Below are 72,089 nucleotides of genomic sequence, written 5' to 3' on the forward strand. Positions count from 1 at the left end.
CGCCCTTTTTAGGCTTATGGTTAAAATAAACACTATGTGGTTCATAAGTAACAATATTTTACAATTGATAAAAATAAATAAGCAATGTTTTGGCCCCTTTTGTACTGGGGGAATTTTTAGTTACGTAGCTATTACCTTAAAGCATCCTTTAAAAGATACTACTTTTTACGACAACAAAATCATATGCTGTTTTTTATTATACACGTTAAATGAGTAAGCCTTTAAATGAAATAAATTATATTTTTTGCATCAACCTATTTTGAGCGCCGTCAAAGAAAAACTGAAAGAAAACAAGGTTTGAAAAAAGGGATGCATGTTACCTATCTATCAAATCATTGTCTCGTTTACACTAAGTTTTGCCTTTACAAAAAACGTCTTCGTATGACGTGTTTACTCCCTACAGTCAATCTTTTCCCTCCGGACATCTATGAATTTCGTACTATATATTATCTTATTGTATTCATCTGTCTCCCATTCTGAACTTGTGCTGAACTTTTATTGAGAACATTATGCAAGGTCATTTCTGCAGACACACAGGTAACACCATGATTTTGTTTTTCTTCAAAGTATGTCCTTTTAAATTAGATCTTAGTCCTTTAATAATGACAGTTTTTGGACAAGCAATAATTATCATTAATATCTACAATGATGCGTTTTGGAAGAAATGCACTATCGATGTATTCTGGCCTTAAAACACAGCAATTTTCTTATTAACGTGCACATATTGAAAGAAGCGTTTTCATGACAGAGCTTGTTATGGTAAATAACAAGAGCTGTTAATCGATGTGGAAGATTTCGTAAAAATATAGTTATATAATAGCACACTAATTAATATTTTAAAATCCCAGAAGTAGACAACCTTTGCATATTGTGAATTGTGTGCATCATCTTATTTTCCGACGGTTACAAAACGTATATTCGTGCATTCGTTGTAAATTTACCATTGACGTAAATATATGAAGCCAAGTACACATGATATATGTTATAAGAGTAGCTGGCAGTGTCATTTTGCTCTGTTTTTAAAATACTGAAAACATTTTGTTATTGAATAAGTGTTGTGCTGAAATAACTGTTAGCTTCTGCTTTGTTTTAACGACATGTACACGTTTTATGAGCAACTGGTCGGAACAGAGAGTGGAGCATAGCTCAAGCTTGTCAAAGTATAAAAATGTTTTTTAGTTATGAAGATGTAAAAACTTTACAAGAATTCTTTAGATTTCATTTTTTTCAAGGAATCTTTGTTTGGTGAGCAATTTGTTCACTCAATACAGATGTCCTTCAGCATCAATCATAACACTGACAGTCTGATTATTTTTATTGCCTTTCATCAATACATTATAACACAAACGTAGGACACTAGTCTGGGAATAGAAGCTATCTCGACAAAAAAACTCATTACTGATTTGTTCTGAGAAATTGCAATCATCATGGTTTTACAGCTCATAGGTTATCGCAGCTGACGTTGCAGCAATAACTGCGTTCCCATTATCTACAAAAGGAAATACTGGCAGCTAGTCTAATGTTGATAATTGGATAATTTGTCTTTTCCTGACATTTTGCTACTGTCTTTCAGTACGAATAGGCCAAGTTTAAGTCATACGGCAAAAATGCCATACCGACATTTTGCATTTAAATGCACCTTTATAATAAGACTAAAACCTCCCTCTTGGAACGCGGTATTTGGGCGTTTTCTAACGAAAAACTTGGGATTAAGAGAATGGTAGGAGAAATTAAACACAAATCCGTATGCAGAAGACTATTTGTGACGCACGTTTTTGGCAAAAATGAATGTTCTTTACCCATTCTTTATGATTCTCTGATGCATTTTGTTTACTTTGAACGATATATCTGGTTTAAGATTTTTTTTCTTAAAATAAAAGACTATGCATTGAACAGAATTTCGTTTGCAGGTAAGGCCCGACAATATTAACAAAAACAGCGCGGCTGAGTCTTTTTTTTTTACCAACGAGACCCTATAAACACTAGGCATGTGCATGTAATAACATGAATGACACACACTCATGTCGCATTGAACCTTTTTTGGCTTGGAAACATGTTACTGCTTGACAATAATGCTACAATAAAATGGTAGAGCTGATAAGAAGATTGAAATGATATTAACATCACCTTTGATTGTTTTATTGAGATTTAACTGGAAGTCACCGCATCTCTTTTACGTCTATCAACATTGTGTCAACAAAGCTTCAATAGTGTAAGGGCAAAGTAGTCTTCACTTATTACGTAAACGTTTATTTTGCTGACCTACAGTCACAAATTTGAATAACACCTTAACGTTTCTGGGGCAAAAACATTATTTCCGTTTCTGTTGTATTGAAATACTTTGAAATATTCTTCGTAACCAATATCGTCTGTAATTTCAACTTATTCAGACTTTAACTTAAAATCTGTTCAAATGTAACTTCATATACGTTTTTTAAAAACCTAATTTTAAATTTGATTGGACCGGACATATATCTAAATTTTAAAAACAAATTAGTGGTAGTAGATATATCAGTTGTTTTACTTTGATTGATAAAGCGACAAGAATCACTTGACGAAGACAACCAAGGACAACGTGTTGATTTATTTCTATTTTATAATACGTAAAAAACTAAACTGACGACCACAAAAACTGATATTATTACACAAATAACACTCGTTTTGCAAACGTATATGTTTATATCTGTGATCAAAAATGATGCATATCCCATACACTCGTAAATGCTCCATTGTTAGGTCCGCCGGTAAAGATTGTCTTAAAGAAGTTTGTGATATTTGCAACAGCAAATCTTTTCCACATGAGGCATTCTACGTTACATATTATGCTTAGGAAAAAAAACATTAATACGTCCACTGAATTGGAAACTTATTTTGTTATTAAATACACTTGTGCCTTCAAAAGATATTTTCAGTAAGAGTTGACATTTATTGCTGTATGCTGGCTTTAAAGGTCGCCCAATATTTCATCGACGATGGTAGATACTTTTGTGCTTTTCCGATTTCATTGAATGCATTTTATGCATTTTTTTCGAATACGTTACACCGCTGGAACCATTGCAAAGGGTCATGTTTAGTCCAGCATGTTTTGTTTATCAAACCATGAATGTTTTCAAGCCTTTATTTTCCATGATTCCGTTGGATTCTTTTCTTGGTGTGTTAAGGCAACACTTTTATGATTCGTAACTGATATTTATATCTTTGTAATTAGACACAAAGTGGTCTTTTTAAAAGAAGCAGCCAATTATATGTTAATATTCCTATAACTAAAGGCAGAAATTTAAAGTGGGTTGCGTGATGCATTTAAACAGACTAAACAAAAAAAGGTTTACAGAATGCCCTTACCAATGTTTTGTCGGATGACGACTCTTGCTTAATTGGTAGGATCAAATCAGGATTGTTACCCTTTCATCGCATTGAACTGCGAAATAAGCGTTTGGATAAGCAATAAATATCATCATCATATTCAGTGATTTACATTTGAAAACCTGATTTTTTGGCAATCATCTATTGTTGTTTCGGTTTTATATCCATTCTATGTGGTTGTTTTACGTGTCGGTGTTAACGTAAATGGACGCTAGCGAAAATAGCATTGCAGACAAGGCAAAAGGTACTGTTACGGTACGAAATTGTTTTCTTTATCATTAAATGTTTGAAATTGATCCACGAAGAACACATCAACAACAAAATACCGACTGCGTTACAAATAAGGTTACGGTTCAATTACTGATAAACTAACGACTGCATTTTGGATTTACTAACGACGGCATTACTGACTAACTAACAATTGTATTACTGATAAACTAACGACTGTATAACTGATAACTAACGAATACATTACTGACTAATTAGCGACGAAATTACTGATTAACTCACAATTGCATAGCTAATTAACTAACGACTGCTTTACTGATTAACTAAAGACTGCATTACTGACTTACTTACGACTAGAATACTAATAAACTAACGACCGCATTATAATATGATCTTGTTGTTCCACTTAATGGTTACGTATATACATACTTCTAGACAAGGAAAAGTAGCAACAAAATAAGAAAAACGACACGTTCACCTAATAAGTTACTTCCCTGATACAATCGGTATCTGCATTTACCCAAATGACGCTGTCTATGTAAGCGTATATGGTTAAATCTGTCACTAATTATTGGTATAATATAATTGCAAATATGAAACTCAAGGTGTTCCAATTCACTATCGGAAAGTTATGCAAACTGATTAATACACGATGCCTTTTTATATACAATGATAATATCGCTTACATAAACTCGTAAATGCTTCATTGTTAGGTCCATCGGTAAAGAATGGTTTAACGAAGTATGTGATATTTGCAGCATCAAACTTATTCCGCATTATGCATCTTGAGTTACAAAGTATGCTTAGGAGAGAAACACATTAATCCGCCCACTGTATTGGAAACTTACTTTGTTATTGAATTAAGTTGCGCCTTCAAAATATATCTTCAAACAGAGTTGGCATTTACTGCTGTCTGGTAGCTGTAAAGGTCATCCCGTATTTTGTAAACGATGGTTGTTACTGTTCTGCTCTTCCGATCGCATTGAATGCTCATATGCGATGTTGTATTATGTATTACCGCTTGAACCATTGAAAAGGGTCATATACAGTCCAACATGTTGTATCTATCAAACCATGAATGTTTTCGAGCCTTTATTCCATGTTTCCATTAAATCCTTTTCTTTGTGTCTTAATGCAACACTTTTATGATTCCTAACGTCAATAAATATCTTTGTAATTAGACACAAAGTGTTCTTTTTAAAAGCAGCAGCTAATTTGATGTAAATATTCCTAGAAATAAATTATATTCTCCGTCGTGGCATAATTTTCAGTCATAAATTTCGAAGAATTTTATGTCAGGTTCGCAATTGAAAATATGTACTTTATAACATCCAAGGCATTGTCTGAGTTAAACATTGAAATCTTATTTTATGGCGCTGCCAGCATATGGCAGAAGAAACATTCACATACAAGAATTCATATTTGCCAAAAAGCATGTGAAACCTATTCTCAGTTTAACATATGAACACTTGTGTTAATTAGTTGAGCATTAACTTACGAAAATCAAACAAAATCATCAAGTTACATAAAGTTTTTAAAACCTTAGAGTATTATTGTAAGCATTTGATCAAGTATGATCTATGATTTTTCAAAACAACACGCTGTATTTCCTTTCAAAACAAATTTATACAACTAAGGTGGCTAACCAGAAATAAAATAGAGTCTTAGTATTCGGTAGGAAAACTCATAAACGATTTGTAATTTAATTATTTTTATTTCGGCATATAATGCACATGTATCACCATTGCAAAATATACAACTATTTTTGTTATATTTGTTTTTTAAATATGCCATCAGATTAAATAATAAATGAATCATGACACAAACACATTACCAAAAGATGACACAAGAATGACTACACTTTTAGAAGTAGGAGAAATTCTAATCATCAATGTTTTACAGCTCATAAATTATGGCAGCTGACGTAATAGCAATAGTTGCGTTTCACATTCTCTTCTCGACAATTGGGAATTCTGACAGCCAGGCTATTCTACACAAATTGATAATTGGTATTTTTTTTTACATTTTCTTTACTTGTCTGACGATTATGCTGAACTTGAAGCAGATGCTAAGAAAAGCAATGTTTGTTGACAGTTAATACCCGAACACCTCAATGGTGGATCTGGTAAACCATACTTAAACATATTATATCTTACCATGGTACCCTGTCAAAACAAACTCTTTGTTATAAAAATAAAACCTAAATGAAAGTTATATGTATTAGAAATATTAATCAATTGATGTTATCTATCACAATTTGTTAAACATTTAGGAAAGTCTTAGCTTCAAATCAAATCAAGTTTTACTTGAATTTGCTATTCTTCAACTTCCAAAATGCAGATATTGTGCTGGAAAATAGATTAGTGTTTAAAAGAGAATTTCCAAAACTTTTAAAAGCATTTTATAGACAGCTGTTGCTTAATTTTAATACGCATAAGCTGATAAATCCTTTATGAGTACACATCCTGCGAAGGGAAATATTGGGAAATGCATTTTTATATATCTCTTTTGTAAACACTTTGCACGTTCTTTACTGGTATATGCATTCTAAGTGTTTGAATGCAACTGAAAAAGAGCATAAAAAAAGTTTTATCTGAGTGTAAGGAATAAAACTGAATAACACAGTTATTTTCAGGTGGTTGTCACGAAACGTTTAAATACTATTTTATTGAAAGTGTTTGAACTACATAGTCGTACAAATCTAATTCGTTCTAAACTGTCGGTTCACAGAGTCTTCATATATACTGTCTTGTTTGAAATACTGTCTGTTTTCAGGCAAGTTCACCCTACAAGGCAATATGGACTTTTGCGATAACAGGCATCATTGCAAAATGTTTATCTTTCCTACAGTTTAATATACCCTTTTTGGGTTGTTTTGATTGCCCTTTACATTGGTTATTTCTATTTATTTTCATTTGATGTAAGTATCTGATTGTTGTTGTCAATTACATTAATACATAAAATTAATTGTGTTTACAATTAAAAATGGTCTCAAAGTTAATACTGGCTCCTGTGAATTTATAAATCGATAAGGTTGTATATTCGAAAAACTGAAGCGATCTTTATGTTTTTGCAGACTGTTCCATAAAGAAGACCACAACAATTTGAAATATGTATTTTGATAGGTATACGTGTGTGTGTATGTGTGTGCGTGCGTGCGTGCGTGTGAGTTTGTGCATGCACGCCTGCGTATAAATATATTTCGGAATGATTTGTCCGTTTAGCGTTTGGAATTCAAACATTGTGACATACCACTTGATTTCCGTAAAAATGGCTACGTAATGTGCACAAGTTTTAATAAAATTATTGACCCACGCTATCAGAAGAAATAAAATGAATATCAAAATGACATCATCAATGTTGAGAATTAATTGATTTTTATATTTCTGTCTACTAGATTCTGTGATAAACAACAATAGTAATCCGATGATTACAACTAATGAGAACAATTTCTGAACCGATGATCTCCCTCTTCCATTTTTTTACTGCAAGTCCTGCTTCTGGAAATGTTTGGAGATTTCCAAATTACTTTTTGCCTAAACAGAATAATGTTGATCATATTTTTAACCTTTCAAGGAAATCTCCGTTTTCATATCATTCTGCTGTCAATATTCTTGTGTGAAACCTTATATATCATATTCATTCGTTGTATTTGGAAATTTTATCTTAAAATTTTAAACAGAGATTATAATAGAGTTGCCTGATGCATTTAAACAGACCAAAATGACGAGTGTTACCATGTCGATACGCATAAGGCAAAACATTGTCCCATACTGCGACGGCGGATACACCCAAGGGATGTCGACAAACAGAATATGATGTCTGCCTAATCCACTACAAAGAGAGTTTGACAAAATCCTTTTGGTTGGGTATGTTGCAGGCATTTTTAATTAAAATTTCGAATAAAGACGCTATCATTTTATGAATTAAAATAAAGATTTACTACATGTTTTTACATTTTCTATAAGATGTTGTTTAGTGTTTTATGGAGATTAATCAGTGAAATAAAAATAATATTTCACTGTTGCAAACTGCGCAAACAGTGCTGAGACACAATGCCAGTGACATTATTCCAGGAATTCTGCCATTCGCAGAAGGCTCGCAATCGAACAATTTTACTGTTTATTTCAAATAAACGTCATTTTATATAAGGCTTATATTTTTAAAAGAAACTGAAATGTTTTCGTACATTACAACCTTAAATTAATGATAAAAATATATTAGCAAAATTGTGATGCTTTTTATTGGAGAATTTGTTAAAGTTTACATACAAGCTGAAATTCAGTTATAACTTCGAATAATGCATGACCTTTCTCATTCCAGTATTTTTGTAAGCATTTGTCTTTATGATATTGATCGTCCAAATGAAAAAGACAATACAACGGCACAGAACCAAATATATCTGCATTTCCTTTGAAACAATCGAAGGTGGGTTACAAAAATCGGATCACAAGTTAATATAAGCTCGAAATTTCATATCCGATTTGTAAATTATTTATTTTGATTTCGGCATATAATGCAAAAAGCAAAAATACATAGTTTTATACAAACATTACAGAATAAATATGCAACACATGCTATATCGCAACAAAAAGTATACAAAAGTAAAAAAAAAATTGAATCACAAATGGGCCAGGTCAAGCCCGCATTATCCAATGATGATCCAAAGAAGTCTTAACTTTATGAATATAATTCCAATCCTCAATGTTTTACACCGAATAGGTTATGACAGCTGACGCTGAAACAATGTGATAATAAATATTTCTCTAAGTTTTCATTTTCTAGCTTTCTCAACATTTTTTATTTTACTTGCCCCACAAGTATGCTTAATTCAAAGCAGTTGCTAAAAAGACCACGAGTGTTGATAATTAAAACTTAAACACCTCAATGGTACACAATACGTTAACATATTATATTGTATCATGGTGCCTTGTCAAACCAAACTCGTTTTACTACATTAATTTGCTATGTTTTAACTTCTTAAATGCAGAAATTGTGCAATAATATAGAAAAAGTATGAGATTTTCCTATTTTTTGGAAATACATTTATATAACAAGACAATTGTTGTATTATAATAAATTAGCATAAGTTGATACAATACTTTATAAATAAAAACCTAAGTGCTGCTAATGATGTATGTGTGCGTGTGCGTGTATGTGCGCGCGCTCTTTTCTGTATTTCCGGATGGTTTATATATTTCACTTATGTGCAATAACACTGGATATCAGTGTTATGGCTTCTTAATTTCCTCATGTTTTAATTTTAAATTAGTTACTGACTGAAAGGGCACAGATGATATAAAGTGACATTTACAGCGCTGAACAAACATTTGATATTTTAAACGACTATACTCTGTGAAGTTCAACATAAGCCCATCAATGATAACGACTATATCTCTCAGTATTTTATTACAACACCCAGTTCCATATATATCCTGAAATCTCCTAATTACTTCGTGCCGGAACGGAACAATGGTGATCTTACTTTCCACTTTTGAAACCAATTTCCGTTATCCTATTATCCTGCTGTCACTTATTGTGCAAAGCCGCATAGATCAAATTCTTTCCTATAGTACGCTATTTGCGCTTACATTTAAAGCAGAAATTTTAAATTGATTCCGTGATGCATTCAAACAGACTAAACAGAAACGGTGCACCGTTCAGGATGCATTATCAATGTTTTGTCCGATCGAGAGAACAGCGCCCCTGGATTCAGTATTTCTGGATAATGGATTCAGTTTTTCAACACAGGTCGAATCGGATGACTACTCTTTCTTTATGTACTAGTTAACGTGCATTTAAGTTTATATATATATTTTCTTTCCTTGTTTGTCAGTCTGTGTGTCAATTTGCGTTTGCATAGGTGAATAAATGTTTAATTGTACATTTTAAAAAAGAAAAAATCCTCTAGGAATATATACTTGGACGACAGTTTAGAAAGGTATATATGTATAATAAAACAATAGTTTAAGTTAAGAAAATGGGCATTTAGTTTCATTTTTTTAAACATGTTTTCCTTGACTAGCAACAACCAACCCCCCCCCCCTCCCCACACAAACACACACTCCCTCCCCGACATCGAACAGGTTTAAACTTTATTAATTCAACAGAAAAAAGGAGTTAAATATGCCCCAAATGCACCATTTCGGGATAAATACTTTTTAAAAAAAACTTTAAACGAAACAAATTTCGGTTCTAAGGGAGGAGCGCATGACAAAAGGTTACGCAACTAAAGGACGCCCTCTTAAACGTAATAAATCCATAAGCCGCCCCCGTAAGTTTCATTAATGGCTCTTATGTTTTTCTTAAACAATGTTATTTCTCTTATAAGAGAGGTTTCCGACTTAGTTTACTTTTTTACTTTTAGCATAAATTGTGTCGTATTTTCAATTTGAACTTTTATTCTTAGATTTTATTATGCATGAACTTTACGATAATCACGGTAAACTGTGATCAATTTCCCACAATGATGTTATAGTAAGTTATGGGGCGGAATGGAACACGATACTGACGCTAGTTACGCGTACTATTTCTGGAGACATTTGAGCGAGGAGAGCACTATGTTGCTCATGGCATCATTTTAGACTTAGCAAATTAAATTTAAACAAAGAATATAAATAATACTCAACTCAACACTCACTAATTCTAGCAGGTGTTAATGAACGATGTCTTAATAATTTTGTAAAAAGTTTTAGTAATTATCTTTTTTAATTACGTAAAATTACGTTTTCGTCGCTTATTCATATACCCATGTCTTTGCAACATGTTGTTCAATTTGGACTTATTGCCGTTTCAGATCAACACAGATTGACTAATTAAAAAGCAAACGAACGTCTGGAGTCATCTTGATGTTTAAATGAAACACGACAATTGAATAGTAATAATGTTTACATGCAACCACGCACTACCATGCAGACAATCATTATCATAAAGTCATGAAAACGTCTTACTTGCATATTTACACTCTCCTAAGCAATGATTTCAGTGGACGAGCAGAAAATTATATGACATCGCATCCGAAATATAATCAGTTGTTCAACTACGCTATATCTTAATTAATGTATTTGATTTCATATATCATTGCACTTTTTGTTTTTTTTGTTGAATAATTTTAAACACATTTGAAGGATTAACATGCAATCCCGTGATTTTTATCACCATCATTTAATAGTATGTCACAGCAGTGATATTTGTACAGTGAAGGGAAATTTTTCGGCAGATTCATTTTGAAAGTTTAATGTTATTAGAACAATGATGTGCATATAAGTTTTAATTGCAATATATAATTATATAGCTCCATTAAACGTACTAAATCATTTTAATTAAACTTGTTATAACATTCGATAATGTTATTCTTTTGGTTCGCTTTAGTTTTAATAATTAATCTTTCTCGAATATTTATTAATAGTGAAGAAAAACCTGTAACAATCTCAGAGTATTTTAAGAACATTATGAAGACTATAATATACAAGTACAAAATACAGTAGTATATACCTACACAATTAAAAATGGCATGCAAGATATACAAACGACAATTGAAAAAAGAAAGGATCTTACCAGGCCAGCAAAGTATAAATTTTATGTTCATCAAAGTTAAATTTTGATTTTAATTCATATCTGATTTATTATTATGTTGTGTTTGTCCTATAATGAAGCCGTTCATAAATCATTATTGTTATATTACAGCTATTTAACTAACACATGTTTTCAGGAGGTTTATTAAGATTTTTGATTACAAAATATATGACATCTCACTCTTACATAAATACTATTTAAATATTGTGACCTTTAAGAGTTGAATGTGGCTTTTTGGGCACTCACGATGAAATTTAATGCAATCCAACTGACACAAACAAGTGTATGCCTTGAGTTATATTAATCGCAACTCCTATCAACGTGTTTGGCGTATGTTTGTCTCAAGTCAGTGCATGTAATAGTGGTCAAATTGCAATCAACGTTACCAAATAATATTGTGAATTATGCCATCAAGGCTTAAAACAGCAGTCACCTCATTAACGATTTACTCTCAGATTGTGAAATAATCCTGACATGTACAATCCTTAAAACTCCATTTCTGGCGTACGGATAATTGCATATTTTTTTACAAAACGAGAGACATTACAAGTCGGGATTTTTACCAGACATCCTTGAACAATTTGTAGTTTGCAATTACAGTTAAACAAGAACATTTAAGATATTTCGAATTACAAATATCGACATAGCCAATCGGAAGTTTATTTGGTACTAAATTGGACAAACAGAGACAAAAAGCAGGCTTCATTAGAGTTCATTGTCACTCAACTTCGAATGATTAAAAGCGTTTATCAGACATTAAATGAAGAATTATCCCCAGGGGTTTGAATACTCATGCAATATCTGGAGTTGAGGCATGTGTAAACAATATTTACAATGGCTTAATTAAAATATATGTGTTATGAAACTTGCATGTCAACACAACTTGCTGGACGGATGCTAGAATATATTACATTGAAGACAAGCCCTTAAGTACTGTACCAAAATGTATCTTAGTCATGAAGTGTTTGAAATTGCTACTGGAAGAATACAACAACAACAACAACAACAACAAACCGACCGCGTTACTGACTAAAATACTGCTACATTACTATTAAAAAACATTACTGACTAACTAACGACTGAATTACAGATGAAATAACGAGTACTTTACTGATTAACTATCTTCTTTATTATAAATTAACAAATCACTGTCTTGCTGCTTGACGAACGACTATATAAATGATTATCAACGAGAACGTTTTAGATAGACAACCGACAGCGTCTCTCATTTAATAACGACTAGATGTCTAATGAGCAAACGATTACATTACTGACTATCTAACGTCTACACAACTGACTTACAAACGCCAACATTAATGCCTACCTAACGACTTCATTACTGAGTTTAAAACGACTATTTTTGTGATAAACAAACGAATATATTACTGACTAACTATCTACTGCATAACTAATAAACTAACCACTACATTTTTTTTTATTTACTAAAGCATTACTGATTAGCTGACGACTACATTACACTTGAACTAACGGCTACATTTCAGATTAATTAACCACTGCATCACTGACCTACTGACGACTGCATTACTTATTAACTTATGTATGCATTACACATAAGCTAACGACTACAATACTGATTAACAAACGAATGCATTCACAATTACCTTATGCCAACATTACTCATTATTAACGACTTTATTCTTAATTAACTAACAGGGTATGCCTATGTTGCCACAGCTATATACTTTCAATTACTCCGGTCAACACTTATTGCTACAATAATATAGCAGACGTAGCTGGGCCTATTAATAAGTATTCGCTCCGGTTCTTCTGTTCAATGTAGATCCAAAATATATCTTAAACATATCTAAGGCAATGTTTTGTAGATATTCGAATATAAACAGTAAACAGTCAGATAGGAAAGTACTGACAACTTAACTGGCGCAATAAATACCCAAAAGCTCGTTTTGAATATCCGGCGATGTGCATTTTGCGTTTAATTAAGCATTTTTTTTACAAGGTGATCTGCCAGATTTTCAGCAATGCTCCGCTTTCCTAGGAGAACCAGGTTTTCAATGATATCATATAGCCATGCTTGTTTCGCACAGATGTACATTTGATTGGCGATGAAGTCCTGATCAATGGAGGAAGCTTTGCCAGTGGAAACTCAACAATTTGTCAGCAAGAAGTGAAAAGCCACTGTAATTTGCAGACGCTGCATGACTTTTGACAAGCTTTGAAAGGTTATTTCAGTCATTTACTGTCCTGATAAATGTATTTTTCTTTTCACCTCAGAAGTAACGTAACCATATCTGCTCGGCACCAAGCTAGCGTTAAACTTTCTCGTCTTTCTGCCGATAATTTTTAAAACGATGAATGAACGGACAAACTTGGTTAGAACGGATGCTCTTATGAGACGTACATTCTGGGTTGTTGTTTGTTTATCTTTTCAACCCGTCAATGTAGATCATCGTAACCCCGCCATGCAGTTTTATCCAACAATGATGGAATAAACCGAATTAAACTTTATAAACCTATCCCTGACCTTAACCCAAACTCCCTTTTACATGTAAACTAATTGTAAAGTAGGCTTTACAGTCACCCCCCCCCCTTACCTTTCAGTTTGTTTTTCATTTTACAATCTGAGAGTAAATCGTTAATGAGGTCATTATTGTCGTTTTTTTATTTTTTTTGAAACAAAATGTAGGCCCGGACCGCGGGCCTTTTTGAGCGTAGCCGATGCATGGTGGTGTTTTATAATCGGAAACAGCAAACACTTTCATTAATCAGGTTAAACAAGTGTATGACACCAATACAGACTATATACACTTTATACAACTTTTACCAAACTCGATATATATTTATACTTCAGGCATGCCGTATTGCTATTATCCAAACTATACTTGCACAATATAATCTCAAAAACATGAATAACAAACGTACAATTTATTTAGTTAGAATAATTCCTTATACATTCTTAGACAGGGCAATGGTAAAGTTAGGTGTTAAGGTTAATTGCTTTAATATTCCATTGTATTATCTTCTTTAAATCCAGTAAAGACATGTTTTCATTAGCCGAATCAAAACGGAACAGTAGCCTTCTAGTGCCGAAAACATTCCCGTTTAGGCATTAGCACCATTTTTCAAATACAAATGATATATTTTGCTGACGTTTAATTGTCTGATAAACATGCACTCGTGGAAACCATTATATGCAAGACATAGATTGAAAAGGGAATAATTTACAGCGGTGCACACAATTTAGGAGATTTTGTAGACGTTTATTACACTAGAATTGATTCTCTAAAATCACGATAACACAAGATGGATGTTGTGAATACATTAGAACAAACCTTGTCTTGTTTATTTCTAATTTTTGCGACCGGGTAGCAATAAGAGGTTCCTCTCTCGACCTGATATGCATACGTATTCTTTCGTGAATATATACAAAGACAAAGTACAGTACTTATAAGAACAGGGAATATGACTTTAATGGCCTTATAATTCCTTTGAACTGTATAGCTGGAGGTACTTTTTAAGAACATTTCTATTTATTGCAACTGTTCATTCTTTTACCCAGATATTAATTTAGAAAACATCCTTTCATATGAAACACACTCATTTTAATCTAAGTAGGAAGGATCATAAAGTGATTTATCCATTCTTTGTCATATCTGTGTTTGGCCTTGGCGCCTTTGTTTCTTCAGCAAATCGTTATGTTATCCATGTTTATGAAGAGGGAATAAATGATAAATCCCGTTGTAAACCGTACTGTGTGTCGAATAACTCATTTTTATTATTTGCGTTAAACGAAAACAAATGGGAAGACTTAAAGTGCAAACAATCTTGAAGTATGTAGTAGTTTGTTTGTATCCTACAGGTTTCGCCAACAGGTCTACAAGTCGCGTACAAAACTGAAAAGCGCTGGATACAAAATGGTTTTTATTAATGAAGAGCTGACCAAACAACGAGCTAAAATTTTCTCCAGAACCCGTCGTTTGTTCAAGGAGAAACTTGTCCACAGTATGTGGACCTTCGACGGAGTCATTTTCATTAAAGACAAATCTCAAAATGTCCATAGGATTGAAACACCTGATGCCTTCGAGTCTTTCAATACAACGATAGAACTTAATTAAATTACTTTGCTTTGCCGCGCAGTATACTACGTAGTACTACAGTACAGATTATAGATCAATTTATAAACATTTCATTGAGATAAAATCACATGGTCGAGCGCTCCAAATTTATATATCCCCGATGTAACCTAATCCTTTAAAGGAACTCGTCCACGCGTATTATGACGATATTGCTTATTTTCAAATTTGGTTTAATGCCTTATTGAACTTATAATTTAGATAGACACACATCAATAGGTATGGGTATCGGTTATTGCATTTGAACAATTTATGTCCTAGTGAAATATTTATGAACATTTATAATGTTTTATCATTGAAAAAATAATTATATACATATTTCATCCGATTATACGCTTGAGATATCTAACCCCACAAAACGCGAACAAGGTCCTTTAACTGCACGCACCTGTAGTCAGGTGTGCATTGTTTATATTACTCTTTATCTGTTATTATATTCGTAAAGGGCCAGCTATATTGTACTATTAAGACAATTTAAGATCTAAATCTTTATTTGTAGGACCTCGGGGTTTCTTCTTACCTGTTTGTTGTTTTTGTGATTTTTTTTTTCATTTTATCAGCGGAATTTAGTTAATAAACCAGAGCTAACTAGGTATATATTGAACAACTAGTTGTTGGGCAATGAAATTTACTGTATGGTATTTGACATAGAAACTTATCATGGTTGATGTTATTTTTATTGTTAACATATATGACTAAAACGTAACTTTGTGACATGTGTTCTATATATTGACTATTAGATTATTTCTTACCGTTATCACTTAATTAATTTGAAAAGCAGTATGCACTTTTTGAGCATCATTTTTCTTTTTATTAGTTGTCCGGAGTTTATTCTTTATCATACCAGTATCTATGTACGATCTGGTTAGCTGTATTGTTTTCTTTTCTTGCATTGGCTGTAACAGTATTGTTTTATGTTCATGCTTGATTTACTGCCCCTGTTCGTGCTTTATGCTTCCGTGTATGTCTCCAACTAGCATCAGTTAAACCGTTACACACATGGCCTTTTTATTCATTGTGGATATATATCATCCACCTTAAATACGAATTAGTTAGTCAGATGGCCTTAGTGTTTCGGTATTCTCGATTGGCACATGTACTCTTTCTGCCACACTGTATGTTTTCGCTTGTGTTTCAGTTAGCAATGTTAGTCCTCCCGAAAGTAATATATCCGCAAACACATCTTCTTCATCATATGCTCATTGTCTTAATAAAGGGTTAAGCATTATGCACTTAAATATCCAAAGTCTTAAACCTAAAATTGACATTCTTGAGATAGAAGCCCAACCATATGATGTAATGATTTTCACGGAAACATGGTTACCTGATCGAGTTTCAATCAACGATTTAATAATTCCAAATTTCTCCCCACCATTTCGTTGCGATCGTGTCGGTAGAATTATTAATTGGTATAGCCATATCTATTAAACAAGGAATCCATGCTTTAGTTCGACAAGACTTGAGCATAAATGGTCTGGAAGCTCTATGACTTGAACTCAAAGTCAATAATCGAAATTACTTGTTTGTGGTTTTTACAGACCACCAGATGCTAACCAATAACTATTGGCTTCTGCTCGAGCAGAGTATAGACCAGACTTTTAACGAAAATTGTGCAAACATCGTAGTAGCCGGTGACTCTCAAACAAAATATCTCGGCTTATAACGTCATACAACGTTCACCAACTGATTGACTCACCAACTCACTTCACCCAAAGGTCATGCTCACTTATTGGTCTTATATTTGTAAAAACACCAACTAATTTTATTACAAGTTTTGTTGCTGACCCATTTATTCCTGATCTTACAATATATCATTGTCCTGTTGTTTGTGTTTTAAAATTCGACAAACCTAAAGTGACCTGTTATGAACGTCGTGTTTGGTTATATGATAATGGTAATAATGATGACTGCAAAGACAAAATGGCGATGAAAGACTGGAGTTTATACACAATGATGATTTTGACTATGTTGCCGATGAAATTGCTCAAACCATTTTAACTTGTGCTTCAGAGACTGTCCCAAATAAAATAGCAACAATTAGGCCTAGCGATATTCCATGGATGAACAATAATATCAGAAAGCTTATCATAAAACGTACCAAATAAAACAAACATGCAAAACGCCTCAATTCCAATGAAGCCTGGAGTAATTTTTAAAAAAGCAAGACATGATGTGACCAAAATTATTCGAAAATCAAAAGCAGACCAGAATAACAAATTAGTAGATAAATTAAATTTTACAAACGTCTTAACAAAGGTATGGTTTAAATCTGCCAAGCAAATCACTAATAGAAACACGTCAAACCACATTCCCACCTTGTCTGATAACAACATTGAAGCTTCAACAGATGCCGAAAAAGCACTTTTGTTAAATAACTTCTTTTGTTCACAATCCTCTCTTGACGATTCACATAATCCACTTCCTGACATTGTTAATGTGACTGGAAGCTCTCTTTAGAACATTTATGTTTCTGAACAGGATGTGAAGGATGCTATTAGTTGTATGGATCCTTCAAAGGCTAGTGGCCCAGATCTAATAAATCCTAGACTCATTTGTGAGGGTGCATTGTTTACTTTTTTCTCCAAACTCATTGATTCCTGTACATTTCCAGCGCCATAAAAACTTGCAAATGTTACTCCTATATTCAAAAAGTCTGATCCTTCCAAGACCTCAAACTATCGTCCTGTTTCTCTCCTTAGCTGTCTAGGCAAGCTCATGGAACGCTGTATTCACAAAATGCTTTACAATTACGTTGTCAGCAACAATCTCATTACTCCGCATCAGTCTGGCTTCATCAAAGGGGATTCTACAGTTAATCAACTTACCTTCCTTTATAATGAAATTTGTCAAGCTCTTGACGTGGGGAAGGAGGTGAGGGCAATTTTTTGCGATATATCTAAGGCTTTTGATCGAGTCTGGCATAAAGGCCTTATTCACAAACTGTCTTCTTTTGGCATCAGAGGGAATCTACTTCCGGTAGGAAACAAAGAGTCGTTGTCTCAAATTCTTCCTCATCTTGGTCAGACGTGCTTGCGGGAGTGCCTCAAGGCTCTATTCTCGGTCCTCTTCTTTTTCTGATTTATATAAACGACATCGTTGATGATATTGAAGCTAACGTTCGTTTATTTGCAGATGATACTAGCCTGTACATTGCTGTAATCAATGCTGATCTTCAGAAACCATCTATTTGGTCAACTAAAGGGCTTGTCACTTTCAATCCTTCCAAAACAGAATCAATTATTTTTTCCAGGAAACGTAATAGAGGGATTCAACCTCCCTTGTTTATGCACAATACTCCAATTCAAAATGTTCGTTTTCACAAACATCTTGGTCGCTGCCTTTCTGATGATGCTAAATGGAAAGATCATATCACTTCGGTTCTCGGCAAAACTTGGAGGAGATTGGGTATCATGCGTTCCCTTAAATTCATGCTTTCTCTTAACTGCCTTGAAAAAATGTACATAAGCTTTATTAGACCCCTTTTGGAGTATGGGGACGTTGTGTGAGACAACTGTAGTACTAACTTACAGAGTGAACTCGAGGCAATTCAGACCGAAGCAGCGATAATAGTTACCGGTGCCACCAAATTGTGTAATATACAGGGTCTTATGGCTGATTTGAAGTGGGACACCCTTGAAGGAAAAAACATAGACTTGTTCTTTTTTATAAGATGAGTAAAGGTATCGTCATTGATTCCCGCCCAGTCTCAGGTCAGATATCCACTTAGAAACTCCGAAAATGTTGCACCCAGTCATATGCGTCATCATTCCTTCCTGCTACAGTCCGAGATTGGAACTCCCTTCCAATAGCAACAAGACACTCGGAAACAGTCCAATCTTTTAAAAACAAACTTCAAACACACTCCACAAAATCATCTTTACTTTACAATGTCGGTTATCGCCGCAACCAAATCATTCATTGTCGTCTAAGACTTGTGTGTAGTTCGCTTAACCATGATCTTCACAGAAAAAATATCATTGACTCCCCTTCATGTACATGCACCGCAATTGAAGATTCGTCCCATTTCCTCATGATATGCCCTTTATACTCCACCCAGCGACAGCAATGTTTCAATGACCTTCCTTGTGCGCCAACTATTCATAATTTACTTTTCGTTGACGATCGCCTAACTTTTGAACAAAACAAGGATATATTTCTGTGTGTGTTGAGGTTTATATCAAGTTCAAAGAGATTTGATGCTTGATCGGGTCTGTTCGGATAGTGTTCGGTGTCGGGGGCAGTGTGTCATGCATGAGATGATAGACATACTATATAGCTACATGTTTTAGAAATGATAACAGTATGTAAACAAATATACCACACATCTTTTTTAAGCATCTTGATCGGATTTGAATATTATATATTTATTGAACGAAATAACTATTAGGAACGGAATTTACATAAGTTTTAAGTAACTTGTTTTCCAATCCTTATTATGTGTATTGTTGTTAAATGCCTTGTATATTTAAATTTGAAATAAATACTGTTTAAACTAATCTTAAAGATATTTTGCTGAGAAATGTTTTGATGAGAACGTTGGCCCTTCCATTTGTTTTATTTTGAAAGGTTAGTGCAAAAATCTTTTTTACTATACTCTTTATACACCTTTTTGATGTTTGATCAATAGAGATAAAAGAGTGTCGAAAGATCCGTCATATTCCATAACACCGACTGTAACAACTTTCCTTTAATCGATTTAAGATTGCACTTTTCCGTCAGTGTTTTTTTTAAACCGAAGGGATTCCGAGTGCTGAAAATAATTCAATTGTGTAGATAACTTAAATATGTATACAGGTAAACCCCCGTTCACATTCTTGAATATTGTATTCATTTGTATTGTTTTAGTATGAGTCTACACTTTAGAATATATGATCTAGTATGTGTTGACAAGCCAGATTAATTTCAATTAGACAATTCATTGTTGAAATTCACAGAGCTGAATCATATAGCCCGCCAATAGCAAAACTGTTGGTAACGAGGAACGACTAACGACGAGTTTAAAAGTTGTTTGCAAAAAATCTCTTTACTAACTTTTATGTACCGTAATGATACGCAAAAACAGACCCTAATTCGGCATTTCTAATATATTCAATAAAAATGACAGGACAGCGGAAAAAAGAGTGGGCGGGCTGGGATGAAAATCTTGCGATTTATTTATAGTCGCCTAATGATCATCCAATTTGTAAGTAATAACATAGGCATTTATAATTTCGTAAACCGTTCGTAAATAAATTACTGTCTTATCTTCACCTTTATATCATATCTTTCATTTTAAAGAGCATTTTTGTGTAGCTGTAGTTTACTCAATGTAGTCATGATATAAAGTCATATAATAATATTACATAATGTTTTATTTGACAGATCTTTCTGTTTATATGTTTATCATGTATTTTTAATGTATGATTTAGAAATTATTGTTCCAACAATTCGCCAAATGTATTGGCGTACATTTTAAAATGACACTCGTATTTATAACCAATGCATTCACATATATAACAAATATAAATTTTGGGCAAAAAACCTTTAGCTACTGACTTAATATTGCATTTAAGCTACAAAAGGCATGTTGTATCTAAATTAAAGTACAAAGACGGGCGTAAGAATGATCCATTTCAAAACCATTTCTTATCGACCTTTCCAACAAAATCGCTTTTCTTTCATTGCCATGTACGTGTTATAGATAGTTTAACAGTATATTGTTTTGTTCCTTGCTTAAAACTACATGTATCATTTCATTTTTGTTTTAAACGTATTTATAACCGTTTAAAATGAATAAAACATCAACTTGGATGAAACGAACAGAAAAGCATAGCTTGTTCAAAACCGCATAAACGCTCAATAAGCGAATTATTAACTTAGAAAAAAAATATGATCTTAAAGCCATACACTGGGGATGTAATATTGTCTACTTGTTTAATTTAGTGGTTACGTATATGAACATTTCTGGAAACGAAAAGGAAAAGAAATAGAAAAAAATGACTAGTTCACTTTATGAATTACTTCTTTAATTTTTGACAGTTTTTTGAAAGAATCAATAACAATTTATTAAACGAATTGAAAGCTTCTAAGGAAACATTTCGAGCACAATACTTTATATTCACTCAAACTTGATCAAGCCAGTCTGCATGTTATGTATCGTTTCAAATTGATTCAGACATTATCCCAAACGGGTTTAATAAAAGAGAAATAATTAAAATTCCAAGAGGTTTCGATACAAATCTCTTTTCTAATGCCTTCGGTTTGCAGATGCTGGCTTTGATAAACATGATACCGCTCAATAAGGCCTTTTTTAGTGTTGTGTGCATACAATCGAAAAGAAATTTCCTCAGGTTTTCTACGGAACGTTTTTTTTATCTACAGAAATAGTTCTCAGACGATGATATTTTCTATTTTGCTGAATACGACTGATAATGGAAGGGGACGGTTGGTCAGATAACACTGTAATTATCATATTGCCTTGAGAGGCAGATAAAATATTTCCATATTTTGTATTATTGTCAAAGAGCTTATGACAATCCCCGAGTTTTATACGGTGTTAACGTTTCATCGTTAAAACCAGTGATATGACGTGATATCATACTTGCGAGCGCACAAGTAATCTGGAAATGCAAAAAACTTGGCAAAGAGTGTGACAGACTATATTTCAATACTGAAAAGAGGCCTACTAGGTGAACCAATATATACCATTAATAGTTGTAAAATTGTCAACAATAGACAATGAAATTTAGGCCACATATTGACACAGGTCAATTACTCAATATTAAAATATACCCCATGTGAACTATTTTTTTTCCGACCGTTCCATAGCGGAAATCACATCATCCGTAATGATTGCTAACGATTTTATGATGAAAGTTCGGTCTCCTAGTGGTATGTTGTGTGTTCATAGTTCTGTGTTGGCATTAGACATTTGTCAATAAACAGGGTACTTTTTGCATTAAGACTTGACCTGTGTATGTAGTTTGAGTTGAATAACGATAAGGCAAGGAATCCGACCGTCAAAACAACTAGTTCTTAATTACTTTAAATTTAATGGTCTTCTATAATGTTAGTACCATATAAATAATATTTGCTTTGTGATTATTAATATGTAGCATAAATGGCCGACAGTACTAAATACATAAACCGTTTACAGTGTGTAAATATTTTCTCTTATTTAAACAGCAATCGGATAGAAATGAAATGTTTTGATTGGCTTTCAAGTTATCAGTACAGCTCAACACAACTTACAACATAAAAATACGTTAAGTTGGTGATCATTGACATATATTTTACGATTTAAATACACAGAACATGCCAATGCATGATATATAAAAACAAAAACTTAAATAGAAAAAGAAAACATGTTCCATTTAATACAAAGCACGTCAAATGTTTAATAAAATAATAATGCAATAGGGCAAAGATCATAACAAGGGGCAAACCCAGTAGTGAAACAATATTTAAACGCATATTAAAGGCCTAGTTTACGCATTCTATAAGTGTCCCCCCCCAAACCTGTGTACACTACACAACATTTGTGTATTGATCTAAATCTACTTGCCTTAATCCCTCTTATTAGATCTCTGATCTGAATATCCTGTGCAGTTTTATTCTAGAAATGGACCATAAATGGCCCTGAGCCAATAACCGAATACACAGGAAATTTGCCCCTACTGTAACACCAATGCAATTACCAGATGCACAACAGGGGATTATCATGCCAAACATTCCTTAAACTATGACTTTAAAGTAATTGCCAAGCAGACACGAAACGAGAGACACACAACTTCTTAAATAACACAGACAAATCACATATATTTAGTTGTATTCAAACTTTTCAATTCTCTTCATGTACAGTTCTAATCAAAGCAAGAATGATTTTGAAAACCATGTAGTTGTTAGTTCGGTGGATCTATTCTTGTCTTAAGACAAAACCTTAAGTGCATCATAATCAATATAAGTGTCTTGATTATCGTAAAAGAGGGTCTGCCAGACGTAGGAGCCAATTTTTATCTTAATAGTTCTTGAAATAAATAGTTCCATCCTCGTGGTGTAACAATGACGTTATCAATTTTGATGAAATGACATCAATAGTACATTTTAAAATATCAGCCAAAGAATTGCCAGAACTTGTGCATACAGGATATCGCAATAACCATAAAATGCAAGTCATTTATCATTTTAAAAGTTGTGTTTATGTCTTCCGAGGAAATTCCGTAATCAATAGTATCAATAACATTTAAAGTTCAACTCTTGGCGAATTCAGTAACCCAGTTTTACCGATGACCTTCAATGTAAAAAAGAAGTAAAGATTCCATAAGAACTGCATTTATCTGAATTTTGGTTGAAAACAGTATAAAAACAAAGACTGAAACCAAAATAGAGACAGAAACTAATTATTGGATTGGAACACTCGTAACCGATTTAGTCGGAGAAATTGCTATTATCAATATGTTACAGTTCAAAAGTCATCGCAGCAATAACATTACGCTGTAGGAATAATTGTGTTTCATATTCTCTACAAAAAGAAATTCTGAGAGCTAATTTTGACAAATAGATTATTTGTCTTTTCCTGGCAGTTTTTTTCTTTATCCACTGCAGACAAATAGGCTATGTCTAAAAGGCACCGCCAATAAATATAGTAATTGTTTACAGGTAACACTTAAATGTTCAGCGCATCATTGTGACGAAGAACACCCATTTTGGTACGCGGCATTATTTGCTTTATAAGGGAGATCTCGGAGGGAGGTAAACGACACGCAACAATTCGATGTTTTGCAATTTTAACGTAGGCGGGGACGTTTAAAGTCAAAGGTTTTTTGTTACGCAAGATTCCGATTAATGTGAAGTAATCGGTACTCCCAAGAACATTTTTAAAAGTCGCAATGATTTTCATGGCCTCTTCCAAACTTGGAAAAATCGAAGGTAAACACGTCTTAAAAAATAAATAAAACTTAATTATGTTCGGATTAGACGTTCTTGGTCAAATTTTAAGCATATTGCTACATAGTAATGCAATCGAAATCGTACACTTTTACAGATAACTAGGCTTTGTAATGTGTCCGAGCGAGAGTGTTCTGATTTTTTGTAAAACATATTTTAAAGATATAATGTGGTTCCCGAGATATAGAGGACTAATCAAAATCGCTTAATACTCAGGAGTGATAAAATAATTGTATAGGTTGATTCAGCTAATCCTGAAAGATATATTTGTTTTGTGTACTGAGCAATGCTTCGGTTTTAAATATTTTACTGATATTGTTTTGTGTTGCATTTACTTGAACTTGGTGTTATTAAGAATAATGACTAAGCGAAATGGTATGAAATATTTTCTTCATTACATATGTTCAAGGGAAGCAATATTTCCAATGAAAATTAATTTTAACATATTCAAACTCTTCAGTTAATCATAATACAATGCAGATCAGAATTCATCGAAACTTAAGTACAGTCCTTTGTATTTACCTCTTATAAAAATAGCACGTTCTTTGACCTCGTAGAGATTTCTATTTTCTGCTCATTTGACCCCAATGCATGTGTTCTACACGATTCAAATTAGACAACCACTTAAAACATTGCAAGAGTGAGTGTATCGTGTAGCACTTTACTTCTGTTGATGTAGAGTTTCAATAAAAAAGGACTGATGATTTAGATCCTTTTTTCATGCACACTGTGGATCTATTCCTAAATATTTTGGACAATGCTTTATATACATCACATAAATTCATTCCTAATTGATATAAATGTCTTCGTAATTACACATGCCGTTTGTTTTCAAGACATTCAGGCAATTTCATGTCAATAATCCGTGGAAATAATGGTTTTTGCCGTCGTGGTATAACAACAAAGACATTCATTTGTTCAAATTGAGGTTAAATATTGGATTAAAGAATATCTGTGACATAGCGTCCAAGGCACTGGAACATACTGATAACTTAAGACACCCAAATAATTAATTTATTGCCTAGCGCTACCATCAACGGCATAAGTTCAATGCATTACCAGCGTATGGCAAAGGAAACACATACAGAGATATCGCAATAGCTATAAAATGCAAGTCGATACTCTTTTAAATAAGTTTAAAACATGTTTCAGTGAACTTGTGTTTAAGAGCCCATTCCAAGGCCGAAATGCCATCATTTATCGGTAACGCTATTTGGTGCGCATGTGGTTTGTTATCTGTGTTTGTATTTGTGTTTGTGGTGGTTATACGTTTGAGTTTCAAGTTCTTTGCCGTTTGGTCTCTTGCCGTGTTTTTCTAAACAGGCTTGTTTTTGTGTGTGTTTGTTATGGTTGCCCCTGTATATTTATGTTTAAGTTCTAATTTTAATACTCTGACTATTATTCTAATCATCAACAAAATCAAATAAAATGTACGATGTTACTAATTTTTACAACTTATTTGTTCCTATATTTTGAATAGCAGTTGTCCCCCTTGTTCATAGCGCTACCAGCGTATGACAAAAGACACGTACAGATACAAGCTATCGCACTAGCCACACAGCTTCCCATTTTATCAACATCTGTTAATCGTATCAACATTACCTTAGAAGTAGACAAAACCAATAATATATATTATAACATAACTTACGGCACAAGAGTTATATGAGCCCATATTTTTCATTTTTAACTATGCAAATAAGGTAACGGCATCACCAAAAAATGCATTCATATGCACTGTCAAAAAACGAAAACACAAATCAGAAACGATCATGTTTCAACAATAATACCGTCGATGTGAAGAAACTCAGCTTCACTATGAAACGAAAGGTGTAGAAGGCTAGAATTAATTTAAACAAACGACTCCCTGATCATAGCGCCAGAAAATACCTCGTCCAGAAATTAAATGACAATATGGCTCCTGCTAACCAGATTATGAAAATATCGTGACACAAGAACATTGCATCTACAACTATGGCCATGTAAATCCATATCAACACAAGGAATTATACAACATCATGTACTCCGGTGAAAATATCTCGTCTTCTTACATGCAAAATGCAAGATCTATGCAGTTCGCCATTTTTGGTGCTCCAATTCACGGATGTTATATGCACACATCTGTTAAAATGACATAAATCCATGCTGTAATTCACCAGCTTCGCACTATTGAAAGCGACTGTGACGCTGACTAGCGGTCTTTTCGAACTTCAAACCAAATAACATGTACTCATTCGCCTGATTACTATTGACGTCACGCAGTTATTACTTTGCTCTTATTATTGATCTGCATCATTGAAATGGATTGAAATATGTATTGTTGTTGTGTTTAAGCAAAGTATGTTTGTATTGTAAATGAAATGTTTTTAACACACAATGGTAATTCTTCGCACTTGAAGCGAGAATGTCAATTCAAGAAACTTTGACCTAGATTTCGACGGTAATTGAGTTATGTTAAAAGTATAATCTCAAATTCGTGATAATTTTGTATCAAATTTTATAAACTCGTCATTTAAAAGGATACTTCCTTTTAGTGTTTTTTTATAAGCATTTGTTCCTTTACGACCGATACTCATAATGCAAAGACAATCATTTCCCAAAACTATATTTATTTGTGTATCCTTAGAAAACAACGATACAAAATCAAAGGTGGCACACCGGAATCGGGAGAGAAGGCTTGTAGGAAAACCTATTTCCGATTCGTTCGAAGAAACCGCATTCATTACGATTAGTCTGCTCATAAGTTATCACAGCCGCAATAATCATTATTCTCCACAATAGGAATACTGACAGCCAGGATATGTTGGACAATTGGATGATATGTATTTTTCTGACAGTTTTCGTTTTTTTCCTTTCAGACGAATAGGCTAGGTTTAAAACAGACGACAAGAATTGCCATCATTGTTTGCATGTTACAATTTGATGTTCTATGGCTAAGACTTTTTAATATGGTTTGCAGTATTCTTGTGATTACATATTAAAATTCGGGACACAGGGGGCTTGTGAAAATCGCAGCAATTGGCATCATTCGGTTGGCATTTGGGTAAAACATGAAGGAATATTTGGCAACCTGTGATACATCGTCATTTTGTATATTATCATATAAACAAAATATGATGATGTCTAATATAAGGGGAAAAAATAAAAAGTAGACAAGCACGTTGGCTTCGTTTAAAACAGACGACAAGAAATGCCATCATTGTTTGCATGTTACACTTTGATGTTCTATGGCTGAGACCATTAATTTTTGTAGGCAGTGTTCTGGTGATAACATCTTAAAACGCGGGACACAGGGGGCTTGTAAAAACTGCAGCGATTGGCATCATTCGGTTAGCATTCTTGTAAAACATGAAAGATTTATCGGCGTCCTGTGATACATAAACATGTTGTTTATAATCATATAAAAAAGATATGTTATTGTCCAATATTATGAAAAATAAAACGCTGGCTTCAATCATACCACGAACTTTTCTATTCTCCCAAAACTACATATGTGTCCATAGGTCACAGATGCCCTTAATTAAGTATCCTTGACAAAAGTAAGGGCCATAATTATACCCATAGTTGATGGTTGCATCAACATTACCAGTTGCACAAATAAAAAGTGGGCGTAAAAGCAATACGAAACCTTTAAACTTGTAATATACCTTAAAACCATATTTCACAATATAGTTTGAAATGAACAAAGGATATATTTATTTATTTTTAAGAAAAGTGATATTCAATTTTACACAAGGTGCAAAACTTCAAACGCAGACTCATATCTTTGTAAAGGTTTATGACTCTAAATCAAATACATTTAATGTTAGATGCTGTATATAGCTAATATTGATTAAGTCAAGGAGTATAACGCTTCTGGTGGCGCCACATTCACAAACAAAACCCAAGACGAAATTTCCCATGCATTTAACATTTTACCCAATGTACACGATCCATATGCTGCTAATTTTCCTGGCTTATTTCATTTTGGGGGTATTTTCAACACAAGATTTTGTGACGGGAGAATTGACAACCGGATGCACACGAACATTGATTTTTTTAACTCCGATTAAGTAAAACGAATTAGGTGAAAATTAACCTTCCTTGCTTATAATGTAAACAAAGGCCAAGCGGTGTTTATGCGCACTAATGATTTCCAAATAATGAAATTGGAAAAGTATTGATTGTATTGTTTTCTATGCGGTTATATAATGGTATTCAGGGGAATTCCATATTCGTCCTCGTAACCTGGGTGTGTGTGCATAAAATGACGAGTTAAATTACATTTTCTTAGTAGCTCTATAGATAAGCACGTTTAATATTCGCTACATCCAACAATCCACTTTTTAAGATAATTGGGTTAATACGTCGTATCAAGATGAAGTACTTTTTATCTTTTAGAATTATTTGAAGTTCAGTGCATTAACTTCAATTCACAGATGAACGTGACTATTTGTTAAATTACACCAAAATCCCTTTAAGGTCGATGAAAATAAAGATAAATTGGTGTAGTTCTCCATTTTTCAGGAAAAAATAATTATATAGCTTCGTGGGAAGAATAGTCAAAATGGTGCTTTGGTCCATAAAAATAATCATTGCTTTATACTTTACCGGAATTAAACGCTTTATCATTGTGCCTTTGGGTATCTAAATCATTCTATAAACCGGCTAAAAATCGTTTTCTGAGTGTTCATCACTTTCTCATTTTTCAACAATTTAGCTTTGATAGTATGGAAATCATTCTATGGAGTTATGCTTCATATTCAAATACTTCATACGAATGAGAGAACTTGAAAGAAAGATGAAATCACAAAGTTTTAAGAAATTAAAAAAATATATCTTATGAAAACAATTGGAGAAACACTTGCCGATTAGCAAAAACCTCGTTATTGCTGCGTTGAAGATCAACTTTTGAATACTTTATGATTTGTTTAGTTGACTTGATTTCGAAGAATGGTATCACAATGCCGATATTTTTGTGATAAGCTTATTGGGTATTAAGAAGTATTTCTTAAACAGAAGGTTTTTTCTGATTTTTGGGATGTATTTTGGATGTTTCAATGGATGTCTTACAAGTAAACGTCGCTGGGTATCGCCAGTAGAAAATGCCTAAGATTAAATGTTAATGCTCTGTAAAACAAGTAAAATTGAAAGTTTTCAAGTAGATCAACGTAAACACAAGCATTGTTAATGTAAATAATACCATCCTTTTGCAAGACAGTTGTTGATCTTGGTATCTTCAGTTTAGATGTCACTTCATCTTAGCCGTCCGTCGAAGGCAAATACCACTAAGGCATGTACAAATACACGATAAATATAATAATTCTCGCATGTTGGCTCACGCATTTTCAGAAGCCGCTTTGCCATTGCTGGTGATTACATAGTGGATGTTTGATTGTACAGTTTTTTTTATACCAGTTCCTGGCAAACAGTAAGCCTTTCTAGTTCAATGCTTTCCAATGATATAAAGGAAAATACAGGGACTAGCCAAGCATTGAACCAAAATCATTTTTAGGAACAAACGGTCCTGCATGTATTTAACGAGATACGAGGAGTGAATTAGTTTTGTTTTTGGTTATGGTTTTTCCGTGCACAAAGTCCTTTGTGTGCTTTGATGTTTAGTAAAATATAGTCTTAAGCGGCAATGTAGTCACCCTGTAACGAAAAATACATATCGTTGGTGGTGTTTCCTTTTGGTTTAAATGAATCAACTGTTTTCACACAACGTGTCCGTCGCTTCTAGTATGTTCCTTGTTACAGTTCGTCTTATTTCACACTTGACTTTGTTTCAATTCAAGTTTAATAGAAAAATGGGGTTAGGGTTAAGGTCGACTAAGTTTGTTTTGCCTAATGCAATACCTAATGATCTATTAACCGGAGTTTCATTAAATATAATTCGGTAAAATGTAGCCACCGTCGCTATTGTGAAATTTATTAAAATATGAACATGACCTCGTTAAACCTATACGTAGGAGTAATCGGATAGTAACTCAACATAATTCACAATAATTTTTATGAAACATAGTACAGTTACTAATTTTATGAAACGCTATGTATACATTAACAACATTTCATAACTTTCCTTGCATACTTTTATATAAATGACAAAATCTGGAAATATCTTCCTGAGGCAATATTTATATGAAAAACTACAGAAACAAGTCAGTAGCCGACAGTTAAAACATATACCCCATCTAGTTGCACAGGGTAAATGCCAAGGACATACAACACAATAACAAACAAACACAAACCAGAAACATGGAACAACAGCACACAACTCCACAAACCACGCAGTTTATATATACTATACAAAAACACTAGGTGTCTATATTTATAAAACATCACTCCCCTAATATTAGACAAACTGTTCTTGTTTAATTCCAAGGCATTTCTTTTACATTATACATGAAGAAAATTACACCATGGATTACACAATAACCTGTTTTATTTGTGGATCAAAACAGTTTTTAAGTTAAAAATAGTGTATAGGTTTAAGTATTCTCTGGTATAAACATATTAAACAAAACCAGTACGCAAGTTTTTTTTATTCTCTGCAAAATCCAATTTTACATTAAGTTGTTGTTGATGTCATATAATGTATATGAATGTTCCTAGTGTGTTCAAGTTATTTTACCATTTAACCCATCACCATGGTCATGAACAAGTTGATCAGCGGCACTTATGCTGTTGACTTGGTCAATATCAACATCATCTAGAATAGTAATTTGTTCGGGCATCTGTTGGGCAGCTATAGCTCGCTGAAAAAATAATGAAAAATTTAACGAAAAAAGTAAACAATGTTATGCTCTTTTGCCTTGAACATTTATACAAAGAAAAAATAACTTGAAACAGCTAACACAATAACACTAAATATGTTTCAATACTAAAAAGTATTATAACATATTCAAATTAAATTTAAAACAAAATCAAGACATTTAAACGTGATTAAAATTGCTTGTTCTAACAAAAATGTTTGAAAAGACTTAATTAATATTGCCATATTTTTTCACTTTTTAAAGAAAGTTGACCTCAGTTTATAATTTCACCTTGGCATGAATTTTCAGGGCAAAAACCACTTCATGCTTGTTGTTTAAATATCACTGACCTTTCCTGCAACTAGCATTTGTCCCAGCAACTCCTCTTTTTGCTGCTATGAAGAATCGAAATGCGCCTACCCACAAAAAAAAACCACCAGATAATAGGCATATTCATTCATATTAGATGTTTACTTGATTATAAAATGTTCAGTTCATTAGATTTTATACAAGTTTGATTTAAATACATAATTAACATGTCAAATTCTCAATTTCGGTATGTAAAAGTACTAATAAATTGACAAGAGTTCAGTTTGGAAGCTATGAAATTACCCCACCCACCCACTGTAAAGACACTACCAAACTTGGACTACTGTATTACTGTTTTACATCATTTAAATAAAATAAAATTAAAGAGCAATTATTTTTTAGGAAACTTTTATGATATGCTTTATAATCAAAGAAAGAGTTTTGAAATTGTGTTTGTTAATTTTTAATAACTTGTACGAGGTGCAGTCATAAAGTTTCCGGACTAGTTTTATATTGCACAATTTTGATGTCAGATTTTGACGAAACTTGTCACACATAAATCATATTAACATTTTTACATTTAAGCAAAATTAGTTACATAGTTTCAATATCTTGATAGAAAAATATGTTTATTATAGTATATAACATACGCTACGGATCACTTTGAATTATTAACGATTACAAAATGGCTTTCCCTGATATTAACGCTAGATATGCAACATTTTGGCGCCGTGTTATCATGTAAATTTACATGACGTCACATCAACGTCATTTCTAAACACGCGCCCAAAACAAACATATTTAATAAGCATGCATTGTTTGAAGCCATGGAAGAAATCGCTGGTGTAGAAACGTCAACGTCATCCGAGTGACGTCACCGGAATAGCCTATCCGGTGTGCTAGAAAGGCATTTCCGGTGACGTCAGCCGTGATGGAAAATTCCATCTGGCATCCCCCCATGCCAGATGAGTCACGCGCTGTGACGTAATACTTTTTATTTCTTTTATTATATATTTTAAGTAACTATAATTATGAGATTTCAATAGATGAGTAACATAAACATTAACTTTACAAAAATATATCTTCATAACAAAACAAAATAACCCTTAAAAGACTTGATCTCGAATGAACTTATTGACGTATGCAGTGAATACAAATTATTGCGCGTCATGACGTCAGTAAACATCATCGCACGCGCTTATTGGTGAAATGAACAAAAATGGGCTTTGTTATGCATTTTCTTCGCCAAAAATAGAATTGAGGTATGCTAGAAAAAATATCTATCATGTGTGTCCGTTCCGGATAGAAAAATCCGACCATCGGGCACGCTGCGTAGCCGGTAACTCGTTACCTGGCAACGCAGGTGCCCTCGGGTCGGATTTTTCTGTCCGGAACGGGAACACATGACAGATATTATTAATCCGCCTTATAGTCCCGACCTAGCGGCTTTGAACTTTTGTGTATTTCCAAGATTAAAGGCCGACTTACAATGTCACAGATTTGAATCTGAAGATGAAATGAAATTTCCCGTCAGGTCGGCGGTATGCAGCTACGAAAAGTGGTGACCAGTACGCAGACATTTTTAATAAGTGGGTAGATTGACACAGAAAATGCATTAAAGAAAAAAACATTTACTAGCATACAAGCACCTACACTGACGTAATTGCATTAGTGAACGTTAACAGGTATCATTATTTCCGTACGAAGTGATCCGTACAATGTGAGTTATGTTTATAAGCTATGTAAAAATTGATTGTTCTATGTGTGATTAAAAAGTAATATATGTACAGTCTAGCAGAATATAGTTTTTGCTTTAGTTGGATGTAATTTTATTTTTTTCTAATCCAAAAACTGACAGAAGAACAAGGCTGTCCAGGAACTTTTTGACTGCACCTCGTATTATCAATGTGTAAAGAACTGCCTTGTGTCTAACATGATCAACTGGAAAATAAACTATTTATCCAAGCAATCAACAATAGTGTAAATTCAAACATCTAAATCCAATTACATGCAATCTGCATATCATACAACACCACAGTGAACACCGCTTGTTAGTTGGTGCAGGATGAGATTGGAGTGTTTTACTAACACTGATAAATGTTTCAAAAACAAAATTAAGTAATGCCTTTCAGCAAACAAGTTTAATGGCTTTTGGTAACGTATTAATTTACCATCACTATTTTTCCTTTCAAATTCTTTAAACGCTTATCTTATAAACATCGATGAAAGTGATCATGTCGAAATACAATTGAACATTTGTAGCCATCAAAATAATTGCTGAAACTGAAACTGAAAGTACGAACGAATTATAAACGAAATGGATATTACAAAAAGTACCAAAAAATCAACACTACAAATAGGATATAACAAATACATACATACAACCATTCAATAAAACGACTTTGCACACGATAACAACAATGTCGTATAACAAATATCAATAACTTTTGCAAACATCGAGTAATACGCAGTTCAAAATCTGATGCAAGATTTCTTGCACAAAAATAAGCTGAGTGCATATATACAACCTTTAGATACGATATTAAAGTTGCTTAAAATTAGAAAGATTAAAGATTAAACTTTCTTTAAACCACAGAATAATTCGCGTATATGACCGTTTTTAATTAAATAGCGTTTTGTTATTTTTTTTCTCGCTATTCTCCTTACTTAAAATCGGCCGTTTAATACTACGTAGGTGATATAAGCCATATTTGGACTTATCCCGACTTACTTATGCAATTTTATATTAAGTTAACCATTCTTTTCTCATTTAAGCGTTTGAAATATGCTATATTTTCGGGTCAGGTTTTAGCGAGAACACCGATTGCGCAATAATTTGCCTCGCACATACGCGGTGGTTGCTATTCAAAGTCTACTACATCTTCAGAGGACGAACCTGTCACTTTCACTTTAATTATGTGTTTATCATTGGACGTTTTGCATGTATGAAATGTCTGTAAACGATGTACAGTTAATATATGACATTAAACACGAACGAGTTTTGCCATGGGAACATTTTAAAAGTTTGATTTCCAATAATGACGCCATTTTCGTTTTGTTTTTAGGTCTGTGTTAATAGACGCTTGTAAAGCGCTTTTATACTAGACACTTTATAGATGCTTGTAAAGCGCTTGTTGACTAGACGCATTTTACAAATTATAAGCGCCTATTCACCAAGATGAAAATGACACGACTTTAATACTGAAACGTGCTGCATTCATCGCAATTTTGTCTGAAAGCGGAGAAAGTACCGATCAAAACACGCAAACAAGTGTATGGTCGGGAGGAAAAAATAGGGTCGGTCGAGTTAGTGGAAACAAAGAACTTTCTTTTTTTACACCTTATATGTCCGTGTGTATATCTTAACGTGTTGCAGTTTTTTATACACACTTTGATGGTCTGATATGAAAGTCAAAGGTAAAGGATTACAGTCACACTTAAACTATATATATTATTTTATAAGCAAAACAAACATCAAAAACGGATTAGATTTTATATGCATGAGGCGCGAGAAATTATTTATTCCTGACCAGAAATATCAGAACCGTCGATGGAAGAGGTAGAAAAATGTTATTGCATTCTGGAAATAAGGAAAACGTTAGCAGTATAAAAGAGCATCAATGCTACCATGCGCTGGCAATTTGTGGACAGTCTATACATCTTCGAGTCCCCAAGGAGATCTGAATAGGGACAGTTAATCGCTAAGCCGATGTTAATATTTGATTAATAGGCTTTGATCCTTCGCTTGCCATATTTCCGATCACCTATTCATTTATTGACAAAACAGTCCTATAAGGCAAACCACACTACAGCACGTACAAGGCCATACAGAGCCTTACTTTGTGTGAGTGTATCGATATTTCCAATAAATGCTCTCCGCTGTTTTCAAGCAGAACTAGGAGACATAAAGTCTCTCTTTAGGAATTCGCGAAGACTGGAATGGTATTAAATACTGACATCATTGAGACAATTGTGATATTGAAAAGAATGTTTCCGTGAATTGCCTTGTTCTGGGGAATTCGGAAAAGACGAATAACTGTTATTGATGTCATTCGTGTATTGGACTTGGATTCCTTACTTGTGCTGGTTGATCAGGATTGCGAGCCATGAATGATATACATGTTTTAACATTCTTGTTTTGGCACATATGTTAAAGTTTCAATAAAAGACATCGAAATGGATTTTAAAAACCAATGGATTATTAATTGTTTGCTTATTGTCATTATTGTTTTATTCGATAAATCTCTGACTTTACCAACAGTGCAGTCACTACCGGATAAACAGAAAGCATATATAACATTGATTCAATCTTTAAATGAATTAGATCTACTACTAAAAACTAATGCCAATGTGGATGATAATTGTGTTGTTATCAAAATCATGACAGAGGAGGTAACAGAAGGGAATACACCCACTGATGTCATAAAGATAATAGTAGAAAAGCATGTAGCCGTTGAAAGTAAACTTGATAAATCAGGTGAAGTGTCAGTTAAAAGAAGGAATAATTCCGTTTTCATAGGCCCATGTTTTGAACACGAAACACGGGTGCATGGTTCTACAGTTGATTCGACAGTAAAACGTTTAGTAAAACCACAAGCTTTGTCTTTGACAAGGGACAATGTAAGCATCACTGACCCCGATACAGTATACGACAACATTAAATCCCTAAAGAAAATGAATACCACAGTCAATACGGACACAAATGACACAGCAGCTGCGGTAGTGAAAGAAAATGAAGACAAAAATCAGGGTTTGTACAATTTTCAACTATTTTTCAATTACACTTAATGAGTCAAAAGATTTTTTTGTGAAACATAATTGTAAACCGCATGTTACAAATAACGACGTCTTATGAATGTTGCGAAGGAAAAGTAAAATCAGTTAAGATATTATAGTTATTAATTTGGAAAAGGAAAGGAAGTACATTTAGTATCAAAGACACGGCTACAATTACAAACCAAAAATATTGATTTATTCCCTTTGAAAAAACTACCTGCCTATCTCAAAATTCAGGAAAAGCTATTTCTCAACAAAACTTTCATGAACACGTTTCAATCAAACGTCCTATTTACGTGAATGTTCAATACTTGCAGCCGATCAAGCCGATGATCATATAGCGTCGTTTATTTCCCGCAGAGTTTCCTCCTGTTTAATATGTCATGTGCTTATTAGGACAAAGATATTGTAATCATGTGTACTGGTATGTTTTTCTATTCTAATATAAATGTTAAGGCCCACGTCAAATGGGAATTGTATGTTCAATGACGCCACCAAAACCACATACATGTCAGCTAGAAATGAAAGCAAGTATCATTTCTTAATCTGGTTCTGTCATACCTAACCTATTAGTTAGTCACAACCAGATAAGTTGAATGCGACTTAGATGATGTAAAATCACGACCTTTCCTCAGAAACTGCCGTGTCAATTTCACCAGGCACATTATAAACATTGAAAAACCCATACGCAGCTGCGTGAGATCATATGGTTAAGTATCGAGAGTATTATGAGTAGAAAATAAATATAAAATAATTATGTCCAACACATATTACCAACATTATTTGTTTCAGTTAGAAATGCAAAAAAAAGGTTGCCTCTGATTTCAGATGTAGAACAATTATACAAACTGCAATAGCTTTATAGAACTGTATTTTACTCACATATTTTATATTTAAGTGCCCAGTAAGTGATGCCCTGTCAAATAATACAGTTGAGACACATTGTCAATTTAAATATTTTGCTAATGGCTCGATCAATAACGAACTGATCTTAACCTTAAACATACAAGAAATAAACAGATACATATCAAGCAATAAAAGGTTGCTAAATCAGGCTATAGTTCTAAATAATTCTTAGCCATGTTATAAATCAGAGTAAAATGCATGCTTACTCTTTAACAAAGATTATTTGCGAAAGCGAACTTATTGATTCATTTGTTACCTCATTTAATTGAAAGTACATCACCCAGGCAAATGTCCTATAAGTGGTCTACCGGAAAAGGAATATAAAAGATTTATTTGCAATTTGCGAGTAAACATACAGAAACAAGTTTATATTAAGTTTTGTTCAATATTAACTACGACACTGTTTCATCAATATATATTGAAACAATTTCGAAATACATGTAACTGTTTGTATTTGTCTGCAATATACAGGCCAGAACAAATAATCGAGTGGATATTGTTCTTGGGTGACGAGACTAGACCGCAGAATCCGCTTAGGAAAACGGATGTATGTGACAGGACTAGGCGTACATAAAAATCCTTCAGAAGACCGTCCAAGTCCTATCTTTTGTCTAGAAATGCCATCCATACTTAAGCATCTCGTACTTTGTCGGACTAAAATGCGATGATGATTTCCATCATTCCCAGAGAGGGCTGGTCGATCGTATCGTCTGATTAGTTGTCACTCGGATAAGATATGCCTTACTTTGAGATCTGAGAAGAATATAGATTGGCAAATCAAAAGTGCGAGAGAAATGTTCAGCGCAGATTTCTTTCGGAAATAATTTCCAAAAAAGAATAATTAATTAAGATTTTCTTAGAAACGGTGTTATGATACAATCATATCAAAAGGGCATTTGTCAACCAAACCAACAGTCAAATGTAACGTCTATTATTTCGCCGCCTCTGTGCTAAAATGCATATATTGCGCCTATCACCCATCCCATATTAGAGAGACTTAAGAATGCCCATTCACCTACTTTTGGCTAATACTCGGAATGATGTGTGTGCATATGTCCGTTTTTCAGCAGGAACGTGTCTGCTCACTATAAACCCATTCATGACACGAGCTTTAAACCTCTGAAAGCTTTTAAGGATTGCTATGAACATATTTAATTCATGGTTTGTCAATATATATGCGCAAAGTAAACATGTGACATTATTACGAATTCATTACATAGACAACCTAATGCTCAAAAATGAAGAATGTCGCGTCGTTCGTTTATGTCGTAGCTGTGAACGATTGATTTTGATCTAGGGTTTGAACTAGTCTAATGTTGTTAATCAGTAATTAAATTCGCACAAAACAAAACGCGTTTGTTTTTATATATATATATATATATGGAAAAACGCAGTTATAAGCAAAAACATCGCGAATCTTATTATTATTAAACACATATGTTTTGCTTAAATCAGCAATATTCTGCTCTGGTGAAATGGAGTATTTCTATTTTTAAGTACCAAATGTTTACATCAGTGTATCTACGCAATTGATCTTGTTGAAATATTAATTTTTAAACTTTATGTGACTTCAAGATGAATATGTAAAGGACGAATAAATTGTTTTGGTTTTCGCCACTTTTAGTAAACATTTGTCATGAGAGCTTTGTGTGTAGTATGGTGCAAATGTCGACATTAATGATTCCATTAAGACAAGTATTTCAAACTAGGACTATTTGAAATTAATAATGCAGACAATTATAGGTATAGAACTGTTCTTAGACTTTGTTGATACTCTATACAAGGACTATCAAAAGTTAAAATAGCTTTACCTTCTGTAAATTTGCACTTTATTACACAGAAAAAAAAATGGTATTGTACAAAGTCAAATCAATATTTTTCCACAGGATATCTACCATTCTGTATAGTGATAATCAAGACATAAATCTACTTTAAAGGATTTACATCTTTAAACCATGCCCATATGTGATCAGAATTTCTATTGAACATTCTGGTTTAAAAATTGTTTTGAAGATCCTTATTTGCCTATTTACGGATAATAAATTGTGTTTGGTTACCATTATTTTGGTTTCATCGTATATTTAAATGTTTTAAGATTGATGAACAATATTTCAATGAAAAAAAGAAACAAAAGAAGCAAATAGACTAAAAAGACTCGGTCATGGTTCTGGACCACTTTATTTCCACGGTAATGCATCTGAAAATACTGATATAATAATTGTTACATTTGTTGAAGGTTTCAAGCTGTCAGTAACGTTTACACTTCTTATGATTGCCACACTTCATTACGTCACAAAAATGCATCTTACAAAACATTAACGAGTCCCTTCAATGCAGTACCGTTTCCTTTATAAAAGAAGTCTACTTCTACTTTCATCCGAAACGATAACACACAATCAGCATAACGTTACCCTAAACTAAAACCAAAGCATGCAATAAAAAGAACTAATTTATTTTTTGTTTATTTTACGTGTGTTGTCTTGCTAAACTCATGCGCTCAAATAATTTACACTTCTGATCCTTCCTGGGCGGTACCCAATCAATAATAATTATTGATAGTTTGTTCATGCATATGTTATCTTCTTTATCTATTTAGTGTTGACAGTTTCTCGTTACGTATTTGGCGTTAGGCCTTGAACCTTGTGATCGAGTGCTACAAGAGAGCTGTAAAGTATCCGGTAAATAACGCATATGTTACAATTGATATGATTGATGTCGAGCGTTTCTCTGTTGGGCATGGAGCCTGGTGGCAGTGAGCCTTAAGTTATTCTTTGTACAATTTAGTGAATTGTGGATGCCCTTGACCGTATATTAATTTGGTATCATTTGAAAGGACTTTATGTGTAGAAAATGAATTTGTACAAATCTTAATTGATCAACAGACCCAAATTACTCGGAAGTTTTTAAACGGGCTTGAGTAGCGTATTTCAATCAGCCAAAATACTTACTAAAATATGATTTCAATAAATGAAAAATGGTTAACGTTGATTAGAATAAATTTATTTCTAATTTAAAGTCGGAAAAGTATCATAAAGAAGTAAATATTATGCACGACAAAGAAAGACAATAATAGTATGCTTAGCTTTATCTTGTTAAAACGGACTTAAGTCGTTTCGAGAAATCGTGGACAGGCTTCATAACATTAACACATCATCAAAGGTTCATTGCAGTATCAAGCTTACTTGTACATCGGAAACGTCAAATAGAACATCGTGACGTTAACCTTTAGATTATAGGTAAATCGCATTTCCGTTGTACTACACATATTGGCATTTACGTGCAAATCACACCTCTTGTTATTCGTACATAAACTGCAAACAATAGTACGTGATTGTGTCTGCGGAAAGAGGATTGTTCTCATGAAAACAAGTATAACTGATAGGTACTTCAGTGATACGGTTTCCATAGAAACGCTATTGATACGAAACGCCAGTAAAAAGTTCCTTCGATTTTAACTGAGCAGATAGTCGTCACTTGTTATCGACAATGACAATAATGTGTTTGCAGAACAATCAGTTACTTGGTAACAGATACTATTATTGGGGCTTTTTTTAATTATATGATGTTCTTTATAGACATTCGAAAGCTTTTGGTACGTGACATTTCATAATGTGTTTATATGTGTGTTTTTTTCAGATTTGAACACTTGAATTATTTGATAAAAGTATTTATTTAGGAAAGTTCGTATTTGTTTAAAATATGCATTGCGTGCATGTTTGTAGTTAACATTAAAAGGCCAATGAGCCTGTTTCAAATTTCTATAGTCCTTTTTAAAAAATGCTCATAATTATGGACTGATGCAAAACATGACAATGATTTATGATATCTACACCATAGAAAAGAATATGACATGAAGGTTTCTAGTTAGATTGCGCAAAATACAATTGATTATAGAAGCATATTTTTATGATATAATGGTCATGTCTGCGACATGAATGTTATCATTTTTAAGATTAGAACTGTCACGGTTCGAGAAATACAATGTGTTTTTTTTTTCTTTTTTACTTCTTATGTACTGCACAAGATTAAGGTAAAACATTGAAAACAAACTCTTAACATATGTTTTGGAGAAAATAGAGAAAACTTAATATGCGATTCGAACCACTTTCTAAAAGTTCAAATCTATATCAACCACCGTATGCTGCCAGCGATTAGCAATTAGTCTTGTAATGTATTGCATCAGGCAGGTTATGATTTCTTTCATACAAGTCCATATTGGGCGACAAATTCACAAGCGTCATACATTCTAATGTTTTCTTGTAAAAATTGAAGTTGAATACGGAGACATCTTTTATGGATCATCTAATTAAGTATTGCCCTTATCGTTTCATCTAGGAATATAAGCGCGTCTTCTTTAAATAACACTTTTTTGTTGTGCTCCTGACAACTTAATGGTCTTGCACAATTACGAAATCATGGTTCAGCCGTCGACTTGTCGATTAACAGAAACGCGACGACATAACTTAAGAGAAATACAACAGCTTGGAAAAAAGTCTCGTATTTCAACCTGCCACAGAGTATTCCAATAAAAGAATTGAAGTTCTAATTTACGTGATAAGTACCGTTATAATACCCATAATATATACCGCAAATGTAGTGTTCAATTGTTTATTTGTCTTCCTGAATGAAGGGTCGGAAGGTTGACATATGTGGTCGACATTCGAGTCAAAATATTTTAACCTTTCGTTGCAAATCTACAGCTCGACAGGGAGATATTCTATAGTCCCAGACATCGAAGTTTAAACAACCTAGAAAAAGAAGCACAGACACAAAATAAATGATTTCTAATATATGTATATATATATATATATATATATATATATATATATATATATATATATATATATATATATATATATATATATATATATATATATATATATATTTATATATATTTATTTAGTTTATTATATGACATAAATATTATCATGCTATAGCAATTGAAATTGCACAACCATGCCTTGCACCTTTCCTTCTAATTGGACTCGTTACATGAATCTGATTTATATTAATGTGGTGCATGTATGAAGTGGAGGAATTTTTGTCAATATTTATATGAAAATCTTCACAAGCAAGCTCAGTAGCCAAAATATTAAACATTTTAAACCCCGTTGAATGGCACAGGGTAAATGCAAAACACATAGAACACAAAAAAACAAGAAACAGGGAACAACAGCACAAAACGCATACAAAAGAGCACATATATACTATATAAAGATATGAAAGATTGATCGCTACCAAGTTGTTTTCAAAGTTACAGACGTGTAATAATAATTTATTATGTAAAACACATGATAAGGAAGTGCGGAGAGAGCAAGTATTCCAAATCAATAACTCGGGGAATCAACCCGATTCAAATCACGACAATCCTGTATTTAAGCATAAATAATATACAGTTATTTAAAATGATACTAATTGAAAGCCAAATGAGATGTCATGTGCACCTTAATTGCATGATGAAAGGAATTACTACCTAAGCATTCATAATAACGAATATTAAATGTGTTGTATGTGTTTTCACTATGCTAGACTGTACAATTTTTATGTTTCCCATAAGAACAATTGATAAATATTTAATATGAATGTGAATAATTGGCTTTGAATGAGTTCACTTTGAGCCTGTTTGTAGTAAAGAAAATAATAAATAAATTATTAACCCATGGTGTGGAACAGAGCAATTCGCGATCAGGCATTAAACAAATTGAAGGCATTCAAAGTTTTCAACCTGGATGGAAATAATGTTGTGCTTTTACAACATTACATAACAAGAGCTGCCACTGGATCAAGGCATATTAACAATGATACTTATTAAAAATAATTAATACATTTACAAAATACTACAGTCAAAAGCCTCGGTCAGATTTTGATACAAAATGGCATTTTTGGCATTCGATTAGTAAACGTTTCTTCATAAATATATGAATGAGCGTAATGTAAGTTTTTTACTTATAATTATTTCTGAGAAATATTCTATGAAAAGATTGAAAAACATGGCTAGAATTACGCATTTGTAAAACAAAACAAAACTGGTCTGAAGCGGCTTATTGACGTACTTGTTCTAGATTTTGAAGACTTCTTTCTGTTGTTGTTTTTATACTGCGTATCAGTATGTGTCAAATACATGCAATAACGTCCATTTCATTGTATCGGGGGTTATACGTTATTTATTTGACCTAGATTTAATATTCTAGTATGGCAAAACTGTTTGTTCTATTCTGTATAAGTATCATATTATGACGCGTGCCGTCTGTACTTAAGCTTTCCGTTTTCTGTCAGAGTGGAACTCGTTATTGATATTCAACATTACTAGAAGAATGGACAAGAAATGCTGTCGGATTTTAGGAGAATATCGACTTGCGCGGCTAATTACGATAAAAAGTACGGAACATACAATTTGTATAAACCTACATGACAGAACTCACAGTGGTCTAACAATCATATCGCGGTACCTTGGTGTTGTTGTCGGATTTGTCGTTGTCAATCAAGTGATGGCAATACATTAAAGATCATTTAAGAGCTTCAAATGAAATCATATATAAGTTGACAAAGACCAAACGCATATGTTAATGCAGGCACATAGCTCTGGCTTAATAAATGTTGAGTTATGCCCTTTATTCGAAACAAAACACGAGCGTTACTTTACTTTCGGCTGCGCACTTGTAAGTAAAACTGGTTTTGGTCACATCAGAATAGAACAATTCAACAGATGATTTAAAGTACTTCTTTTCAGAATGCGGAAGTATTGAGGTTTATTTCCGGACGCTGTTGAGGGCTTTGAATTATATTTGTATAATCACCTTCCTATATTATTTGCTTTCAATGCAAGTCCGATAACTCTGCAAGCTCACAAAAATCTTCCGTCTTCGCAGATAGAACATGAACAGTTTTCATCTTTTTATCTAATATATTGCCATTTTTTCAATCCCACTAAAACAAGTACACACAATGGTCTATCTAAAGGCCTTAACTATTATACGGGATGATTAGATTGAATATATTTGCATCTAGTTATAGCGTTCTTTGTATGACCTCTACTGAAAAGAATTTTCACTTTTTATACAATCTGTTGCAACGTTCGACCAGTCCTGATTAAATCCCCTGTCATCCATTCGTATGAATAAATGTCTGAAATAAGATTCCTCTTTTATCTAATTTTACGATTCTCTGGTATTGCTAGGAGCTAATTTAATTACATACATCTGTTACAAGCTGACACTCTCTTCGTTTCGTTCCCTATTAGAATATTTTCTATCTATCGGTCAGCCTTACCCTCTCGTGAGCAGACGATTTCTGCTGATATAAAAATTATAACGATAAGCATACCGTTGTCAATTTCAGTACTTTGTTTTTGCAGCTTATATAGATTCAACATCCATCGCATTGGTCTATCTTAACACGCAGAAAATATCTCTACTTCCAAGAACAAATAGCTGGGGCTTATAAACGCAGTTTTCGTACTCATGTTTATGCATTATTTCTTAAAAGAAATTCTTTGAATAACGTTGTTTTAGCGCTTATAATATTTGATAACATGCGCAACATATCGACATTTCTTCTTGCTAACTCATGCCACCTTTAACTGCTCAATTTTCACTGTATAAATAACATACACCATAGTTCGATCTGTGAAGGATTTATAACGTTGCTGTTAATTGCCAAAGAAAGGCTTATTACTTGGAACATTACAAAAGAAGGTTTCTTCCCATAACAGTCTCGGTTACATCCATAAAACATATATTCTAGCTTGTATTATGCAAGCCAAGTGCTAAGTGAACGTATGAACGCTCTATTTAATGTTATCTACCAAATTAAAAAGTAGGTATTCATCGTTAGTTATAGTTATCAAGCGCTGATGTTAAATATATTGAATACAATTTATGGGGAAACTGGATATGGCATTATTTTCAGAGCAAACACTGCAATATTTAGTTTTCAAAATAAAACAAAAATAGATTTAATGTTTACAACACACATTGGACACGATCAATATATCTTTTATTTAGCAATTTATGTCAGTTACACAAATCTAATTGCTTCCTGCCCCGACGTTTGTAATTATGCAACATTAACCACAGGGACAAGCGAACGAGCCTAAAGCATGCTGTGATAGTCTTTCATAGTTTACGAATCGCAATGATACTTTATAAAATAAACAGAAAGGAGACCGATCGATTGTAATGTTTGATTAGTTTTCAGTAGCACACGAGCATGAGACATGGCTGCATTAAAAAGGCAATACCATCTCATTACTCGTAATAAAACGTGTTTAGCATTTTGTTTTAATTTCCATCAATATGCTAGGAGGCAACTTGGGATCATGAAACCTTATTAACTACATCTTGTTAAAGCATTGCTGTAGTATAGATTAGCCGGGCTGCATAATCATTCTGTAAAATGCTGCAAACGAGTCCTATATTGCATTGTGTTAATGATATCATAAATTTCCTGCATAAAAGCAGTCTTTGTTATACCTTATCTAGCAAGGCAAATTAAAGGTCATTTAGCTCATCTACTATCATTTCGCACCAGCCTGAGAACGGAAATAGATTTAGTGCATGGAACTTTATCAGGAATTTGCACAAATCGTTATCGGAATGGAGTAAAAGCGACGGTTTCCTGTACAACCCTTGGTCTATGCTCATTTTTGTGATTCGATTTAATACAATTGAACATCACGAATGTTCTTTTGCTTGGTTGCATCACGGATGGATGGATGGAATGCTACTTCATGAGGGACAAATTCTGCCGCAGAAAAAGCGCTAACGCACGTCTGTTTTTTATTAAGGTAAAACACTAAATCGCAAATATTGACTATCCATCTAATTTTAAATCACAATTCGGTCAACATCCCTTACAGTACTTTTCATGAAACTGAGGCATTATACGTCTTATTTTTACGATATGTATAGCAACTCAAAGGTTGAAAGCAAAAATGTTCTATGTTTTTTATGCTTTCCGATGGTTCATAGACGTTTGTAAATAACATAATGGATATGTGCACTGTTTCAAACATTGAAATAACATTTTGACATTTGTTCACTGTTTTGAAATTTAGGCCCGCTCCCACTTTCAAATTACACTTTTAACGACGTCATTTCGGAAACCATGTTTCGGTCGCATGCATTCAAGCGCGTTAATTGTGAAAAAAACGGCAACAATACATTGTACTTTTAAATAATTTTATGCAAATTATAAAAAAATAAAATTGTTTGAGATTTTGTAAACAGCAAACGTATTATATTCACTCTATACAAGGCCACTATTACAATATAGCTTTTAGAGAGTAAAATAGAATGCGATCTATTCTGAAAGAAACAGTTTTCCTCTTAATGGTTCAATCGTGTCATTACTTTTCATTTCTTTGTTTAACAAACACAATGTAGTTAAATAGACAGTTTTACTCTCTGATGAGTATTTAGCAATATAAAAGAACTATCCAGAAGCGGTAATAATAACATGTTTGTAATTATGAAATGTTTTTGGGTTTTTTTCTTATCAACAGATGGCTGGTTACCCTCTCATTACTTTTTATTTCCTTGAAACACGAGCAACGGTTCTTCTTTATGTAAAGATTTAACGTTATACATATAACTATCACGTGGTGTTGACGGTCATGATGAAAGTAAGTTGATATCAATGTGCTTGTTTATTCTAATCAACGAGTGTTTGGAGAGTTCCATTCTTTACACTGATAAAAAAAATATTCGGCTGCTACAAAATCACGAGCATTATCATTAATGGCACGGTCTGCAAAAAAGATTCCTGGTTTGTTATTAACTTTAACAGGCCAATCGTATTGAAATGATAAATAAGTTTAAATATATCAATAATAAACGTGTTTCAAGTCAACAAATTGTAGGAATGTGAATTATTACATTCGTACTTTTGCATAGTACAGTTACAGGGATAACATCGTCATTTTTGTCATTCATTATGATGTTACGCTCTTTTTATGCAAAATTGTGTTTTTGCGCATGAGCATGGCAATCAACAAAAGACTCTTATGTTGGTACTACATTGTTTTCAAGACTGAAAATAGTAAGTGAATGGTAAGATCTAGTGTAAATGCTTATTTTTTATTTGAATATTGTCAAAAAAATATTTTAATGTATACTGAATAGTTGCAAATAATCCAGACAACGGCATCCTTATATGTCAAATATATTTCGCGCATGTGCTGAGAAACTATACTTTCTACGAAAATATATGTTTGCATTCACCTGCAGATATGTTGTACATGATGTGGAGCTACATTGCATGTAGGTAAATCATCGATTGCCATTGGCACATAAACATGTGTTAACACTAAATTATTGTCACACTTGGATTCGAGATATGGTTTCTACGTGGTCGTTTATCCAAGTAATGGCAAGCAATTACTTACATCCTCTGCAGTTTCTCGTTTCGATAAATCATTCTGATGACTAATTCCCCAGCAGGCCTGTTATAGCACGTAAAGTTGACCAGAATTATTCTGCTCAGAACATCAGGCTGTTATAGGCTGGCTAAGGCTAGAGAGTAAATGGTGCATATATTTAAGTTTTTGGTCCCAAACACAATCTGGTTCTAGTGAATGAATCGAACTGTAACTGTTAATTACTATAAAATATATTAATACTAGGTGTCAGACCCTTATTCAGTTTAAGTAGCGGCCATCCCTTTTTTCGCCGATGTAACGTTTTAGTCTCGAAATTCCATCCCAAACTTACTAGTTGGGGCAATCGACGTCTATTTGGGCGTGGCTCTGGTCAATCTTGTTTGAAACTTATTTATATATTGTTAAACTCACTTAAACGAAGTAATCCGTACTTATCTGTGCTTTGTCCCGTTTCCCCCCAGTTTTTAACCATTTTCTGCCGTACTAAAACGTTTTACCCCGTGCCTGTTCGTGTGTACCCCACCCAACGTACCAATACCATCCGTGCCGTTCCTCAGCGCACTGACATATCCATGTGTATGACTTGTACAATAACATTAATAATAACTAGTTATACTTACATAATCGCACGAGTCACACCTGTCGATATTCATACTATGCGTATTAATTAACAGGTGATTAAATTAACATTTCTTGACGGAATATTCAATCATTAAATTGTAATACGGCTGGAACCAGTTGATAAAGAATTTTCTTCTTGGTTTCTGTTTCATTTTCCTAAGAAAAAAGAACTAAAACAAGTTGTAAAAACCTTCAATTATTGATAAACCCTCATATCAAATTAATCGACCACTTTTCCTTCCCGAATAAGTGAATTTCTGGAAGCCTTTAATTAACGATCTTGTCTGTAGAAAAATGTTTTCCATCTATTAGAATGTAATGGCCCATTTAAAAGGTCATTTACTTGTTTACCCGTGAACAGTCCGATTTGCTGATTCGGAATGCAACTACCTTATTTCAAATGGATGCATGATTAATACTATAAAAAAATAAAATAATTTAATACAATTTCTTATGAGAAAGTTTTATAAAAAAGTAGCATTATAATCAAATGGAACAAAAACTATGAATTATTCAGTCTAAATAGAATTAATAGTAATAGGCATGACTTTTTGTTCTATATGATTCTACTTGAAATGGTTTTAAAATAAATCTGGATTTATATTAAGTATTTAGTATTCAAGGTTATGCCTCCGCAAATGAGAACGCCGGACCTATTCATATTTAACCGTTTAGAAGTGCGCTGAAAACCCATATTCAATTAAGTATATAACTAGTGCATATATCCAATAAGTCATAAATTGGTTGTTTAAAGTTTTTTGTTAGTAGCTTGCACATGTACGTGGCTAACATAGAGCCGGATGTTATATCCGCATAACTTGTATTAAAAGTCTTTGCAACGGGGTTGGATTTTAAAAGATAAATGAACCTTTTGTTCAATAACTCTTAGTTGTGCGCTGCAACCTCCAAACTCTCGTTTGCAGATGAGTGGTATACTTAGTATTATACAAAATGTGCCAGAGAAATGTAGAAGGGAAACTGGTTAACTAGATAATAAAATAATAATAAAACACGACGTTCTCTTGAACATGTAGTCAGCATGTATGTTTAAGTAGCAATATCTATAAGCACGGATAAAAGACAATATTTATGCGAAAAGCTACACAAACAAGCTCAGCAGACAAAGGTTTAAACATAAACCCCGTTTAATGGCACTGGGTGAACGCCAAAGACATAGAACATAAAAACAAAATATCACAAACAAGAAACATGGAAGAACAGCAAAAAACTCCACAAACAGCACAGTGCATTCATACTTTATATAAAAAACTCAGTTAAACAATTAAAATTGTTTAAACTTGGCCTTGGGGATGATCGGTTATATTAGTGTTATTCTAAACGTGTAAAATGTACACATACTTGAGTGACGTTCTTTACAAAAGAAGATCAGAAGTACACTAAAATGACCATAACAAATAGATACGCCAATTGTGACGTGTATACAGATTTCAGATAATTAATGCTACGACTAAGATAGTTTTACGCAATGGGTCCAAGTTCTTTAACGTGCGCTATATCATTATAGATCTGAATTACGTTGCATGAAATATTAATCATGTAAACACTCAAAACATTTCCAATTCATAAAAAGATTGAGGATATGTTTTCAGATTGATTTTTATATACATGTGTTTGTCCCTGTGATATGTATATTGTATCGTTTGCCTGTATTTAAATAATAAAACACGACGTTCTCTTGAACATGTAGCCAACATGTATGGTTAATACGCAACTGAGGTAAACAATGAAGCCTTTTGAAAATTCATTGTTTTAACTTGGCTTTGGAGATGGTCGGTTACATCACTTTTACTGTTATTTTAAACATGTACACTGTATACATTCCAGAGTGACGTTCTTCAGAAAAAGAAGATCACAAGTACATGTACATTCAAGTTTTTTCGCAAATTCTCTTTTATTGCAACACAATATTTAGCACAGTTAATGTAATTTTTCTTCTTTAAGATTTGAAAGGAAAGCTTCCCTTTCTCTTCTGTCTGCTTCTCCAGAAAATGGTTGCATAACATATATCAGATGCTGTGGATATTTATGCTGTATTGGAGTGTGGCTCTTACGAACTAATATATATAATCTTCTCATTTTTGCCACCACCCCCCCCCCCCCCAATATTGTTTCTCAAAAACCATTCATTAAATATGAGCAAGAGGAACTACTTACGTATTTTGCTTATGATGCAACAAAACAGTCACGCCATATTTCATCAAACAGAGTATTGACTTTATTTATTACCAAGGTATTGGCATCTAGTTGTGTGTTATTTGTCTTGTCTTGTTATCATAAAAATGCAGAGGATTTTAAAATTTAAAACAACCGCGACTTTGGAGTTTGCTTTAAAATATCAAATAAAGAATATTTTATTCTCTGTTTTATATATGAATTCATTTAAACAATACCCCTTTAAAATGTTATTGTTTTTGACGGGTGTTTGTAACGTTGCATTTAATATCCTAAATGTAAGTTTATAGATCAATTCTATTAGTGTTTACATCTATCTTTTTATTGTTTTTTTTATGAAAAATTATTCACGATGCTGCAAAAATTCTTGAATTGTTTTCCCTTTTTGCCCACTTGGCGTTGATGGCAATTTTAACGTGTGCCTTCTTACATAAAGTAGAAATGAATTTGTACAAAAAAAAAACAACAAAAAAAACAACAACAACAAAAAACAGCAATCGGTGAAAGGTGAAAATGTTGTTCCCTGTATAATCTAGAACTTCTTTAAAGCAGACAGAAGGTGTTTTGCAGTCTCTCTAATAAATCCTTTGTACCCGAGATATTACTACTAGTAATGAAATAAATATGTTGTCATTTCTACTTTTCAAGAAATAAAATATGTTTAAGACAAACACTTTTTAAACACTTGTTCTTTGCATATTGGGTAAAAGAGAAAATATGTGTGCAAGGAGCCTTTTAAACACTAGTAGTTTTTTTTATCGAAACCCTTAAATACGTCATTTGTTTGTTTCAGGTTTAAGCAGAACCCAAGTCATTGTGATCGCAACATGCTCAGCCGTCATTGGGACTTTCTTCATAATAGCCGGAGCTCTACGTATACAGTAAGTAAATCATGATGCCTATAATAAAGGAGAGGTGCTAAAGAAAATACTATTTCAATCAGTCTTCATAGAAGCTTGCAATGAAACAAATCCATATGGAAAGGCTAATGACAGTTGCTGTGTATAATGAGCTCTCCTTGCACCGCAACCGTTAATTAACATTTCTAGACTTCTTATTCGACACTAACAATTATTGTTGTGCTTATGAAAGCTTTTCCACCACCTTCTGATAAACTGTTTTTCACAGCTTGGATGCCGATTTCGTTTAATTTTGTCATTTTTTTAAAGTCAATTCAATCAAAAAGCAATATGTCAAAACTCTTATTTTCCAAGATGTTAATTTACATGTCAGATAAGGAAACAAAAAGCAAACAATTTGTTTGGCTTTAGACATCTAAGCAAATGCTGTGTATCGTGGGAAATCTTACGAAATTATTTTTTATTTTATTTTTATATTTATCTCATGCACTCATTTTATAATCACAAATGCTTTAAGCTTTCAATGTTGTCTTCAAGGTTTTTCTAAATTTGGCGACAAACTATTCTGAAACATTTTAAAAAGACGAGAAAAAACAAATAAGGATATATGTTTTCAACCCTTACCAGATAACGTAGTGATTTGCCTTGTTAAAAGCATAGAGAGAAAGGACGCAAAACACGCCATTCATTCATCGATGAAACCCAGAAAAATGATAAAAGTTATTGCACTCGTCATTGAAGATAATTACATGGTAAACAACAACAACAACAAAAATCAGATGACCAAAGGAAAACATATGTGTCAACATTAAATTGAACATTAATTAATCCTTTTTGGTCACATAAAAGGAGATTAAATCCAATTTATACTAGTCAACTCTCTTTTTTTACTAATTGGAGCACGATGCCACTAAGAAGATAGTACATGATATAACGAGACAATTATTTGAATTAATTGTAGATACGTCAGGAAAGATGTCAGGGTCGTACATAAAGAGCTAGCTGAGTTTGCTCTGTATAACATTAGTAGTTGGAATAAAAATATTTGATTTCCTCATTTCCTCCCCATTTTGATAGCACCGGAGAAGTGTTTCCATCAAAACACACACGTATACAGAAACGATTGTTTACTACATCAATAGTATAGGTCAGTCGGGAATTTGCATTGACATGGTAAACGTTCAGTTGGTTACTGACATTCTTACCTATATAAATAACACAAGGCTACGCAATTTGCCTTAAATAATCAAACTCGGCGCTATTTCAGATATACACAGTAATTTGATTAACAAACCAGTTTTGTCTATTATTTCAGTAGTTGCATTAAGCGGTATCGTGCCAACAGGGAAGCAGTCCTGAGTATAGCCCGTCGGACCAGCACGATCGGGTTTAATGGAACCAACCTATCGAGGCGCGAAAGTGCATGTAGCAAGGCGAGCAGGCAGGTAAATGTGACAATGGTAGCATGAAGTGGTATACGCACGACTGTGAAGTTTGGTACACATGGTGTAGGAATAATATGCCGAGTCAAAAGTATATATTAACATTTTATAAGTAAAGATGGCGCCATCGCATTCGTCTTATTGTTATAACTATAGACACGCAGTCCCGCGTATTGGGTTTGAATCGTAACGGCGGCTGATGCACACTTGCATGTGTCTACTCATGTGTCCATATAAATATATACATATATCCAAAGAAGATTCAAATAAATTATAAAAAGCGAAAGTGATTCACGATGATAATGATTATTTTGCTACATCCTGTGAAATGTACAGCACATTTTGTCATTACTTAGACTTCGTGACAGAACTAACGCATAAACTGTTGTTTGTAATCAGAATTTAAGTGCTTGAAAAAATTGAACAATCCATAGGTTAATTATTTTTGAATGATGTTTTATCAAAGCAATTATTATAATGCATTTTGATTAACACTTCAACTAGCTGTCTGGCATTTTTCATTAGTTGTAATTGCACATTTTGCAGAGTCATTCCATGTTCAAAACCGGAAGTCACCATGACGTAAACACTCCATCTAACAATTCCCATCATTCATCGAAGCACAGTCTAGATAATAAACCGCTACTTTCGGTTGCACATCTGAACCAGCGTTCGGATGGTACAAGTTGGCACGGATCGTTAGTTTATATAGATGAGGATTTGCACAAACGCACAAAGGTAGCAAAAAATATCGGCAACAGTTAGTTGTTTGTTAGTTATGCATTAATATCCTGTTTTAATAGGATATGATAGAAAATAATCTATGAAAATATGTAGTATTGTAAGTAATGGAAGCTTAATAATTTATTGAATAACATGGAATAAATACAAAGAACATGATTGTAATTAATATAATATACAAAACCACATCAGTAATATGACTGTTGTTTCGTATATTCGATTAGTTGTTTTAAAGGCAATGTTATCAAAAACAAAGCATTTTTGGAAACATAAACCACCGATGATATTCTTTAGTATTATACAAAACTATAAATATCATATTTTACGAATAATACTTTCATTCGCTTTTAACGTTCGATTGGTCTTTATCTATATTATCTTTTCCGTTATAAGAACCATAACGCATTATAACCATCTCGTTAAAACGACCTCAACGTAGAATTTCAAAGTCATGTTAAGGAAAATAATTCATGTTTGCTGTCGTTTCCTTTGATGCAACTTTAAGTAAATGGGGCTATACCGCTAAGTACAAAAAAACTAATTAGTTTCATTCCATTATAAGGACAATAATTATGTAAGATTTCAAATCCATTTTGAAGGATTTCATTTTATTTACTGAAAACTATGTTTTTCATTATTTATCTTCCGTTTTAGGACCATAGTTATATCGGATCCGATAACGGGTCGGAGGATGACGCTTTATTGCGCAAGTCCCCAAATTCCACAGGAAGCTCCATCGATGTCCCTCTGGCAGATGTTTACAAAATCGAGAAAGAGTCTCTGACGTCACCAGTGAGGTCACCCGAACGTAATATGACGTCATCTGGTTATAGGTCAGAATCGGTAGATAAATCTAGTACTTCACTTTCAAGGAACGTAGTTTCACCAAGTAGATCTCTAGTGTCACCACAAAGGAGCGAAATATTTGAACCCGGAGGAGAAGATGATGAGGAATTAGATAATGCTGTGTTGAATGAGTTTCAAGATAATGAAGAGGATACAAGTGCAAGCATACACAGGAGTGTTTCCAGTCGAGGGGACGACTCTATAAGCAAATGTAATGCTTTGGATCAAAACGGTGAAAAAGGAAATGAGGAGGAAGTAGCGGAAGGTGATAGAAAAGATGGCAGAAAAAGGAGTAAAAGGCAATATTCTGTAGACTATTTCGACGGCGACGAGTTTACTGAGAGGACATTTAACAACTGTAAAGGCATATATGAGGCAGATGAACAAACCGAAGAATCATCACTGATTGAAAATGCAACAACTGGGCTCAACCAATCAAACAATAGTCTTTCTGAAAATCCTTCTTATCAGTATGGAAACCAAACTGAATACTGTCAAAACGGAAATTATCGAAATTACTCTTACAGTCCATCGATTAACTACCATTACTTGCCAAACATAATGTTAGACACATCACCCTTACAATCGACATACAATTACAGCCTTGATACGAAGGATTCCTTCCAGGAGTTTGACCAAGCTAGAGCAGGGCCTAAGTCGCCACTTTCAAGGATGCAGTCATCTGATAGTTATTTTGAAACAAACAGAAGGTTTCTATGTGAAACGAAATCAACCCCACCAGTAATAGAAGAAACTCATCCAGTAATTCATTCAGAGATTGTGCCTCTATCAATGTATAAGAGTGGTATCTTACAGCATAATGAATCCCAAGAAACTTTCTAATTATTATTTTAACTCAACTCTGTTGTTCTTTGTTCTTGTTAAATCTTTATTTGTTTTAAATAAACGTTATGTCATTGAATTTGTCTGAGGGTCTAATAGGATCGTATTATAGATTGCATGCTTAATGGCCTCTATGCGTGTTTCTTTAGCTGACATTGTTTGTAGGGGTTTAATTTCATTATATACGTTTTTGGTATAGCTTAACATGACCTCCTCTTTAATAACATACTTAAAATAAAATACTTTAAACACCCTTAAATTCTCTTAATAATTAATTACATTGTATAAATAATTCGATATTTACTTCGTATTTTTGTATAGTATTTGAATAAACGTCACAAGCGGATGTATTGGTATAATGGACACAGTTACATTGTATGTTTATCAATTTGTTTATGTAGTTGCAGTTTTGTGTTACATTTGTTTTGGTTTAAAACCGTTTCCTGATGTCAACAATTTCCCCTCAAGGACGGGGCCTCTGTGTTCTTGTTCCTTCAGTTGACATTGCTTGTGTGTGTGTGTTTTTTAAAATGTATTTATAAAACTTTTGGCTGGAGCTTTAAATGTTCTTTATTTATATAAACTGTCAGATAAAAAAAATGAAAATATAATTTTAATATTTTCCTTATACCATTAACTGTCACTCTATCAGAATTCCAATGATTCTTTGAGTCTTTTTACTATCTTTACTTCGTGTTTCTGTTTATTGTTTGAATAAAGGATACAAACGGCTGTTAACACACACAGTTCCAATTATGTTAGTCAAACCGCAAACAATTTCCATTCCAAGACTTTGTCTTACGGGACTTAAAGTCTTCTTCGTTAAATAAGCATATTATTTTGAATGTAATCCGTTACCCTCTCGAAAGATATTTTATTTAGCAGGTCAAAATCCATTAATCAGTTTTTATTTAATTCCTTTTACACAGCAAATTCTGCGTTATAAGATTTTTTCGTTTTTGTTTTCACCAATTCAAAAGTTGCTTTGCTTCTAATGAACAACTTTAACAGCTAATATCAACATTAAAATTACCGAATACACCAAGTGTATTATTATTATTTTTGATTAGGCTAGCCGGTTAAACGAGCTTTACAAATATTTGAAAAAGCAGCAAAATTATGATGAAGCAAAAATACCATTAATGTATGAAAAACACAAACTTAATCTATGTCAGAGGAGTAATCGCGAACTTTGAATGTGACCTTAACCGACGTATGTTATAAGGCAATGCAAACTAAAATCACTAATACCACAGACCAAATCATGCATGACTGAATTATTAGTCTGAATTATAAGGACAAGTACAACAGGTTATCAGGCCCAGCAACCAATAGCATGCTGTGATATTTTGTTATGACAGGATAATCAAAGATTCAAGCCAAACATATAATCAAATTAAACGAACAAGTCCAGTAGCTTGAAATTGAAGAACGATTATGTTTAACGGCACAAGAATCAATGCAAACAATACAAAATAATATACAAAGTACGCTACAAGACACCAATCAAGACACAGCTATCATTATATCCTCATTTATAAATGTTAGGTTAAGCGCTCTTGCAATGTCAGTGAAAACTTCGTAAGCACTTACTTGATGAAGCTGTTATCTAAGCAGGTAGGAAACAAAGCCAAATGCTAACTGACTGATGGCTAGACAGAAGTATTTCATCTAAAGATGATCTATATTACTGTTTTCTGCTTGTCATAGATATCAATCGTTTGAGTTAATATCTTTGTCTACAGTATTCAATTGTCTGTTTTGAATCCTGAACTTTAACAAATGTTACATTTATTTGTTGCCAAAACGGCATGACTTACAATGAATCCATCCCCAATGGTACCGAATACGTCTTGATGCTATGCCCAATTTCCCGTAACGAATATTATCTAACCGATTATTAACCATTCACTAATACTGCATGCCAGAACGAAGCGTTGAAGCTTCATAAATTGTTTTTTCTGTTCAAAAACCTACTATCAGTTTTCATAATATACGACATGCAATGATACTATTCAGCATAAACAGAAGAAGGACAGATCGATATAAATGTTTGATTATTTTTTATTAGCACATGAATATGAGACATGACTGCATAAAAAGGCAATACCATCTCATTACTCGTAACAAAAAGTTTTATTCCATTTTGTTTTAATTTCCATCGATATGTAAGAAGCCAACTGGACATCATGAACTCTTATTTTATAAAGTACATCTTGTTGGCACATTCTGTAATATAAAGATTAGCAAGTCTGCATAGTTATTATGAAAAAAAACAACTTTAAACACATTCGCTGCAATTTTACATTGTATGAATAATATCATAAATTTCCAGCATTAATTGCTTTACGACATCTAGCAAGGCCAATTAAATGTCATTTAGATCATTTTCCTATCAGTTCGCACCAGTCTGAGGACGGAAATAGATTTTGTGCACGGGACATTATCAGAAATTAACACAAAGTGTTATCGGAATTGAGATAAAGCGACGGTTTACTGTGCAACCTTTGGTCTAGACACATTTGTGTGATTTTATTTGGTACGATTGAACATCACAAATTTTATTTAGCAATGTTCGAATGCAGCATGGATGAATCGATGGACTGTTATTGCATGTGAAAACTGTTGTTCCGCAGACAAATCGCATAAAACATGTCTGTTTTTTTAGGATGAAACGCTAAATGTCAAATATTGACCACCCATCTTATTTAATAACACTATTCGGTCCACCTTCCAAATAGTACATATCTGAAATTGAAGCTTTACCCGTGTTACATTTTGATGATTTAAAGAGCAACTCAAATGATGACAGCAAAACGTTCGATGTTTATTTGTGGTTTCCGGTGGTTTATAGACTTTTATCCGTAATAAAATGGATATTTTCACTGTTTTAAACAGTCTAATAACAACTTTCAGTTTTTTCACTTTTTGAAATTTAAGCCCACTCTCCCTTTCAAATTACACGTAAGCCCGCACACATAGGCCTCACTTTCAACGACACCTTGGAAAACGACGTTTCGGTCGCATACAATCAAGCGCGTTATTTTGAAAAAAACAACAACAGCATTACATTCTAATTTTAGGCCAAATATAAACATAAAAAGTATTTTATTCACTAGTGACAACGCCACTATTGAATATAGCCTTTGGCGCTCACTCGGCGAAATATATTGCGATCTTACTCTGAAAGGGACACTAATCCTCTATTTGGTGTCAACGTCTCATTACATTTTATCTGTTTGTTTTACTAACCAAATGTGGGTGAAAAGACAGTTCTACACTCTGATGAAGATTTAAAAACATAAAATAACTATCCTGAAGTGTTAAAAAGTAGTTCTTTCAAATTATGTCTAATCAACAGCTGAGTGATCATCCTCGTAACACAACACAACGGTTCGGTTTTATGTTGAACAATTGACATTATACATATGACTATTAAGTGGTATTGATGAACATAATTCGTGTTAAATATGATTGTTGTTTCTATTTAACTTGTGACTGGTTTGTAAAGATTTAAAGCCATTCAAAATAAAGAGCAATTTCATTTGTGACGCCGTCTGTAAAACATGTGTTTTGGTATGGTATTCATTTTAACTAGACAAAAGGATTAAAAACATTATTAACATTAAAAAAATAACTGTACATGATAGATTGCTTACAAGTTTCAAGTGAACTATTGCCTGCCTGCTGGATCGATTTATCACAAGTGTTTTTTTAAAAAGGGTCAACATTTTCGCTGACTATGTTATTTATTATTTTGACGCTTTTGGATAGTGTCAAATAAATATTTGAATGTAAACTGAATAGTTGTCAATACGATTCCATAGCTGATTACACATCTATTGTAAATACAGTTTTCATGAAGTTAGCTTCAACTTACAACGGTAAACTTATCTGTCAATTAAAGTTACTTCGCACATATGAAGAGGGATTGGCGAATTATACGAAACTGAAGGTTTATATTTACTTTCAGATAAGCTAGAAATGATATGGAGCTACATTCAATGTTGGTAAACCATCGAGTGTCATTGGCCAACAAACATGTGAATACCAAATTAGTATCACATTTGGATTACAAATATGGCATCTACGGTAAATCGTTTATCCAAGTAATGGCAAACAATTACAATTACTGCCGTTTCTCGTTATGGTTTATCATTTTGGTAACTTGCAGGCCTGTTACTGCACGTCTGGCTGGTCAGAATGATTCTGTTCGGAAAATCAGGCTTTTTATAGGCTGGTAAGGGAATAGTAAAATAGTGCATTTATAGATGCATTTATAGATGCATTTATATATATATATATTTATATATATATATATATATATATATATATATATATATATATATATATATATATATATATATATATATATATATATATATATATATATATATATAAAGATTCAAAAACATTATGATGTAGTTTGAAACCTGACATATTTCTTCAATACAAAAAATGATAAAATTTACTGAACTCGTCCTTGAAGATAATTAAATGCATGGTAAACAAGAACAAAGAAAAACCGATGTCCAAAGGAACAAATGTGCGTCAACATAAAATTGAACAGTTAATATGTCCTTTTTGGTCTCAAAATTGGATCACTATGACACGAAGAGGATTACAAAACTGAACAGAACAGAACAGATATTTTATTTAGACTTGTACAAAGTACATCAACTTCTTAACCACAAATGAATAATAAATAAACAAACACATGGTATGACAAAGGTTATACATTATATGAAATAGAATCATAAATATATACAAATCAGGTGAGGATGCAAAAAAAACTGTAATAATTGTAAATCAATATTTTAAGTTGATCTTCTCATAATCAGAGCTTGTTTGACAAATAAAGATAGTTTTATAAGTTCTTGTTTATTCTTTGTGTTTAACAGTTCAATGAACTTAAAAACAGACGGGCGTAAATAATATGCTAGCCGATTGAACGCGCTTAAAAAATACTTGATTGCGACCTGAAGCGACGCATGTTTCAAGACATTGCACACTAAAATCGATTACTCCACAGACCAAATCATGCATGACTAAATTATCCGTCTGAATTATGAGGAAAAGTCAAACAGTCCAAAAAGATAATCAATCACAGTAGCCAAAATCAGGCCTTAGTAATTTGTAATGACAGGATGATTGAAACTAAAGCCAAACATATAATCAAATCAAATAAATAAGTCCAGTAGTTTGAAATTGAACAACGGTTCTGTTTAACGGCACAAGGATCAATGCAAACATAGACAAAATAATATACAAAGTACGCTACAAGACACCAAACAAGACACACCTATGAAGAAATCCTCATTTGTAAATGTTAGGTTAAGCGCCTTTGCACTGTCAGTGAAAACTTCGTAAGCACTAATTAGGTGAGGCTGTTTTCTAAGCAGGTATGAAACAAAGCCAACTGCCAACTGACTGATGGTTAGACAGAAGTATTTCATCTAAAGATGATCTATATTACTGTTTTCTGCTTGTCCTAGACATCATTCGTTTTAATTAAAATCTTTGTCTACAGTATTCAATTGTCTTTTTGAATCCCGAGCTTTGACAAATGTTTCATTTTTTGTTGCAACAACAGCATGACTTAGAATGAACGCCTCCCCAATAGTACCGAATACCTCATGATGATTTACCCAATTTCTCGTTACAAATAATATTTAACCGATTATTAACTATTCACCAATTCTTCATGCCAGAACGAAGCGTTTTATTTTTGTTTAAGAACCTACTATCATGTTTCATAATTCGCGAATTACAATGATTATATTAAAAATAAACAAAATGGAGACCGATCGATGGCAATGTTTGATTAGTTGTCAGTAGCACAGGAACATGAGCCATGGCTGCATTAAAAAGGCGATACCATCTCATTACTCGTAATAAAAAGTGTTATTCCATTTTGATTTAATTTCCATCGATATGTTAGGAGGCAACTGGGGATCATGAAATATTTTGTTATAAAGTACATCGTGTTGATGCATAGCTGTATTATAAAGCTTAGCCGGGCTGCATAATAATGTAAAACACTGCAAATTTATTTGCTGCAATATTGTATTGGGTAAATAGTGTCATACACTTCATGCATTAAGAGCCGGCCACAATGCAAACGTCGTTTGAAGAATCGAAATTTAAATTGTTTAAAAAATCAAGTTTAATTTAGTTTTGAGGTTCAATATTTAGCAAGCATAAATCATATATCCGTTGCCACATTTGAAGCTGTAACAAGGAGTTTGGCATTTTCACGAAAGAAGATTTTATCAGATTTTAACAAAAATGTCCCATCAAAAGGCATAAACGTTTTCCCGACAATGTCTTAAAACAAAATAAATATGCTTACGAGCCAAATTTAACAGAACTATCCAATAAACAATGTCTTGAGACTTTGTGGTGATTGCATCTATTTCAAAAAAGATATTTGTGTTATTGTAACCAGGAAATGAATTGCATCCACTATTTTCCTTTCGTTTTCAAAATATTTGAAAATATATTACCAAGAACTCTCAAGACATTGTTGATTATCTAGTCTAGGGGCATTTTGACACGTAATAATGTCGACATACTTTTCCGAAAGAAAAGGAATGCTTTTTGCTCCAAAATCTGCTTACTACCCAAATATGTCAACAAAATGTTTGTTTTACTCCTAAAAACGATTGTTCCTCAAAACTAAATAAAATTGATAAAACGTTTTTATTTTTTACCTTCCCCACCCAATTTTACACTGTAAAAGGCCCTTAAAGCAATCATTGCTATACTGCATCTAGTAATGTCATAATCTCATAAGGTCATTTAGCTCAATTAGCTATCATTTCGCACCAGCCTGAGAACGAAAAAAGATGTAGTGCATTTTACATTATCAGGAATTTGCACAGTTGTCGCAATTAAGATAAAGTGACGGTTTCCTGTGCAACCCTTGGTCTAGACTCATCTCATTTGTGTGATTTGATTTTGTACGATCGAACATCACGAAATTTCTTTTCAATGTTTGAATGCATCATGGATGAATAGATGAAATGTTATGCAGCAGAAAAAGCACCAAAGCGCGTCTGTTTTTTATAAAGATGGAATACTAAATTGAAAATATTGCCCATCCGTATAATTTGATTTTGTCCACATCCCAAATAGTACATATTATGAAATTGAAGCTTTACCCGACTTATCATTTTATGACTTATGGAGCAACTCAAACGATGACATAAAAGAAGTTCTAGGTTTTTTATGCTTTAAGGTTGTTTATAGATTTATATCAGTAACAAATAGGATATTTTCACTGTTTCAAACAGTAGTGTAACAATTTGATATTTTCATTGTATGGAATTTTAACCCGCTATCATTTTCAAATCAAACGTCAGCCCGCAAGACTGGGTCACATTTCATTTCCGAAAACCATGTTTCGGTTGCAACAATCAAGCGCATTATTTTCAAGATAGAACAACAACAATACACAGTACTTTCAAATAATCTTAGGCAAATTATAAAAGATCTTAAAAACTGCAAACGAATGATTCACTTGTTGCTACTCCACTATTGAAATATAGCTTTTTGAGCTCACTCGGTGAAATATATTGCGATTGTACAAAAGAAATAATTATCATCAAATTTTGTTTCAACTTCTCATTACTTTTCATCTGTTTGTTTTACAAAACCCAATGCAGTTGAATAGACAATTATTATCTATGACGACTATTTAACAATTTAAAATAACTATCAGAGCAGTTAATGAAAAAGAAAGTTTTTTTTTTAATCCTAAGGTAACTGGTAACCCTCTCATTACTTTTTATCTCCTTTTAACACAACACATCGGTTCTCTGACAATCACGTGGAATTGACGATAATGATGATAATACATTGTGATAATACATTGTCAATATGCCATTTTTCAAATCAACCGATTACCATTCAGTTAACAATCAAAGCCTTTTAAAGTAAGGTATGCTCTGTTTGGAGAGTTCCATTCTTGACACTAATTAAAATGAAATTAATCGAAGCATTACCAATTGTGACGCCGTCTGCAAAAATAAATATTGATATGTATAAATGTTTACAATGCAATAGGGTTAAACATATTCTTTTAGTGAAAAAAGCTTACATTATAGATTGTTTACAAACGTGCATCAAGTAAGCGATTGTTTGCCTACTTAATTGGATCGATTTGTCACAAAACAACAAAAAGGTCATAATGTCTGTGACTATTTTTCGTGGTGTTTTTCCCTAAAGCTGAATCGCATATAAGATGGTAAATTGCGTCGGCTTTGTGCATATTTTATTGACGCACATATTATCAAATGCTGGTTGTACAAAACGGGAAAAGCACTGACATATTATTTAAGGGTACATTTTGTCAGTTGTCAATTAATACATTGTAGGCATTTGAATCATTATTATTACCATGATGCTTTTGCAAAGTGCAGGGATGATTTTATGTCATACATAATGATGTTATGCTCTTGTTACATACTATTCTTTTGTTCGCATGAGAATGACAAAAACACAACTCATGTTTTGGTATTTAATTGGGCTTGCTTGGTTGTTTTTATGAACAAAAATAGTAAAATCTAGTGTAAATCTAGCGAATCTAGTGTAAATACTTATTTTAATATTGCCAAATTAATAGTTTAATGAATACTGAATAGTTGTCAAACAAAATTCGAAAGCTTATTATGCATATATTCTAAGAAAAAGGTTTCACGTTAGCTTCAACTGCATCTAGACAACGGCACCCTTTTCTGTCAAATATAATTACCCCGCGCATGTGCAGAGGGAACAATAATACGAAAATAAAGGTTTGTATTTACCGTGACATATGCTGAACATGATATGGAGCTGAAGTAAACGGGACTGGGGTAAATCATTGCCATTGACCCACAAACATGTGTTAAAATTAGTGTCACACTCTGATTCCATATATGGTATCTACGGATGGTCGTCTATCTAAATTACTTACATCCTCTGCAATTTCTCGTTATGATATATCATTCTGGTGACTAATTTCCCTACAGGCCTGTTATTACACGTATGACACTTCCATATGTGTCTGCCTGAAACATCAGGCAATTATAAGTTGGCTACGGAATAGTTAAATCGTGCATTTATAGATGCATATATAGATGCATAATCATAATAGTGTGGTTTGTAACCTGGCATGTTCGTTCAATAAATGATAGAAACATTGCTTTCCAAACATGTTGTTGTTTCCCCGAACACATATAATTACGTTTTATTCTATTTCCTTAAGAACTCACCATTCAATTCAAAGAGCATTAATCACTTGTATTACTTTCGGCATGAACAGCAAGGATTTCGATTAGCGAGTTAACGGTGTATATATTTTAGTTTCTGGTCCCAAACAAATTCTGGTTCTTACGTACCAACTGAACTGTAACTGCAGGTAAATTACTATCAAATATATTAATACTAGGTGCCAGACACTAACTTAGTTTAAGTAGCGACCATCCTTTTTTTTTGACGATGTCATTTTTAACGAAACGTAGGAGCTATGCCATTGACTTTCATTCTGCAGGTCACAATCTGAATCGGAACGATTTTCGCAATGTTTGTTGTTTCAACTAAATCTTAACTAAATTACCAAATAAAAAATACCTTGAAATGATCCTTTTTCCATTATGCTCTAAACGAAGACTTATTCGATTTTGATTCAATACTATGATTCGATAGAATTCATTCTTTTGAGAAATGTTAACACCGTACCTCATTGTCAAATATGTTGATAGAATCTCTTCAAAAGAAAGTAGTACGATAGTATTACAGGTTCAAAACTTATGTTCCAGTCGGCACACGGTGTGGATAGCTTCAACTACGGATAGAAATATAGTTACCCGTATCGATCCGTACCTCAGCCGTATACCAACGTAGTGATACGTATCAATCTTTAACAACACATGGTCGAAACGTTTTGAAGTCTCGAATTTCATCCCAAACTTGCTAGTTGGAGCAATCCGTTTCTATTTTGGCGTGACTCTAGTCAAACTTGGTTGAAACTTATTCATTCATTGGTAAACGTACTAAAACGAAGTTATCGGTACTGAAACGCGGAATTAACTCGAAATAAAATTTGTTCAAGATAGACCCTTTCCGTCGCTTGGCAAGCTGCCGGCCGTATTTTAACACCGTACATATCAGAAATTATCTGTGATCTGTACCTTTCCCCAGTTTTAACCTTGTTTCTGCCGTACAAAAACCTGATAGCCCGTGCGTGTTCGTGTCTACCCCATCCAGCGTTCCAATATCAACCGCACCATACATCAACGCACCGACATATTCATGTGTATGACTGTTCCATAACATGAAAAATAAAATTTTATACGAGCCACACCAGTCGATCTTCATTATAGGCGTATTAATGAACAGGTGATGGAATGCATCTTTTTTTAAGTAATATTAAATCGTTAAACTGTTAAACGGTTGGAACCGATTGATAAAGAATTACGATGTTGGTTTCTGATTCATTTTCCAAAAGAAATAAAAGAAGTAAAACAAGCAGTTAGAAATAATCCTTATTGATTACCCCTTTTATGAAATTAATCGACCTCGTGCCCAACCCGAATAAGTAAATGTCTGGAAGCCTTTAGTTAACGATCTTGTCTTTGGAAATCCGTTCTCCGTATAATAGAATGTGATGGCCCATTTAAAAGTCCAATATACATCTGTTTTTAGTCATCGTCTCCAAAAAAGTGTTAACTACAACTTCTAATGAGAACGGTTAATACGGATGTAAAATTATAATCAAATAAGCAAAAAAATCAAAAGAAATATTCAGTCTCAATAGGAAGGCATGACTTTCTGTTCTGTATGCTTCTACCAGAAATATTTTATAATCAATCTTAAGTTCTCTGGAATTTATATTAGTTATTTAGTGTTCATGGTTATGCCTCCGCCAATGGGATCGCCGGACGGATTTATATTTAACCATTTAGAAGTGCGCTGACAACCAACATTTAATTGAGCAGATAACAAGCGCATATTTCCAATTAGTCATAAATAGGTTTAATTACGTTAATTATTCAGAAGCTTAGACATGTACGTGGCTAGTATAGATCTGGATATTATTTCCGCATAATATGTATTAAAAATCTTTGCAAAAGGGTTTGATTTTAGAAGACAAATGACACTTTTGTTCAAATACTTAGATGCGCTCTGCAACCTTCAAACTCTCCGGTTGGCAGATGAGTAGTATACTCACCAAAATGTGCAAGAGAAATAAAAAGAATGAAACTGGTATTTACTTGTTACTGTCTTCAAATGTTTGTAACTTGTTAAAAGATGAGCTGAAAAGATTATTGTCGGCAATACTAAGCTAAATGTTTTGAATGCCAGACCCGGAAACACGTTATTAATTAAACAAAAAGTAATTGTAAAACAGTGAAATACTTGTTCATCTTAACAACTAATTTATTTTATAGGTGGATTTCATTTAATCATTGTGAACGTTGGACTTAGTTAGTGGTCATTAAGTGCGTTCAATATTTCATGAGAATAGAATATTGTGTTTTTTTTACAATATAGACAGGTTCTGTTATTTAAGGATTAATGCTGGTTTTATTTTCTAAGTAGCGTTTGGTAATTGAAACAAATGGTATGTTCATGACTGTTTGAATGCATGACACTCAAATAAATATATCATAAAAGCAGTGCAATATAAAGCGAGTTAGTGTAAAATTATTACACATTTTTTGGCTATGCTTACATTAATAATACAGCAAATTATACCAACAAGATCAAGTATTTTCATCTCCGGACGATTTTTAAACCCCCATCGGCAGAGCAAATATAAATAACACTTTCCAATGCGTTATTTTGATTTGCACTGTTTACGCAACCCTGCACTTTTCGTGTCAATGACAACTTATGAGACAATATCAATCGATCGGCCAATCCTAAACCTAACCTGTAAGGTGCATTTTTGAAACATAAACATTACTAATGAGTCGGGGATTGCATTCAGAGGAATGTGATTTTGATAAATGACATCAATATTTAATGTAAACTTAAACAGCCACGTAACAGCATTAGGACAAGCAGCAAAGTGCAATGCTTTTCGTCGATAAATTAAAGAATTCTGTCTAGCCATCAATCGGCAGTTCTTGTTGTTTTCCTGCAATACAGGGGATTCTATTCAATGGAATTCTGTATTAAATATGTAGATATGTTCTGTGAGGTGGCCGGCCAAATGTCGCCAAGTACATCGTCTATATATATTAAAAAAAAAATGTTGAATAAACGGAACTTCTCCACTATTGATAAACTGTTTTGGGTCCTTAAAAGTGCATTAATTTGAATCTTTTTATAAAAACTCTCTTTAGGTCTTACTGCTATGAAACATTTTTTTCCTTCAATAGTAAAAAGCACATAGCATTAATTTTGAGATTGACATTAAAAATGACCATTAGCATGAACAAATAGATATGCCATTTGTGACGTGTATACATGTTTTAAATTATGAAAGCTACGAGTAAGATATTTTCATACAATGTGTCCTAAATCCGTGCACGAGTATTTATCATCATCACTTGGGATTACGTTTCATGTTAATACTAAGAACTTTTCAAATTCAAAATATAGAATGAGTATATTTATCGGAACGATTTGGCTTTACATGTTTTTGTCCATGTGATTTGCTTATTTGAATTGTTCGGCTATATTTAGATAATAAAACACGATGTTCTCTCGAACATGTAGCCAACATGATTGGTTAATTATCATCTGAGTTAAACAATGGAAATGAAGCCTTTTGTGAATTTATTGTTCAAACTTGGCCTTGGAGATAATCGGTTTCATCACTTCTAGAGTTAATCTAAACTTGTACAATGTAAACATACATTAGTGACGTACTGCACAAAAGAAGATAACAAGTACACTCGATCATTGTTGCACAAACTCGCTTCTAATGCAACAAAACTAAATAAGCAGAGTAAATGTAATTCTCCTACTAAAATACTTGATAGGAAAGCTTCCCCTTCTAATATGTCTGCTGCTCCTGAAAATGGTTGCACTATATATCTCAGATGCCCTGGAAATTATGTTGTACTGAAATGTGGCACTTACCAAATAACAGATCTAAACTTCTCATTTTTTGCCTCCCTGTTATTGTATTTCAAGATCTATTAACAAGATATGAGCAAGAGGAACTACTTACGTATTTTGCTTATGATGCAACAAAATGGTCACGCCATATCTCATCCAACAGAGTATTGCCTATATTGCTTACTAAGGTATTGCATCCAACAGAGTATTGCCTATATTGCTTACTAAGGTATTGCATCCAACAGAGTATTGCCTATATTGCTTACTAAGGTATTGCATCCAACAGAGTATTGCCTATATTGCTTACTAAGGTATTGCATCCAACAGAATATTGCCTATATTGCTTACTAAGGTATTGCATCCAACAGAGTATTGCCTATATTGCTTACTAAGGAATTGCATCCAACAGAGTATTGCCTATATTGCTTACTAAGGAATTGCATCCAACAGAATATTGCCTATATTGCTTACTAAGGTATTGCATCCAACAGAGTATTGCCTATATTGCTTACTAAGGAATTGCATCCAACAGAGTATTGCCTATATTGCTTACTAAGGTATTGCATCCAACAGAGTATTGCCTATATTGCTTACTAAGGTATTGCATCCAACATAGTATTGCCTATATTGCTTACTAAGGTATTGCATCCAACAGAGTATTGCCTATATTGCTTACTAGGGTATTGCATCCAACAGAGTATTGCCTATATTGCTTACTAAGTATTGCATCCAACAGAGTATTGCCTATATTGCTTACTAAGGTATTGCATCCAACAGAGTATTGCCTATATTGCTTACTAAGGTATTGCATCCAACAGAGTATTGCCTATATTGCTTACTAAGGTATTGCATCCAACAGAGTATTGCCTATATTGCTTACTAAGGTATTGGCATCTAGTAGTTTATTATTTGCTTTGTCTTTTTATCATCACAATGCAGAGGATTTTAAAATATAACAACCTCGACTTTAAAGTTTACTTTGAATTGTCAAATAAAGGATATTTTCTTCTCTTTTTTTATATATGAATACATATATTTCACCAACATACCTTTAAAATGTTTTCGTTTTCGACGGTGTTTTAAACGTTACATGTTATATCCGAAATGAATTTTTATAGATCAACAACAATATTGTTCATATCTATATTTTAAATTCTTGTCTGGTTTGTATTGCAAATTAAACAAATATTAGAAAGGAAGTTGTACACAAAACAAACAAAATAAACAAAAACAAAAGAGGTGAAAATGCTACTGCCTGTATAATTTAGAATTTCCTAAAAGCAGAAAGAATGTATTTCGCAGTTTCTCTTATGAATCCTTTGTCCGTTTTAATCTGGATGTCATTTTCGACTCTCGTGAGTATCTGCAGATTTTCCTCGTAAAATTTGAACCTTGAAAATTCACTCGAGGCAAATACAAACTCGGTAACACAGTAGTTTTAACCATTTTGAATAAGCGAAACCCTTAACCTCTTATTATACACTTGGAGTTTGAAGTTGCCACATGCACCTTTGTCACGTATTAAAAATGGTTCACCTATACGCACACTTAAAGGAAGAATAAAACACCTTGCGTCCCTTTAAAAAATGTTTTTATATAGATAAATATATTTTTTTTTTCTCCAATTAAAAAGAGCGGAGTTCTTTGAACATTGAAAAACTCCGTAATTGAACAATTGTGGCGCTTTTCTAGCTCAACTTAATATTTCTTACAGCATCTGTTATTTGGTTTTAAATTTATGATCTAATATAACATCTTCATTTCAACACATAAATCACAGTTAGAATTCATGCAATGTTTTCCTATGTCTTCAATCTGTTTAATATTTAATCATCCGTGTTGTTTATGAGAGGATGTAGGTTTTAAAAGATGTTTTATTAAGTAAAAAAAAAATACGACTATTTGATGCCAAAACCGAAGATATTTCTAAACTTTTTGCGTCTTACATTCTTTTATATTTTTAATGAAAATATGTTGTCATTTCTTCCTTTCAAGAAATTAGATGAGTTTAAAACAAACATTATTTAAACACGTGCTCTTTGCATATTGAATAAAAGAAAAAAAATATGTGCGCAAAGAGCCTTTTAAACAGTAGTAGCTTTTTATCGAAACCCAAAAAACTTCATTTGTCTGTTCCAGGTTTAAGCAGAACCCAGGTCATTGTGATCACAACTTGCTCAGCCGCCATTGGAACTTTTTCCATAATAGCCGGAGCTCTTCGTGTATAGTAAGTGAATCATAATGCCTATAATAAAGGAGAGGTGCAAAAATATAATATTTAAATCAGTCTTCATAGAAGCATGCAATAAAACAAATCCATATGGATATGCTAATGACAGTTGCATTGTATAATTTACTCCTTGCACTGCATACAGTTGTATTAAGCGGTATCGAGTTAACAGGGAAGCAGTCCTTGCACTGCAACTCTAATGAACATTTCTAGACTTCTTATTCCATACTAACAATAGTTGTTGTGCTAACGAAGTCTTTTCCTCTAATTTCCAGATTATCTTAACAAGCTGAGAAACAGTTTTTACAACTAGAATAAAAACGATTGCGTTTTATTTTTGTCGATCTTTTTAAATACATTTCCATCAAGAAGCAATAATTCCAAATTCTAATTTCCAAAGATTGTAATTAACATGTCAAATAAGGAAACAACAAGCAAACAATTTTTTAATTTCAGGCATCTTAGTTAATGTTTTGTATGGCGGGAAATCTTATGAAATTGTATATTTATTATTGTTTTTTTATATAACAACTAAGGGTATTTCTAAATGTGGATTCAAACCCTTTCGGAAAACATTTTAAAAAGACGAAAAAATAATAGGGAGATGTGTTTTCAAACCTAACAAGATATCGTAGTAAATGTGTTTCTTTCATTGAAAGCCTTATTGGATCACGATGCCACTAAGAGGATTGAACATGATTTGTACGAAAAGATTGTACTTTATTTGATTAATTAAAGAAACGTCAATAATGATGTAAGGTGATGTTTTACGTCTAAGGAATTCAGGCTTTAAAAAGGGAAGTAATGGCATTTCGTAAATAAAGAGCTAGCTATGTTTGCTCTGTGTAACTTTAGTAGTTTGTAAAAAAATATTTGATTTCCTCGTTACCTCGCCATTTAAAATGCACCGTATGAGTGTTTCAATCAAACTACACACGCATGCAAGAACGATTGTTTAATAGCCCATAGGTCGGGTCAGTCGTTGAAATGTTTACCTATATAATTAACACAAGGCTATTAAGTTGGCATCAAACAACTCGGCGCTTTTTCTATATCCAGAATATATCCAGAAATTAGTTGTTAAATAATCATTGTCTATTATTACAGTAGTTGTATTAAGCGGTATCGAGTTAACAGGGAAGCAGTCCTGAGTAAAGCCCGTCGAAACAGTACGATCGGGTTCAATGGAACTAACCTATCGAGGCGCGAAAGTGCATGAAGAAAGGCGAGCAGGCAAGTAAATGTGCCAATGGTAGCATGAAGTGCTATACCCACGGTTGTGAAGATTGGTACCCCTTGTGTAGAAATAATATGCCGAGTCAAAAGTATATAATAACATATTCTAAGTTTATATGGCGCCATCGCATTTGTCTTCTTGGTGTTGCAATGAAATAAGCAATCCCGCGTTTCGAGTATGATTCGTTTTTGGCTATAGCTTTACATGTCCTCCTCCTTAATTACAAGGTATAACAGACAGAGTTACATTTTATGTTAGTCAAAATGTACTCAAATGTACACAATTTCCTCCACAAGACGGATTGCCATGCTTGTAGAGACTTTCCATCTTCTTTGTTTTACAGGACTAAATGTTTTGTTCGTGTAATATATACTATTACTTTGTAATCCGTTTTCCTCGCGAAAGTGTCTTTATTTAGCATGTTAAAATCCACCAATCAGTTTTTCTTTTAGACAGTTTTTTTATGTATATGGGTGTGTTTGTTTTTGTTTTTACTAATTCAAAAGTGGTTTTGCTTCTGAATAACAACATTTAACAGATAATATCAACATTCAAGTAACCCATTACACCAATTTTCTTTATTAATTAGTCTAGCCCCTTTAACGGGCTTACAATGATTTGGAAAATCCGCCCATGAACACACCAAGCAGTAACCATTCGACTATGTGCAGTATTGCTAGATGGTAGAATACTCTTCAGCCCAACTCGGTTACTGAATGC

The 72,089-nt window shown here is 33.2% G+C and overlaps 1 protein-coding gene across 1 annotated transcript; it reads left to right on the top strand.

The window, feature by feature from the left end:
* Positions 1 to 35,195: 35,195 nt before the first annotated feature.
* LOC128203535 (uncharacterized) lies at positions 35,196 to 55,474 on the top strand. Its single transcript, XM_052904980.1, has 5 exons — positions 35,196 to 35,993; positions 50,911 to 50,998; positions 52,293 to 52,422; positions 52,966 to 53,157; positions 53,815 to 55,474. The coding sequence occupies exons 1-5, from the start codon at positions 35,420 to 35,422 to the stop codon at positions 54,847 to 54,849; spliced, it is 2,019 nt and encodes a 672-aa protein (XP_052760940.1). The 5' UTR covers positions 35,196 to 35,419; the 3' UTR covers positions 54,850 to 55,474.
* The last annotated feature ends 16,615 nt before the right edge of the window (positions 55,475 to 72,089 follow it).

This window comes from Mya arenaria, chromosome 9 (genome assembly GCF_026914265.1).
Source record: "Mya arenaria isolate MELC-2E11 chromosome 9, ASM2691426v1".
Classification (NCBI taxonomy): domain Eukaryota; kingdom Metazoa; phylum Mollusca; class Bivalvia; order Myida; family Myidae; genus Mya; species Mya arenaria.

Coding starts and splice junctions, on each gene's coding strand:
- LOC128203535 (XM_052904980.1), top strand. CDS start 35,420: ATGGATTTTAAAAACCAATGGATTATTAATTGTTTGCTTATTGTCATT. Junction 35,994..50,910: donor AAATGAAGACAAAAATCAGG/GTTTGTACAATT, acceptor TGTTTGTTTCAG/GTTTAAGCAGAACCCAAGTC. Junction 53,158..53,814: donor ATTTGCACAAACGCACAAAG/GTAGCAAAAAAT, acceptor CTTCCGTTTTAG/GACCATAGTTATATCGGATC.